Source organism: Paramisgurnus dabryanus, chromosome 7 (genome assembly GCF_030506205.2).
Source record: "Paramisgurnus dabryanus chromosome 7, PD_genome_1.1, whole genome shotgun sequence".
In the NCBI taxonomy this organism is placed as follows: domain Eukaryota; kingdom Metazoa; phylum Chordata; class Actinopteri; order Cypriniformes; family Cobitidae; genus Paramisgurnus; species Paramisgurnus dabryanus.
Genome location: NC_133343.1, coordinates 25,975,039 through 26,035,986, shown reverse-complemented (window position 1 = coordinate 26,035,986; position 60,948 = coordinate 25,975,039). Strand labels below are relative to the sequence as shown.

Here is a 60,948-nt window from a genome sequence, read left to right as displayed (position 1 = left end):
ATGTTTAAAGTTTGTCTTTCAATAAAATGGTATTTTTCAACTTAAAAAAAAAATCTTTTTTTTGTATTTGTAGGTCATTACTTGCCAAAGACGTACAGATATGCTACAACTTTATTTAAAAATTCAAGATATGATATGAACAGGATGTGTATAATTCCTCAATCACTTCAAGCTCACCTTCACAGCCATAATTTTTGACATAGTAAAAACGATCAAATTAAAATCAGTCACAACAATGCAAGATTCCTCTTACATGTCGACAATCTATTTATTGGTTCATCGTATTTACAAAAGTGCATTGATAATAGTGGGGTTTCCAACATTTGCCTCTTTTTCACAAATATTTAGTTTATAAAGACAACATTACAATAATCTACCATAAAAAGCATGCCTTTGCTTCTTGCAGTTTAAAGTACGCTGTCTTTGTTCAATCTAGTTCCAGGTAAGCACACCCGGTATACTGTTTAGCTTGAGGGACAGATACACTGCACAAGGCACTTTAACTTCACCTTCTCTCTCTCTCTCTTTCTCAGCTCAAGAACAGACATCGCTGAGCTAAATATAAACTACATTTTAACCAGCATCCTCTTGAACTCAACTTTTGTAAAAATCTTTCTGCCGAGCTCTTTATTTACTAAACAGCTCCTCGTATATAACAGATATTATCAGGAGGCATTTTGGGGGGAAAAGACAAAAATAGAAAGAAAAAAAAGCAAAAGTCCAAAAAAATATTATATGCTCACAAGAGCAAAATCTGACAGATTGGAGGAAAAAGGTTTGGTTTATTCAAGATTTTTCCCAGCTCTTTTTTTTAAATACATTTGTTCAAAGATCCTGTGGAGGCCGCTGGAGCAAGTGGGACAGAATGCATTGCGGTCATCTGACGGCACGCTTTAAGGGGTGGAGGAAATCGTTCTGCAGGCTAGCGTCTTTTAGCGACTGATTTATCGTTGAGATGACCGATGCATTTGGGAAGAGGAGCTGCTAAGTAATTATGGGGTCAGACAGGCAGAGCAGTGTGATGGGAGCGGGATGAAGAACTGTACAGTTTCACAAAGTGAGCAGGATGTGGTACGCGAGTAAGATGGCAGCGGATAAACTTGGGCCCGTTGATGACTCTTCAGCTTCTTCTTGATTTTGAGTGTTGGATTAGCCACTGAAGTGTGATGTCTATGGGTCAGAAGACATAAAGGTGAGATATAATAAAAGCATTCGGCAATAGGGCAGGTAAGGCAAATGCTAAAGGTTTATTATATTGGTATACACAGGCCTTATCATTAGAATCAAGAGTTACCAATGTTATCTTTTTCTTTGCAGGAAATAGAGTAGCAGCAGATCTCCCTGTCTTGAATAGCAGCCAAGTTCCTATAGAAAAACAGAAGTACAAATTAAGTGATGTATACATTTCATTTTCCAACACAGACAAACAGAGATGTAAACACAAGCTAACCTAGCAACTAAAGCTTGGTAGAAATAGCTTAAAGCCATTTTTAATGATGACCAATAGATGGCAGTCATTCTTACAAACTCTTTACCACAAAACCTTTCCATATCATCCAGCAGACAGATGACTAAACTGTTGTAGACCTAACTCATCTCATTCTTACAATTCTTCAAAACTAATTCTTGACTCTGAAAGATAAAATCAGATGTACGAGCCGGTGTACTATAATCAAAACCACAAATATGCAACAACAATCCTTCGAAGGAATTAAACACAACTGCAAACAGATAATCTCTATAAACAAAGCCAGCAGTGTGTTCTTCCAATCTTAATTATATTTAGATAGAAAAGCAATCTTATTAGCATCATATGATCCGGCAGAGTTATCTGAAAAGAGAATAAATACAAAATTGAAAAATCATCACATCTACAGCATGCACGGTACGAAGTTACTCACATTTTTTCAATTAGCTGTTTCTCATCCAATGCATTTGGTAGATCTCTCTTATTTCCGAGCACCAACACCTAAAATAAAACGACATAGGAAGTGACATAGGTAAGATAAGAAAACAGCAGCGTGCAAAAAAAACAAGCAATGCTTACGGGGATTCCTTGTAACTGTGGCTTGTCTAAGAGATTGTGCAACTCGTTTCTGGAGGCTTCAACCTTTTCCCGGTCAGCTGCGTCCACCATGTAACTTTAAAAATAAAAAAGAAATTAAACATTGTCAATTGCATTACTTTGAAATAGGGATGCTAAACAATTAATCGCGATTAATTGTTAGCAGAATAAAAGTTTTTGTTTACATCACATATGTGTGTAAACTGTGTATAATAAATATGTATATATATATATATAAATATGAACACATTCATGTATAATTTTAAGAAGAAAAAAAAATTATATATTAAGTATTTATATTTATATATAATATAAATTATACATAAATATACAAATGTATATACACATGTAAACATTTCTAAAACATATACATGCATGTGTGTACATTTATTTATACAAAGTTATTATACACAGTTCACACACATATATGATGTAAACAAAAACTTTTATTCTGCTAACGATTAATCGCGATTAATCGTTAAGCATCCCTACTTTGAAACTATATTTCTAGTTCCCAGACATATACTTACACTATTGCATTCACTCCACGACAGTATCTCTCCCACATGCTCCTAAACCTTGGTTGACCCCCTATATCCCAAATCTGCATAATGACATCAGATTAGCATATCAATATTTACATATAACCTGGCACATTGTAATACTTCAGAATCCTATGTTTAAATTGATATAATTGTTAAAAAGCACTGGACCTTGATGGTGACGTTGCCTTTTGTGACCTTCCTCATGTTAAAACCGACAGTTGGAATCATGTCTTCACTGAACTGGCCCGACTAGAAGGGAAGAAAAAGAAATAAATTATAAAAACTCATTTGTATCTGATTTTTTCCCCAAAATGAATCAGTTGATCTAGCTGGTTTTAATTCATTTCTTTCACAAATTAATTATATTGAAAAAGTGGCCAGGATATTTCCCCCCATTTTTGTTCAATAGCATTAACAAGTGAAAGAAGACTGAATCAAAATTATGGCAAATCAGTGATGACTATTCCTTTAATTTTGATTCATCTAAAATCTTTTAACACCAATAAACTGTTTTGATTTAATCTGTATTTTTTGTTTTCACGCCCTAAATTTTTTCTATTGCTGTATTGTACGCAAGCCTGCATTCGTGGTTGTTCAGGGCTTCCCGTGAGAAAAATCAAAAATCTGTGATTGAGAACAAAACTTTATGAAGAGACCTGAAAGCCAGCTAAAGGAAATTTCCAGCAGACAGACTGTGATACATTGCCATCTACTGTATTGACCTACAGAAATTCTCAAATTGAGGTTAGATGATTTCCTTTTTACATTTCCACCACCAACCTCGCCACAGCGTCTAAAAGAGATTTCATACCAATATCGCATGGAAAACATTCAAGACGTCTTAAACACTAACTCTGCACATATAGCAATGTTTAAAGTTTAAGAAAAGTACAAATATATAATTGTTTTGCTTCAAATGATCCCGTGTATACTGTTTGATCTGAACAATGTACAGTCCTAGATCTCATCTCTTATAACAGGAAAAAGCCAACGTTAGTCTGGATTCATACATGTCTAAACCACACGACCACCTAAACAGCTATGATTCAGAGTAGGTTGTACCACTATAGGAAAATCCACTCTCAGTCCCCAAATACACGCTAATACCAGTAGGCCAAAGTTTATGAACAAGTACTCTAAAGGCTTGGTACTTGCTACTGTCGAACTTAATATAGTTTTGAGGAAAGAGTTAAAGGGGACATATCATGAAAATCTGACTTTTCCATGTTTAAGTGCTATAATCGGTTCCCCGGTGCTTCTATCAACTAGGAAAAAGTGTTAAAGAACAACCCAATAAATTTGAAAATAATTGACAGGACAATTGAGTTTAAGTTTTAACAAACCACCAATATGGCATTGAGTGTTTGCATTTCATCAGCTCATTTGCATTTAAAAGGACACATACAAAAAAACTGACAAATTTAGCTTACACCTACAAAGGGGCAATTTTCACATGCTATAATAAATGATCTATGGAGTATTTTAAGCTTAAACTTCACATTCGCACTCTTCGGACACCAAAGACCTCATAAAATGTTCCCTTTAAATTGCACAAAATGAAACAAATTTTTTAAGGTCACAGTCACCTCAAAAGACTATTTACACTATGTATGCATGCATCAAATACTTTTGTGTCAAATCTGAGTAATCCCACCCTCAGGCCATTCAGAAATACCGGTTTCTAGGCAGAATCCATTAAGGATCTGATTTAAAAATGCTAATTAACAAGAAATCATGTTAGTAGACACGGCAGGTCTGAACTCTTCATCTATTATCATGAACTCTGTGGCTACCTATGTGGAAATCTAGTCATGTCAATCAAACAAGAAGACAAACACAAATATTTGAAATTCCAAACCAATGAACATTACTGCTTAAAGTTATATGGGCTATATCTTTTAATAACGTTCAGGGCGAAAGGTGATAAATTTAGTCACATGGCATGTGTACTACTGCATATAAGGGGGTCAAGGATTTACAGCTTTTCATTAGCATAATCACAATTCACAAGTATGCAAAGTATGCAGACAGTCTTGGATTTTAAGAAGCCTGGACAATTAAATGGACATTTTTGAAGAACATATTGGCCTATAAATACACTCAAAAAAATGATTCCATGGATTAACTCAATAAAATTGTGGGCAGGATTTCCATCCAATATGAATGTGTACCCCTAACTCATTAAAAAATGCTTCACACAATACAAATATATTGAGTTAGTCCAACTCAATTTAAAGTAAATGGCAATACTCAATTAGTTGCCTCAACTCAATTTAGTGTAGTCTGAATAACTCGCTTTAGCGTAGTTTGAATAACTCAATGTAGTGTAGTCTGAATCACTCAATTCTGATTCTTCATATAAAACGTTTTTATATCGTACTTATTAGCATAAGCACATGTTAGCATGCTAATAATAATAACATATGATAATTTGGATGAGCATGTGTGAAGAGACTGATCTCCAAACAGGCATTAACACAGTTAGTGCTCATTGAGAGACATACGTCACATCCACAACCTAACCACAAGCGCCACTCTTCTGCACGATGGTAACCAAACAATTTGAAAATAAATTACACAAACACTTCTAAATGGAATGGAATGGAATGGAAAGTATTTATTTGAAACAGGGACAACGCACAATTAAACATTAAACTTGTTAAAAAAAACAAGAGAACATGTCTCGAGCCAGGTTGCAGCAACAGTTGTAATTTTCACCTGTAGTCCCTGGGCAGGTATAACGGATAAAAATTTTACAGAGTAATAAATAAAATAATGACAGTTGTTATTAAAACAGACAATTTTGTAATACAATAAAATACAGCAGAAATATGGAAGCCATCCACTAAAATTTTATCTTTCTATCTCCTCCTCCAACAAAACACAGTTTAGTAACATCTGAAGCATAATGACATACAATATAACTTTAAACACTCACTTCCTTACACACGCATACCCATACTTATAAATCAATAAGATAAACGGACATTAAGCACTATTAAGTCTTTCTCTTTACCCAAAAATGCATAAAATAACACTTAATTAAAAAAATTACTCTCCAAAAGCAGTTGCATACAAAGCATGCTGGGAAATTATTTTTCCAGAACCCAGACTCAAACTAATTGTGTTAACGCAATTAAAAAGAAATCAATAAATTATAGTACATATTCATTTTGTGTTAGACTAATTAAATATATATACTTATTGCTCTTAATGAGGTATTTTTAATTAATTGAACACAATTTTAATGTGTCATTTCTAAGAAGGGCTTGAATCATTTTTTTGAGTGTGTGGCAACATAACAGGAAAATGTTCAAACTCTAGACTTTAAGTATAACACCATCAGCTCACACAAACCTAAGCCTTTTCAGCAACACAAAGAATGTAGTAAGCCATCTTAACCTACTGTACTAAAAGACATATCTCAACCTTGTGGTATCTACACTTGGGAGAAAAAAATGTAACTGAACTACTGTGAAAGGCATGCTGACTTGCGCTAATACATGAAATCACATGATTAGGAACGTCACTTGACCAGGAAGAACCACGTTAAAATAAGTGCAAGTCTTGTGACTAATACCAGAAGCTTCAACCGTCTACACACCACCACACTCCCCCCACCATACGCACACAGTTCATTAAAACAACACAAAGCAACTTACTGTCAGAAAGATGGTATGTATCCTTGCTATACATGCTGCTCAGTATATAATATTTCTCAGAAATCATATTTCTATGATTCCTTGGCAAACTCTATCTCTAATGTGAATAAACAGCAAAATCACCAGTGTCAAATGTACACTGCTGATGTATATATGGCTACCTCCAGGTCTTATATATACAGCAGCAGTGTACATTTAACACTGGTAACTTTGCTGTGAATTTCACTACTCATCAAATTCATCATTTCATTCAACATGATGTAATTGAGACTTATTCACACTGTCATAAAAAATATTTTGAATGCACAAAAAAAGTGTAGAAACTTTGTCACACCTCTTCAGAGATAAGCTGCAAGATCATTTTGTGCCCACATCAAAGAAAAACAGAAAAAAATGAAAATTTTGTCATCATTTACCTCTCATGTCGTTACAAATCTGTATAATTTATTTGTTCTGTTGAACACAAAGGAAGATATTTTGAGGATGGTTTGTAACCAAAACGGTCATGAGCCCCATTCACTTCGATAGTAGGATAAAATAATACTATGAAAGTGAACGGGGCTCAGTTACAAACATTCCTCAAAATTTCTTCCTTTGTGTTAATCAGAATAAAGACATTTTTACAGGTTTGTAACATCATGACAACATTTTTATGTTGTGGTGAACGATTCTTTTTTACAATAGTGGTCCAGCCAGATGTAAAGTAGAAGCCTCATGTGATATCAACAAGGCAAATAAATATAACTAAAAACAAAATATTGTGGTTATAACAAATCTATTACTTATATACAAGTACAAAAGTGGAATGTCCCACATTTGCATTTTGTGTCCATTACACGATTACCTAAAGAAGAACTTCTCTCAAAAGAAACATTCTGTCATCATTTAGTCACTCATGTTTTACAAAACACATGACTGACTTTCTTCCTTGCAACCCAAGAGAAGTTATTTAAAGAAAATCTTTTCCATAGGTCTTTGTCACAGGTCAAAGTGAAAGGTGACAGAAGATCAACCGAAAGGTTGTCATATCATAGCAAAATTTCTCACAACAACTGAAACATCAGTTTAGCTTTTCTCACACAAAGCTAATTATAACCTTTGTTTTTTAGAAGCTTACTTAACTGTAAACACAAAGTCATAGAGGTTTTGAATTACATGATAGTAAGTTATAACATTTTAATTTTTGAGGGGAAAAATCCTCAAGCACGACTTCATAAGCGAGTTAGTATTGATTGAGGTTAAAGGCAGTGCTGATGAATGTTGATGTAATGTAGCAGATAAACAAGCTTGACATGTTGAAATCACGTGCTTAACAAACCTGGCATCAAGTGTCATATCAGTAAATACAACTTATCAAGGGAACAAACACTATATGAACATACTATTCTATAAAATTGGCAAAATAATAACTTTTGGTTAAAACAACAGGATCATTTTATAACACAACAAACCTTGGGTTGTAAATTTACTAATATCCGATTCTGGATTAAGTATGTGTAAGTGTATACTTTCTTATAAACCCCTTAGTAAGTAATACACCCGTCAATTCTGTTTATGTTCATAACATTTTGAGTATTCATAACCCTAATAAATCAATTCTTATTATTCGACACGCATCTGTTATAAGTTGCCTCTACTAGTTGTTAGTTCTACTAGTATTTAAGAAAGACCAGAGGAAAACAGGGACTGAACTGGATGTGACATTTTAACAAGTAGCCAAAGGTACAATGACGTTTATAGCGGTTTTCATGGTGAATTCCATAAATCAAAAACTAATCTGAACAAAAACAACAGACTATGCAAAATATTCATAATCCTCTGGGAGCTAAAGTTAGCCGGTTAGCTTTCACCTATATGTAGTCTAACAATGCCTAAATGTTTTGTCAACTCATATAACATGAATATACGTAAATAATTTTTCTGTAAGTAAAACAGCTCGGTTTCTGGACTGACAGTTACAGTCGCCTGAATTTCTTGAACTAGCTCATGCTAACAGTCCTGCTAACCGCAAGCACTCACCGCGATTACGTTAACAAACGTCGTTTTCCCCGAATACTGCAGCCCGACGAGGGTTAACTCCATCTCTTCCTTCCAGAAGAGAGCCTTGAACCAGTCCAGGAGACGGTTAATCAGGGCCAACATGTTTAGAGGCTAAATGTATAGGTCTATGATGGTTTTGTTTGTAACGTTTTTCTCCCCACTATTAATGTAGCGTAGTGTTTGGGAGGAACTGGCCGCTGTCATATGACTGGCACGTTTGCGATCTCTGTGTGCGTTCATGGGCGTTAAAGCTGCACTGCTTTTGCGCAGGACTGTAGGGGTGCGCAACATTTTCGCATATGTAGGCAACAGTAAAAGTTTTTTAAAGGATAAGTTCACCCAAATATGAAAATTGTCTTAAAGTTTTCTCACCCTGATGAAAACCCAGATGTATATGACTTACATTCTCAAGTTGAACACAAACAAATAATTTTATATTAATGTTGTCAATTTTATATGGGGCTCAAATGGCTTTAAAGCTCCCAAAAGCACATACACATCATGGAAGTATTACTCTGTTTGATGTGTAAACAAGAATAAACTATTAAATGTTTTCTTTTTCTACTTATAAACATATGGCATCGCAACCTACTGGAGTCATTTGGTTACTTTTATGATGGATGTGCATTTTGGAGCTTCGCCATATTGACAACCAACTAGAGATAACACAATGTCATATTAATATAAACTTATTTGTTTGTGTTCAACTGAAGAAATAAGGAACTCATAGACATCTGGGATAGCATGAGGGTGAGTAAATTATGAGAAACATTTTTAATGTTTGGTAACCTATTCCTTTAATGCTGATATCGATCATAGGGAGGCATAATTTATACACAAACACAGTGACAAAAAAAGAAAAGTACTGTTATAAAGTAATACACATTTACATTTATTGATAAGATGAAAATGAAATATAGAATACTATACAACAAAACCCTAAATTATTTAAAGACAATAAATGTGATTAAATAAAATTAACACCTTGTTTCACAATATATATTATAAAATACCTCTTCTGAAACTTCGTAACACAATAATAGGCCTAGTTGAATTTTCCCAATGTGTCAATATTTCTTTATTTCATTTTCACGATTTTATAAGATTTTAAAAGTTTAAAGCAAACTTCAAAAAAATGCAACGTGTGAGTTAAACTAAGTTTTAAAGTTTTTAAAAAGATTTGACAAGAATTAAAAATGGTTATTGATGACTAACAATAGCTTACAGTATGAAGCAATAGTTATTTTTTTTGGGGAAAAAAAACACTTTAAAGCTTCGCTACCCATTCATTGTAATTTATAAAAAGAATAAGTTATATAAAGTATAAAAAGAATAAGTTGCTGTACAATCTACTGTAAAGTCTTCAGTTTTTTGCTTGAGTTCCACAAAAGAACGATGAACTATTAATTTGTATTCTCTCTCTCTCTCTCTCTCTCTGTCTCTCTCTCTCTCTTTCTCTCTCTCTCTCTCTCTCTCTCTCTCTCTCTCTATATATATATATATACAGGTGCATCTCAATAAATTAGAATGCCGTGGAAAAGTTCATTTATTTCAGTAATTCGACTCAAATTGTGAAACCTGTGTATTAAATAAATTCAATGCACACAGACTCAAGTACTTTAAGTATTTTTTCTTTTAATTGTGATGTTTTTGTTTAACAAAAACCCACTAATTCACTTATTCATCTCAACAAATTAGAATATTTCATAAGACCAATAAAAAAAATTGTTAATTGTTTTGGAAAATATGTTCATTTACTGTGCAGTCTATGTACTCCATACTTGGTAGGGACTCCTTTTGCTTTAATCACTGCCTCATTTCGACCTGGCATGGAGGCGATGAAGCACTGTTGCTAAGGTGGTATGAAAGCCCAGGTTTCTTTGAAAGTGGCCTTCAGCTCATCTGCTTTTTTTGGTCTCTTGTTTCTCATTTTTCTCTTGACAATATCCCATAGATTCTCTATGGGGTTTAGGTCTGGTGAGTTTGCTGACCCGTCAAGCACACCAAAACCATGGTCATTTAACCAACTTTTGGTGCTTTTGGCAGTGTGAGCAGGTGCCAAATCCTGCTGGATTGGCATGACTCCATATTCTAGTGAATTGGTTGGATGACAGAATCATCACAATTAAAAAAAAAAGGCTTAAAGGACTTCAGTCTGTGTGCATAGAATTTCACAATTTGAGTTGAATTATTGAAATAAATAATCTTTTCTACGACTAAGATTTACTAAGATGCACCTGTACATGGTTGCATCATTCAAATACTCTCTGCTGTTCCCTGCTCCTTTAAAAGTCTGTCCTTTACTCAGTCTGTAAACTGAGTATTTTAGAAAGGAAACACTATTAAATACATTTACAGTAAACATCCGCCTGCATTACACAGCCTCAGAGACTGACTGTGGCCTTTCTCCACAGTCAGTAGGACCATCAACAGCACATGACCTGCAAAGCATCATTAGTTGTTCATAATACATCAATTAAAGCTTATTGACATGTTGTTTTGCAGTTAAGTCATCTTTAAAATAGCTTGTTTATTGGCTGTTCTTTAAACCACAGAGAACTTTCAAGGAATCAGGGAAAGCTGTGACCATCACACTTGAAAGAGAAATCCGATTCCGAAGTCTCCTTGGAGTCAATTTCGTCTCCCATTTCTTCCTTAGATAGTTTGCAGCTGCATGCATCTGGTGGCAAAACCATCTTATGTGTGCACGGTTGAAAGGCTGTGGATAGATGCAGGTGTTATAATTCCTTAATAATACACATTTAGTTTTCTAATAAAGAGTAAATTAATAGATTCCATACAAATATTTATCACAATGTGATACTTTTTTGGGAGGTTTTGGAAACCCAAAAATAGTACAGCATATATATTATAAATCATATCATACATAAGGTGAGCAGATTTTTAAAATAGATAGCAGGGACATTTCCTGGTTCAATTGTCAAAATATTAATGAAATCTTATTTGTTATTATCTATGAATTGGGACAAAACCTTTTTGAATGTTTTCGTCTTTTTAGTGTTGTGGGTTTGTGGAGAACAGAACACCAAAAAATCAGACTGACATCTGGTCACCTTATTATAACATTATTGTACCACCATAATACTTCTTTGTAATTTAATGTTGCTTTTGTCCAAAGGTTTAGTAAGTAACATAAAAAAATTGGAGTAACATGTCAATGTCACTTACACTTTACGTGTCTTGTGTGTTTCCAATGCTGAAAGGCTGTATATACGACAAGCACCAGGCACAGACAGACGGCGGCTGCTAAAGATAGCATCATAGTGTTGGAAAAGTGGTTGCTGCTTGGTTCTTTGTTTGAAACATGGTTGGGGTACTCTGTAGGGAAAATATAAAGAGCATGAAACAAAAAAAAATGGCAAAAAAATGGTCCCTAGCTGTCACTGTGTTTTGGCTAGAAGGTACACAGCAAATGCCTAAATCTTGCAAGATGTTGGGTTTAGGGTTAGATTTTGGAGTAGAATTAGGATGAAACCAGTGGTTCTGGCTAGATAGGATACAGCTTCGGCCTAAATCCTGTGAAATGTGTGGGTTTAGGGTTAGATTTGGAGGTAAGATTAGGATAAAAACAGCACTCATCTGGGGAGATTTTGCAAGATTTCTGCGTTTGCTGTATCCCTTCTAGACCCAAACATGTGGCTGTTCCATTTCAAAAAGTTCACATTTGGAACTACAAAGTTTATAATAGTATATCTGAGATATATGTTGGTACCAAATGTACCATTTTTGTCCATTTCTTTTGACAGGGAGTGAATTTTTCTATTGATCCTCCTATTGTAAAATTCTTTACTGCAAGGAACCGTACTTCAAATGGCAGCAATATTTATCCAGTACATAAAATGACTACAGAAAATAATGGACGGTTCAATACTGTAGATTAGGTATGGTTACCCTCTATAACACAAAATAGATTTAATTTTGTGAAAAAATACAAACCATGGGTTATACATTGTGCATTGTGGGTTCTGTTTCCAGCGAAGCCCAATTTAAAGCCATCACACCTGATTTCAGAAAATCGGTTATTATTTGACAAAAAATCTAGAAGCAGAACACTTGAACAATGTAACAAATAGAAAGCTTTACTTTGCCAAGGGTTTGCATGTTCCACCCTCAACATCATTGTATGTCCCGTTTGGACATGGCTCACATCTGTATGTGAAATCAAAACTACCTGCAAAAAAACAAACAAACAAGAAAAACAACTGATGGATTTTTAAAAAGGAATAGGTGACTAGTTAGTGGTTTTGACATTTAAAACTTTGTCTACATTAACTGACAAGGGTCTGCCTATACAAGTATGGCCACAAAAAAGTCCCCTAATAACCTGGAAAGACCCACAGTGTGAATGAGCTCATATACACTACTCAATATAGACACGGTGATAGAGTCATGGAATATATTCATTAAATTAAAAATAAGCTTACCTCCTCTCCACAGTTGAAAGCCAGGTTCGCATTTTCCTATGGCCACACATTTCGAGCATTTATCATCACTGCAAAGCTTGTTTTCACAAAAGCATCCCCGTTTACCCGAAGTATCCGGACATTTTTCACACACGCTGTCACTGTTGCTCTCTGAACAGTGTTTTTTGGGATACATACCTGTGCAGTACAACAATATATGAGGTTTTAATAGAAAATAAAGCTTTCATTTAAATCCTCTGAATAGTAGTAATAGTAGCAGTAGAAAAAAAAATCTCAACAGTGTTTTAAACTTTACTCAGATTGGCTAAGATACCAAAGTCTGCAATCCATATTAGAAGATTTGTAGTAGGAGAATGTCATACACTGTCAGAAAAAATGGTCAAAATATGTGCCCCAGGTGTCATTTGGGCTGTACCCTTTCAAAAAGTACAGCTTTGAGCCTTTTTAAATCTGTTTTATTAAGATACAAACAGAAAATACAGGAAATATATATAAAAAAAAAAAATTATTGAGCATTTTTGAGCAGAATGAAGATTTCTTTAGTCCTTGGGAATTATTATTCTTTAAAATTAGAAATAAGGATGTAATTTTATTTAGGTTTAAGAGATGCTGCAGTTTTCTACTACTGCTCAAGTGGAATGGAAGTTTACCCTAAAAATGTGACATATCAGTTTACATTTTTATACAGTTTTTAATACTATATACACATTTTACTGTATTTTCTGGATGTATTCTATTAAAGAGACTGAGAAACAATTATATATGATCACAACATTGCAAAAACAACACGTATGGGGTACATGTTTTGACAATTTTTTCTAACAGTGTAAAAACTTTGATGTCCACATTTATTTTAAAGCCTCATACCCTTAAATCAATAACATTTGTTGAATGTCATCTATTCTCAATAGTCATATAGAAGACATCAAAGAATTAAAGATGCAGAATACAACAACGATTTAAAAATACACAAAAACGACACAGATATGCGGTCTTACCTGAGGGACAGACTTGACAACATTTCCCATCATTTTCATATTGGGTTGTCCAATCACAGCTAATCGCCAGTGTTAAAATCCACCCGCTACAAACACAAAGCAGTGTAAACCAGAGCTTAACAGTGTCCATTCTGTTGGGGTACCACACTTACTATCTAACTATCTGCTTGTTGTTCTCACACTTTATATAGCGTGCAGCCTGTGACGTTGGTTTCAGTTCGCCCACAAAGCAAGCAGAGGCGTGAACACATGAGAGGGCTGAAAGGCCAAAACCAATGTGACCAGGATTGAAAAAAATGAAATGACACACAATTTGAATAAATATATCCTTGTCTGTTTGCTTGTTAACTTGGAAAATCTTTGTGATGTCTTGGAAAAGTGGTAAAAGAGAGAAGTAAAAGTGTCTTTTTACAATTGCAAGGCATGCAGATTACATTTCAATGCAATATAGTTAATTTGCAATCTAATTGTAGAATATTGACCCTGCCTGTGAATCCCTAGCTTAATTCAGTTTTTGTGACTTACTGTTTTCTACATAAAATCATCGTAGCCCATTGCAAAGCACAAATGATGAATTAACAAACACATGCGCACTACAGTTAGTGTGGTATATGCGATTGAAGTGGTTACGTGGCCGTATGTATGTTGCGTGAAAATAAAGCCTTTAAATTATAATTTTCTTTCAAAAAATATTTTTTTAATATATATTAAATGTAAATTACATGAATTAATGATTTAATAAATTTTGTTTAAACCCAGCTCATACTTGCAAATGGTATTACAGAAAATGTTTAAAATCTCAAATGTAAAACCTTGGTATACCTTGAAACTGTTAACCGGTCCATACATGAGCTAAAGTATAATCGCAATATTGCCATCCCATTATATCCAAAAATATATCCCAAAATCCCATTATAATCGCATTATGAGGATGCATGTAAATGTAGTCGATGTGAAATCAATGACTTTGATGCAAACTTTGATGCTTCTAATCAGGGTGAGATTTGCTGGGGGTATGGGGGGATCAACCCCCCTCCGGTCTTTATAACCCTGCCCCTGAATAATAATTTTCTTATTCCCGGTGAGGACAAAATGTATCCCCCCATGATTAATGTCATCAAACTGCCATAAAATCACCTAAAAATAAAAAAAGATTATTTCATATATAAGTAAAAGCTGCCATACAATAGTCCAAACAAGAGTTAAATCAGGAATGGAATACTACTGTCAGCGCTTCCGCTCCTATGACAAATAATGCCAGCTCTTTGCTCCTGTGACAGTGGGTCTAGGATGTGTCATAGCTGTTTTTTATCCATGCCCAGATTTTCCACATGTCAGCAAGAACCAATAACAGCCAAACAGCCAAGTAATTAATAAAAGGAATTCCAAGCAGCATCGTTGTTATTTACAAGACAGTCACAAAACAAATCCAAGAAATGTTACCATGTAGGATGAGAAAGAAAAAAATGGTCTGCCGTTAAACGAGGGAAACTCCCAGGATGACACAGGAAAGCAAAATGTGGTCAAACGTCCATCATCAAACAGACTATTTTCTTGAGGCTATATGTCTTGTCTAAGTAGACATATATAGCCTATTAATTTTTGCATTGCATTTTTTCTATCAAATATAATGATTATAAATGAGTATTTTTGCATGTCTGGCGCAAAACATAAAGAATGCTTTCTGGCATATACAGGTTAGGTTTTATAAAAGTTTCTGTAATAGAGGTTATAGCTAGCCAATTAGCTTGGGGTTTCCATCACACTGTTTTTTTTCCATTTTGAAGTATCGCATAAGAAACAAGTGATAGACATGCACAATTTCTAATAAAAATCCCTTAAAAGTTTTTATGCTCACTCGAGGTGGCTTTTAAGATATGCGTAAAATGGGAGATGGAAATAAAATTAAAGGGGGTAAATTAAAGAGTATACCCACTTACCCAGGCACCACTACAACACTGAGCTGATGGTGGCTTGGGACTTTTAGTTATTTACCTAAAGAGCACCTATTTCATTGCTAAAAAAATTTTTATTTTGTGTATTAGGTATAATACAATGTGTTCACGTGGTTTATGATTAAAAAACACATTATTTTTCACATACCGTACATTTTTGTAGCTCCAGATTTCACTCTCTTCCTGAAACACATGGATTTTAAAAGCTTTGAAAATTGGCTAGCTAATCTGTACGTTGTGATTGGCCTGAATACCTCTGACATCAGCAGGAAATGTGACGCTATTTAGATATTGTTAGCAGCGTTAAAAAAACTGACGTCATCCCGCCCACGAATTGGTGCACGTCAGGGGGTGAACTTGTGTGCGTGTTTTATCAGTCGTTTACTATTGAGAATGGGGGGCTAACCGCTATGCTAGTTAGTTTGCAGCGTGGTTTCTCTTGCAAAGCCAGTAACCAGCTACCCTACTTTTCGAAAGTTATAAGAAATATTAAACTGCTTTATTTTACAATTCTATATGAACGAACTGACTAAGTAATAGTGTTTTGCCAAAATAAAAGTGTTTTGCTGTTCCAGGTTCAGCATTCTCTCCAACGTTACATAACCAATCAAATTTCACCTTTAAGTTCTTGCGTTAAATGAAGAGCGCAGATTGGCTAATATGAATGTCAATCATTCCTTGTTGCCGTACTACGTTGGTACGCAAAGCGCGAAAATGTGAAAAAAAGAACCGCAAGCATGAAGAGAACGAGGCGACTACAGCCAATGTTACTACTGTATTAATTCATAACGACGGTCCGGATTTAAAAGCAACTTCACCACCGGAAAATAAGGCTTAACGTTAAACCTTTTGGAGAGAGGCTTAAAGATTACGAGTGGCTCCGCTATGAAAATGACTCAATGTTACTGTGTTTACTGTGAAACGGAGGTTGCAGGTAAAACGGCGTGGTGGCAGAATCCATACATTTTAAGTGCGAGACCTTGCTTAAACATGGCGAAAGTGCCAAAAACACAAGAATTGTCGTGAAAAATGTGTTCATTATTGATGGAGACACCGACCTGTCTATCAAATAGTGTTTGATGATGTATGTGCGCTTCCTGCTTGAGGGACATCCGACAGACATCCTTGTATTCCATGTTAAGGTGGAACACGACAATGCTGATGGTATGTTTTTAAAAACATTGCCTATTTAGTAGCAATATCATCCTGGTAATGCAGTTATCAATACCAATATATATTAGCCTACTATATTAGGGTCACTTTTGTAATGTCACCATCAATCAGTGTTTTACGTGTTTGCTAGATTTTCTATTGTAATCATGTTACCTGTAATTGTTAAATTATTATTGTTGCTTTTTTATTTAAACAGGATTTGGGTATTATTTTAGTAATCTATGCAGCAAAAAAGACCAAATTTCAAATCTTGGCCATAGGATGTGTAAAGCCCAGTTGTGGTGTTTAATTTTTAATAAAATAAATCTATTAACTTATACATTGTAGTTGTGGTGCTTCATAATTTTTGGATGAGTGCGCCTAAATTTTTGCTGGTGCTCCTAACTCTTTAAAGTTGGGAGCACCAGTGCTACCAAATAAAAAAGTAAATTTTGAGCCCTGAAGCCAATCATTTTGTGTACATATATAATATATAATACACAGTATATAATCTGTACTGCTCGCGCGATACCATTGCGCACATGACGTTAGTAGTGGGGCGTGGCCAAAGGAGCAGCAGTTCATAAATATGTAATGACCACCAAAAAAAGGGCACAATCTGAAAGGCACTGAAATAGAGGCTACTAGAGATGGGTAAGAATTTCCTACAAGCTATTTCAAGCAAACAACTTCTGAAACATGATGTTTTATGGAACTCATACACATTTAACTTGTGAAAAGCAGGCATAATTTGGGCACTTTAAAAAAAAACAAGGCAATCAGTTGCCACACAATATTAAAGTAATATTACTACTACGATTTAAGTTACATAAATTATATAATTTAATTTATATAAGACTTAAACTAAGTTTAGATAAATAAAATTTTTTGATTTGAATTGAAGTTGTCAGTACTCAAAACTTTTAAAGGCGCTCTAAGCGAATCTGTGTGACGTCACTTCTTGTTAACGTTTGAGGTGTTGTCAAAAAACGGAGCGTAGCTAACTCCTCCCCTCTCCATCCCTTCCATGCTTTCTGAAAGAGTCATGAACGCGCCCAACCCCCACTCCCAAATCTTTCTTGTCGTTTATTGGCTGGAACACTTTGTAATGTTTCGTGGTGGTAGGTTTGACCACTTTGTTTTTGTTGCAGTTTGTGAAGACTGCGCTGTCTACAGAGACCGCATTTTTTTACAGTGTGTTCAGGGGACAGGCAGCTAGCAGATAGTGAGGAGATGTTTACTGTATGAAACAAAAAAATGTATTGCCTAAAACGCATGAATTCGCTTAAAGCACCTTTAAGTTTGCATTTGCATGAATTTTTTTGAATCAGTAGAACTTATCCAGGTTTATAGTATGTACTATTACACACCAAAGGAAATTTCGGACAAAATGTGCTCTTAAATAATTGTTTATTGTTTCTACCACTTCATATCTTTGTCTGTGTATCTGTATTAATTTCACTTTCTGCTTTGCCTGTAATGAATAGCACTCCACTTTATTTTGCGTTTTGCTAAAAACATCTGAGCTGAACTTACAGCAAATGCCTCTATGCAGTTAGCAGACAGAAATCTTAGCAAAATTTGCAAGTCAGCTATGACCTTTCATTTAAAGACATGTACTGTATGCCCACAAACGCCTATACACTTAAGCTCTCATTTCATACGTCACTGTACTGAAAAAGCAAACTTCAAACCCATGTTTTTTTTACTGAGTCATAAACATGTTTGAGAATACAGTCGACCAATTTAAGTTAAGGAGCGTATGGTAATTTTTAAAAGAAAATCGCAAAATTGTGTATTGAGGGATTTTTTATTATGTGACCATATGACCCCTGTACATACAGTTTCATTTTGAGGAAGCTTGAATTGAAGAGGAACATATATAACAGAGGTATGTATTTCCCAATAGAAATAGTTCTGTATATTGGTTTCAAAACTCCTTTTTTAAATTTTACCTGTCAGGGTGTTATGATAGGTTATGTCAGTGATATAACCAAAATGCAGAAAAGTTATTCACTAATAACAAATAATATAGCATTCCTAATCAGTCAATAATGTATGTATCATGCATGGATAAAAAATATATAACTTTACATAGTCAAAAACTAATATAGTGTATTTATACTGCATTGTAATGTATAGTGCTATACTATATTGCACCGTGCTGTACTGTACTATTTTTCTTTACAACGTTCTTTGAAATTTTCCCAAGATTTACTTCAAATATTTACATTACAATTCTCATAAATGCAAACACAAAAGATGATGTCACAGAGAGGGGGTGGTCTGTGTGGTCTTCTGTACACGTCTTCTACGTGTCACTCTCACAAGTCTATGTGGTTTTGTTAAGAGGATCCGTCCCTCACATGTGCGAAGGTACACCCGACAAAAGTGCAGCTGACTGAAGTGGTCTAAACGAAACGTCACAAGCTTAGCATGATGTTAACGTCACACAAGCCAACACACACACACTCCCTCTGCGGTCGTCTCTTGCTCGTGCGTGTTGCTAGATGACAAACCACCACGTGCCACATACAACGTTTGTTCTACTGTCTATATGCACATACTAATAAACATTCAAAGAGCATGCTTATATACATAATACTGCCCAAACAGAAATTCTACTGATTTCCATTAGAAACACCATTATGAACCATTAGCTGTTTTATCATTGAAACCATTACAAAAACCTTTTATGTAGTGTGTTTTGAATCTCATTCCAGAAGGATTTAATGGTGTTTATTGGTTCCCATCCACCAGATAACATCCTACCTGTGGAACCAACAACATTACCAGAAGAGGCTATATTATAGACACCATTATAGTTTTTATATGAAAACCATTAAGACATGAAAACCATTAAGACCTTAAAGGAATAGTCTACTCATTTTCAATATTAAAATATGTTATTACCTTAACTAAGAAGAGTTGATACATCCCTCTATCATCTTAGTGCATGCACGTAAGCGCTGGAGCGCGCTGCTGCTACACTTCGATAGCATTTAGCTTAGCCCCATTCATTCAATGGTACCACTCAGAGATAAAGTTAGAAGTGACCAAACACATCAACGTTTTTCCTATTTAAGACGAGTAGTTATACGAGCAAGTTTGGTGGTTCAAAATAAAACGTAGCGCTTTTCTAAGCGGATTTAAAAGAGGAACTATATTGTATGGCGGAACAGCACTTTTGGGAGTACTTCGACTCGCCTGAAAAATCCGCTCCCCTTCTCCCTCTTATAATGGGAGAGGGAGAGTGTTACTGCGCCGAGTCGAAGTACTCCCAAAAGTGCTGTTCCGCCATACAAGCCCTGTTCAAGCTCTAAGAGAGTAGATTGTCATCACTATTTTGGTAAAGGAATGATATAGTGAGAGACGTTTTCTAAAATGCCATGGGTCCACAGGTATGCCCACTTAGTTATTATATATTTGTAACATTAATACCCTATTCTAAACCTAAACAATCTTGACAAACTATATATCATTGGAAAGTCATCACCATTTTGGGACAATTATAATGTAGTGAGAGTCAGTTTCTAAAATGTCACGGGGCCACAGGTGGACCCATTTTGTTTTTACATAGGTATAGCACTTATACCCTGTTCTTGACAAACCCTACAATCTTGAAAAACTATATATTGTTGGAAAGCTCAAAGAGTGTAGTTTTCATATTAAATCAACCATTTTGAGGTAGTGAGAGTCAGTTTCTAAAAGGTCACGGGTCCACAGGTAGGCCAAATTTGTTTTACATATTTATGACACTAAAACCCTACTCTAAACCTAAAAAATCATGACAAACTATATATCACTGGAAAGCTCTTAGAATGTAGTTTTCATATTTCAAGGTCATCTGATGATAGAAATAATAATAAAGTTTTTAGTTACATAACTCCCCCCCATAGGAATGCATATTAATTTTATACATTCATAACGCTATATCCTATTATAAATCTTCAAAAATGTTGACAAACTATATATCATTGGAAAGCTCTAAGAATCTGGTTTTCATATTTTAAAACCTTTTTGCATTTATACACTCTAAAAAATGCTGGGTTGTTTTTAACCCAGGGCTGGGTCACTATTGGACAGAACACACTGCCGGGTTAAAATGACCCAACTGCTGGGTTATTTTAACCCAACTGTTGGGTTGTTTCAACATGGTTGATTGACAATAACCCAGCAATTGGGTTAAAACAACCCAGCAGTTGGGTCATTTTAACCCGGCAGTGTGTTCTGTCCAATAGTGACCCAGCCCTGGGTTAAAAACAACCCAGCATTTTTTAGAGTGTAATAATGCAGTGACAGTCATTTATTAATGTGTGACAAGAGTATGCAGCAAACCGTTGACACCTAGTGGCCTTTGTTGGTTAAACCACTAAAAGTGTGACAAAAAACAAAATTGGATCACAAATACTTGAGACTTGTGGCTTTGTATTTTCATTATTACTTTTGTGAACCATTTAAATATTTATAATTTTAGTTATAAAATTTAAATGTTATTGCATTATTTTTATTTCTTAAAATAAATTTAAACTGCTTTTTTATTTATTATTTTACATCTCCAGACACTTCTGTAAAGAAAAATGTCTTTTTTAAAATAAGACCAAGATTAGGCTTCTAGACCAAAATTGCCAGAGTTATATTAATTTGAAGGTGTACATCACAGTCCCTCCCCCCCTCAAAAGGGGTTAACATTTATGCATGACACAAATTTAGTTAAAAAGCAAACTTTTTTCACATGCACAAACTTGCATGATTTATATTCAACCACTCCATGAATATATTTAATATCATGAAACCATACTGTTTTCAAATCTAATAGTAGCACATCCAGCATTATTATTTACTCTAAGGAGCACATTGATGGCGCCTGATATCTGTGGTTATAGCCAATACATTGAATTTTTCATTTGCAACTTTATTTGGGTAATATTTATTTAGATATTTATTTGATATTTAACATGTTACATGAATTAAGTGAAAACACTTTGTGGAAACTTTGATCATTACAGCAGTAAGGCTCATTGACAAGAAGGGATGTGGTTCGTTCAGTTTAAAGTAAGCGCAACACGATTGCGTGCAGTGTTTCATGCAGACATGCAGAGTGTGTGTGTTAATGTAGAAAAACATGATTTTTAGATTACAATACAACGAACTGCTGAGGCATCAGCGAGATCAGGAAGCTATATGGCTTTTATCTGTACAACTTGTTCCTGCAGATGTGAGGCCCTGCACCTGCAGAGAGTGTTGGCACTTGGTTGGTGTAACAAAACAGTGGCAGAGGAAACCAAGATAATGTATTAAAAGTCTTGAGATATCATGAACATCACCTGAAAATGCCTTTCTATTTAGCATTTTATAAGATTTCTACTCATTGAACATACAAAATTCATTAGAATTTCTATGATGTTTTGGCTATTTTATTTTTATCCAGCAGGTGTCATTATAATGTCACATATTTTACATGACACATATTTTTGCAATAATTAAATTTTTCCACACGCATATAAAACAGCTAAAACTTTACAGCAATTTATATTTAACCACTTAGCCCCGAAAATGTGTGTAATATTGTCCAACCATGCTAATCTCTCATCTGATAATAGCATGATATCAGAAATTATTATTAGTTTTTTTTTTTATAATGTACTCTTTTCTTATATATTTTTCATATTTTTCTAAGGAGCATAATGAGGATTCTTGATAAATGTTGTTATAGTCTATAATAACACAGCTTTCTGTAATGCCCTGCATTCCAGTAGTTTGAATCCTACCTCTCTGGAAGATCCTCCAGGGTGTCACGGATGGGAGAACTGTCCAAATAACATAACATTATTACTGGAGTCCCTCAAGGATCAGTGTTTGGACCACTCCTATTCCCCATTTATACCACATCCCCTGGGACCAATTATACAATCGTATGGCTTCTCATATCACTACTATGTGAATGATACCCAGATTTCCTCGTCTTTACAACCAGCTAGTCTGCCTGGAAGACATCTACAGTAAGCTTGGATGGGAAAATGCCATCTTCAACTCATCTTAGGCCTTTAGTGACATCACAAATACAACACAACACAACTCCTTTTTAAGGCCCTGGTAATTTCTAGATTGGAGTATTTCTATTATTATTGCCTCCCTAAGATGAATCAATGTGTTGTTTTCTTCACTTTTGTAAGTTGCCTAAATGTAAATTTAATGTAAATGTATATGTGTAATGTAAACTATAAATATGTGTTAATTTTCTATTTAAATATTAATATATAAATATTGATAATTTATAGATACACCTAAGGCCTCATCTATAAAATGCTGCGTAGAAATCATCCTAAATTTGATCTCAATGTGTGATTCATAAAATGAATGTACGCATAGAAAACAAACATACGCCTCACTTTCAGACATGAAACCTATAAATCACAAATGAGCTTGAAATTGTTCGCAGCTGAACAGTTGCGGATTTATGCCTTAAACGTTGCCTATAAAGAGCATATAAAATTTATTAATATATAATAAAAATTTAATAAAATAATATCTTAATTTAAAATACCCATTCAGGGTAAAACAAGACCTGATCAAAACCGTCTGGCTGTATATTATCCCTAACATAGCCTGCTTCTGACAATAAGATTAAGGTAACTATCTAAAGTGTTTAAAAAAAATTCTGATTGCAGTTTTAATTGTGTATTTTGCACATTCATCAATATTTTTATTTCAATCTATATTTAACAGTCTACTCTTACAGGAATTAAACTGCACAGGAAACTGATCTTTGTAAAACAATGATGCTCATTGACAAGAAGGGATGTGGTTCATTCAGTTTAAAGTAATTGCAACACGATTGTGTGGGGTGCTTTATGCAGGCATGGCAGGCTGCGTGAACATGGAAAACACACGATTTTGAGATTACAATTAAACGAACTGCTGAGGCATCAGCAAGATCAGGAAGCTATATGGTTTTTATCTGTACAATTTCTTACTGCACCTATGAGGCCCTCTAGAGGGTGTTGGTATTTTAAACAGAAGCCGAGAAATTATGAACACCATTCTAGCATCAAATATTTCTATATAACGTTTACTATAGAAAAGGGTATAAATGTGGGCAGAGATTCATGTTGAAAAGGGATGACCTGTCAGAGACCTTGTGGTCATCGAAGCAAACCTGGGTTTCAGTTGTGTAGGGGTCACCACACTTTGACGCAAAGTAAAACGTCATCACTTGTAAAACCACATGAGAAATGACTGAAGCAAACCACTTGTTTTAATATGGTTTTTACACAGAACTTGAGGTGACTGGTAAATCTATGTTACATAGAAATCAATTCCTTTAAAAAATAAAACTAACACTCAGAGGTCAAGTGTCATATAATGATATATGCAAATAATACCATAAAACTCCAACTAATCTTAAATGCAACCTATTGGTATTTGTTTTGATGATATTTTCAAAATAACCCTAACCATGACAAATAAACTAAAACTTATCAATTAAAACTCCCAGCCTTGTAAAATGAAATAAGATGGCATCGGTGTAAAGCACCTGTTGTTGTTCCATTTCGTGCTGTTGTGGTTTCATATGCGGAAGGTACAAAACGTTATTTAACTTCGAAGGCTGGAACGTGATTACTGTGCGTGGATGGAAATTTTGAAGTTCAACCGAAAAACGATCGCCTCCCCGGAACCACGATTCGATACACAGAGGGAGGGGGCGCGGTAAAATATTGGAAGAATCATACATGTAGGAGGGGACAACACCAGTTTTGTGATAAAAATACCTAAACCTGGTTTATGTTCGTATTAAAGGTATTAAATGTGACACAGATTTGAAAAAGATTTTTAAGATGAAAATATTATTAACTAATATCACAAAACAAAATCACTCAGAATGCCCCCTAAAAATATTATATTCACATTTATTGTCATTTCATAGAAACTTTCATAATGAGACTATACAGCTACACGAAAAATACAACAGGAAAGATTCTCAGAAGTTGTCCTTAGCCCACATAAATATGGCAAATTCATATGTCTTTCAGGAATGCATGAATCACGACCGAATATGCCTGTAGTCAACAGTCGTGGTGCGAAGGAAACTGTGCCGTCATCTTAGCAGCCTATATACTGTAAAGTGTCGACTGCAGTGTCAGTTCAGCAATGTGGTAAATTTCGCATTCACCACTCGAATTTCAAAAAAAAGGAATGGTAATCAATTCATGCCTTGAAATTATTCTTCAGCCATCTGAACTCAAATGGATCTTAAAACAGCCCTATAAAAGCTACAATTCCTACTGACTATGGCTACATTCACACGGCACCAGAATATGGTTGTCAAACCAATGTTTTAGTCCTTAATACATTTGCGTTCACATGCAGTTTTTTTTTTCATGTCTCAAAACCACATTTACGGAGAAGTGACTGCAAATTGCGCAGCAGGATTGCACCGTAAGCAGTATTGGGGAAAGTTACTTCGATACTGCACGTTACCCATGGTTGTCACTGACAAGCGATTAAAACGACCAAGTATTATAAGAGCACCATAAACATTTTTATGCACTATAATCAAAGTCATCTTACACTCAATAGTTTCATGTGAAGGAACAAACGCACATTTAAAGGGATACTTCACCGATTTAGCATTCAGCTTTGTATCTGTAGAAACCCGGCAGTATTACTGAATGACCATGTTTCCCTCCCTCATTTCCCCCTGAGAGGAGAGATATCTGCATTTTGGTTCTGCAAAAAAGTCCTCTGATGATGTAATATGACGATTTTTGCATCATCGGAGGACTTTTTTGCAGAACCAAAATGCAGATATCTCTCCTCTCAGGGGGAAATGATGGAGGGAAACATGGTCATTCAGTAATACTGCCGGGTTTCTACAGATACAAAGCTGAATGTTAAATCGGTGAAGTATCCCTTTAAGATATTAATGTTCACAGAAACGCTGTAACTTACTTGCAAACTGAGTTAATCCACTGGTGAGAAGCAGACGCATGAAAACGCGTCATTCAACACACGCAGACACACAAGATAACTGTAACGTTAGGCTTTATTAAAGATCTGATTTTATAAAGTCTCAGGAAGCTGTTGGATGGATGCAATTCAGTATGTGCTGAGTTAATGCACAGGTGAAGCGGACGGATGAAACGCGTCATTTAACACACGAACACACACAATAACTGAAGGCTGTTTTAAAGATCTGATTTTATAAAGTCTCAGTAAGCTGATGGATGGATGCAATTCAGTATGTGCTGAGCACACGATGCATCTAATCTCTTTGGGTTTTAATAGTTATGAACGTAACTTTCCATTGCGGCTTCTAGAGCATCAATGCTGCACCCAGGAAGCGCAGTATGATTTAGACGCACTCACTATGATTGAGGCGCATCAATTCTGCACCCGAAATGTGCATAAAAGGTCCGGTTAAGTGCATAATTCCCAAAATAACCATCTGCACACTAAAGCTTTTTTACTGTGACTTTTTGCGCAATTAAGTAAAATATATTTAGCATACTTATTTGATCAAACGTGTCTATTTTATTTTCTCCTAAACACTGCCATGGTTAATAATTACTTCTGTTCTTGTAACTTGTAAATCATTTTAAATTATTGGTTTTTACATTTAAAAGTATAATTATATATAATATAATTATATTATGCTAGATTTAGCAGAAAGCACTATACACATTTATATAGTGTGTGTGTGTGTGTGTGTGTATGTGTGTGTGTGTGTGTGTGTGTGTGTGTGTGTGTGCGTGTGCATGTGTGTCTGTGTGTAATTTAAATTGTTCAAGAAAAATACAGTAGTATCGGATCGGCAGATATCGGAATCGGCCGATACTCAGAATTCAGGTATCGGAATCGGATCGGAGATGGAAAAAGTGGTATCGGTGCATCCCTATGTAATGCGTTACCCCTAACATTGTCTATAAGGTTATGCACAGTCGATCTTACAGTTGATCATTTTCATTAAAGATTTATTTCTTTATTAAGTTGAAATGTATTAACTTTATAAAACTTGTTAATGTCGACCAAAAAAAAACTATTGTCATGCGCTTGTCAGTTCTTGTGACTCCAAGTCGAACACATCTCTTCTGTCTTGTCCTCCAACCAAACATACTTCGCCGTATTTAAGGAATCGTTTTCATTGCAGTTGTGCGATTTGCCTGAAAAACCACCTCTTTTTTGCCACATATGGGCGTTTATGTGAAAGTTTCCATGGCGTGCATTTTTAATTAGCTGTTTTTTTATTTGCCCAATTTTCATCTTTAAATATGGAATCACCCTTACAATTACAATGGGAGATGTCAGACATGCCTGCTGTTTTTGTAAATCACATAAATAAAGTTTCCGTCACTATGGTTACAGGGTTTGAGGTCGGTTGCTTTTACATACAGACAGTAATATTTGCCATGTAAACAGGACATTATACGGTTCAATAAATGGTTAAATACGGTTTAATAAGATTGTCACTCCCAAAATGTTGCCGTGTGAAAGCAGCCTATATGTACAACCTGAAACAATCTATACAAAATATATATATAAAGCTAATAAAACAACAATAAAAAACTAAACATTGGAATATTTCTATAAACATAGGCAAACAAGGCAATTACGATATGCTTAAACTATATTATAAGTGGTATCTAGCCATGATGTTCACAGCAATTCAACAAGTTATATAACAACTACTATTGCTTACAGCTAAGTATTCCACAAAAAGAAACAATAACGCTGGGAATAACCGTGTTAAACAATCACAGATAGACACATGTACGTTTAAATTTATGAATTTGGCAGATGCTTTTATCCAAAGGTATATGTTTAAATAGCATGTGTATTCCCACATAACTAAGGAAATACCATTGATCTGTACAGTTGAGGACTCTTCCCCCCAGATTCTTCTACAGGCTTGCTGTATGTGCTGTCTAGAGAGAAAAGGTAAGAGGGATGAAGAGCGAGCACACAAAAGCAATAATAAGTATCGAAATTTAGTACATCAGGTATACTCTACCTTTTCGCGAATCCTCTTTTGTGTTGTTTTTAAAGCAGCGGGTGATTTTACACTTATGGTACAACAGTCCCATCAGCAGAAGAATACAGCATAGCATGACCAGCCCTACAACAAAATTCGTAAATGCAATATAGATTACTGGATAACAAATACATGTACAACAGTCTAATTCAATTAAGCAAATGAAGGAAATTACACAAGATGTTGAAATGGTCTCTGTTTTTGGCGGTGGATGCTGTAGTCCTCATATATGTTGTCGCAATAGTAGACTTTGTTGTGGAAGTGTGATCCGAGGTGGTTTGAACTGTGAGGGTCGTATGCGAGATGGTTTGAACCGTGGGAGCTTCTGTTTTCGGTCCGGGATTACAGACAACATCAGAAGTGTTGCTTCCTCGAAACTTAATACCACTATTACATCTAGGAATAAAAGTGAGTGAAATTCTGTTCACATGTCAATCACAGATGCAGAATATGTTTTAATTACTGAGCAGTTATCAGCCTTAATCTTTTGATTGCATATCAACTATTTTTCTAAAATAGCCTATGTTTTAGAGTGTTTTTTTCACCTTTTTATAGTCTGAAAAACCTTTTTAGAAACAACTAACCGTTTGACAGAAATGTGCTGCGTATGTTAAGGGATCCTTGATTCTCATTGGTTAATAGCTGTGTGTTATTTACAATAAATCACAGCTATGATAAAGCCACTTTAGGCCTGCAAGCTTAGCATACAAATGCGTAACATTGCAGTACGCATGGAACAAGAACAGATGTCACTGATCATTACGGATTGGCTGAGGTGCCACAAGTGATCCAAATTGACCGTTACGGTTTTTCCAATGGTAGAATGGCCAAGTTTGCTATCTCTGGCTATGATCACTGCACCCAACGATTCTGTGGTTGCAACACAACTTAGTGGCACTGTAATATGAAATTGTTTAACACCAAAAGTTGTCTTTTTTTAATAAACTTGCGTTCTACTTACAGTAGAACACCATCTAAGGCTGCATCGAAAAGTAACTTCGCGTCTGCTGCCGTGTTGGATAAACAAAACTGCATCGGTGTGTCGTGTAGACGTCGTCATCGTCTTGCTGCCACCTCCCCGTTTGTTCTCTATTTCAGGGGCAAAATTGGTCCATAGTTTCCATGCTAGACTTGCAGCGTGAATAAATTTGCGCACAAGGCAGCATGGGGAAACTCAGGCTAATTCCCTACATTAGTTCGCAAATTTAGACAAAATGGCTGTCTTCTCTAATTCTGCACATTTAAGCGTATAGGGAACTATTTCAGACACAGCCTGTGTATCTTTGTAGCCTGGTCCAACCAGACTCTCGTACATTCATTTCATATGCAATGGAGCGTGGCCAGACTCTCTGTACAAATTTTGTACAGAGAGTCTGGCCACGCTCCATTGCAAAGCATTACTTCCGTTAAGGAGGGTCCTCTGTTGAAGCTTAAAACTATTGGATCTGCCCAGAGTCACTTAGGATCTGACATAGGCGATTGCTAACGTGTGGTCGTGATGCATATAATGCGCCGAAACCGTCCGGAAACAAACAACAAGTACAAATAATCAGACCAACAAAACTTAGCAAACCTGGTTCTTGCTCCGGCTTTAACTTCTGTATATTCGGCAGTTTTGCAACAACGGACCGAATAGATTTTCTCATGTCTTTCTCCGCTGCCATTACTGAACTACAACTCAAACTGACGCACGACCTCAACGTCATCGTTCTTAGCCACCCCTACTGTTCGCTGATTGGACCTGCAGATTCTTGCAGGAGAAAAGCGAAACTCTACACAGCAGTCCCAGACGTAGTAGTGAAGCGAAATGAAAATTAAGCGGAAGCACGTAGGAGGGCGGAGCCAGGCTAGTATCTTTGCGCAGCACCCTTTGCAACCACCCTTAGCATGTGTGAAACAATCTGTTGTTGTTCACAGTCGGTTAGAGACTATTTTTTCCAGCAGAAGGAAGACTTTTGGGGATGAAGACAGAAGGGGATGTAGGCACACTGTTTCTTATTCCACAATACAGCACAGCCTTTTGTACCTTATTGCTTACATACAGCCAGACTAAACATCTTTTAGGATATATATATTTTACTGACTGGATAATAACTCATCCATTTTTGATTTAAATAGATTTGTTAATAAATACATGCATATTTAATTGTTGACAAGATTAAGTCTGAACTTTCTATGGTAAGTCATTCACACAACACAACTTACTTTCTCCATTTTCGACACTTAGAGTTTGTTTGGTCCGAGAAAAATCCGTTTTCACATTTGGTGCATGATCCTAGAAGAAACATCACTTAGATGACCAAGTTTCATACAATATTTTTTTCTTATATGGTGTTACTCGGCTTTCAAGCATTACCTGTATTATCTATTCCAGACCCCCTTTCACAATAACAACGCCGTTCATTTTTCTTATCTATGGGCTTAAAGCCTGTTATACAGCGGCAGACAGTGTCTTTGGTTCGCGTGCATTTCGAGACTTCATTACTACCTTCATCTGAAAAAATATCATTAAAATTCTCATTAACATTCAACATTTTCTTAATGCAGTTTTATGATGAAATAAACTCCAATAAACAAACAATTAATTAAACAAAGACTATGTTACAAAATGACTAAAATATGTGTTTTAAATGTCTGGTAACATCAGTTAATGCATTAGCTAGCATGAAATAACGTAAATAAATAAATAAAATGTCCTACAGTTGTTCATTCACAGTTCCTTGTGCATTAATTAATGTTAACATATATATTTTTTTATTTAATTGAAACTAACATTTACTAAGATTAATAAACATTGTAAAAGTGTTTTCCGTTGCTAGTCAATGTTAAATAGAATAGTTAATGGTAACAGGTGGAACCTTAGTACAGTTTAACCGTACAATTAAACAATTCATTGAAATTTACCTTTTTTACATGAGCTGCATAGAATACAGTGAACACCTTTTGGGCTATCTTTGTATTGACCATCTAGACAGTCCACACAAGTTTTTCTGTTCATATCATACTTCTGACCTACAGGTGCAGTAACAGACATCCACTTTTATGAGGCGGTTCAGGATGATGATAGATAAGACTCTAAGTTAAGCATTTAGTATTTGTATGAAATCATACATACCTACTGGACAATCGATGGAATTCACAGTTTTGTAAAGTAACAGCAAACACAAAAGAGCTGAAAGGATTCTTACGTGCCTATACATGACAGCAGTAATACCGAGGTATAGTGTTAGAACTGCACGTTACCTGAGAGGAAACTGAGAGAACGGAGAGGAAACAGAGAATGACGTGTTTACACAAAAGCACTAACCATAAATTTTGCACCGACAACCGATTGACTTGAACTTTTTCCATTCACCCACATTTACTGGCAAAAAAACATGCAGGATTGAAAAGTGGCACTGAACTTTCTAATAGAAACAACAGATGTTTATAACATACAGTATAAGATAAAGTTTTGTTGTTTATGTTTTCTTTAAGAAAGAGATTTTTTGATGTACGTATACCTTTGGTTACCTGGCTTTTCTGGTAGCTTTCAGTAAATTAATTTGTCTCAATAATGATTTGTAAAACTTACAATGAGAGATTCACTGTCATAAACTCTTTGTATGTCATGGTTAGTAAGATGTCATTGGCAGATAGTTCAAATGCATTATTTTATAATGAGCATGAACTTGCACACAACATTAACTAAAATGAAAGATGTGAATGAAGCTACGTAGTAATACGTATTTTTTGAAAATACATTTTAGAACAAACATAGAAAAGCCAATGGGTATACAAAAATGTGGGTGCGCACCCACCAGTGCAACCAGTTAGTCTAGAGCCCTGTTTGATTTAACAATAGGTTAAAACAACCCATAGGTAAAATTACAACCCAAAGCTTGTCCCTTTTTGACCCAACGCTGCTTGAAAATAACACAGCATTTGTGCAGCTGACTTTCTTGAGTTTCCTTGAGTATCAAAAAATGGTTTTAAAAAACTCTTTTAAATCATCAATATATGAACTACTATTCATGTGTTAGCTTATAAGTTATGTTTCTCATCATTTGCACATGCATGTAACTGCTTTGATTGTTTATACGTTTAGGTTCTTTACTAGTTTTTATTACTGATACATCATTTATAAACAAATTCAATAACTTGAAACCCTAAACCAGTTAAATGTAATATCTTCTTACACACTTAGTACAGTGCACTCTCCATGTACTCTCTCAGAAATAAAGTCACAAGAAGGTATAAAAGTTGTCAATGGAGCGCTAACTTTTAATAAAGTACACTTTTGTACCTAAATGGCACCTATTGAAACCTCAAAGGTACACATTGGTACCTTAGCAGTACATATCAATTGTACACGTTTATAAAAGGTACCGTCCCAGTGACAACCTTTTTTCTGAGAGTGTAAAGACTCAGAGATGTTTTGCATAGGAAAAACCTAATCTTACGTAGCAAAACTGAAAAACTGGCAGATCTGACACACAATGCATCAGCTTAGTGGTTGAGGTTTCTTTTCAATGAATCAATGAATGGTCTAGAGAGAGAAAAGTAGGTTTTACAATGCATGTGGCTGAGAAGTTTTCTGTCATCGTACCGTACTCTTTATCAACAATTAATAAATGAGGAAGGAATTGTGACAATTTTGTAGATAATAAACACAATAACATGAAATTATTTACAGTAAATATGTTCCAGTAACTTCAGTAGTTCAGTAGTAACTTGAAGTAGACGGTGTAAAGGAAATAAACTTAAAACGGCAGTGAAATCTAGCTTTGTTCTTTTTGCAGAATATAGTGCAAAGCTACTGTAGCATGGCACAGTGTAGATTTTATCGTAAACTGTTCCAGTTGTCAAGCACAGAGAATTAAAAGTCTAGGCCTATGTAGAGAGTTATAAATGTGTAAATAACTACATAGTAAAAAATATGTTTTGTAATCGGAAGAGCCGTTTTATTTGCTAAATTGGGTGTTTTCCCCTCATCCAACCTTAAAAACAAAATGATTAAAAACTAGAGGTAACGTGCCCTTTATTAGATATCCTACTCAACTTTGAAGATAAAAATAGAAAATAACATGAAGGTGATGGTGGGGAGTGACACAGCGGTAGGAATAACAACTTTTAGTTGACCTACTTCTGTTCGTCAATTAGTTTGTTTCTTTCATTTAAGTTAAAAAAGAATGCTACCTGTTCACAGAGTTCCCAATCTATTCTAAAAGTGCCATTTACATCCTCATTGACAAAGAAATGCTGCTGGTATATAATTACACTTAACCAATTACATAAAATATATTCGGTTTAGGGTTAGATTTACACGAAATGACATCCCTACCCAAACCCAACTCTAACCCCAACGCCAGGTGACAATTGATTAAAGTTTAGAAAATCTAAAAGAATACATCAGAAAAAATAGTATAAACAAATACTTAAAGTGACATACTAACGCAAACACCAAATCTAACCCTAAACCGAAGCGACAATGGTTTGAAAATAGGAAAAAGCAGTTGAGTAACCAATACGTGAGAATGCCACGGAAAAGAAAGTCCGTGGCAGGGCCACGGAAATATGCGGAGATCCGTGAGAATGCCACGGAAAAATGAAAAAAACATTCCGTGACTATCCAACGGATATTTGTGAGATCATGTTGTCTTAATCATATCACTGTCATCTTAATGTTCTTGCTGCATGTGCCTTCATTAGGGATGGGCGATACCAGTTATTTTCTTTTCAAGCCGATACCGATACTTCTATGAAATATTTTTATGCAAGTGATTTTATGGTGTCTTTTGATAGCCATCATAATATTAATATCAAATAAATAAACATGACAACTTTTTGCAATGAACAGTATTACTACATTTATTCCCTTTATAGGTTTTTGAGAAGAAACAAACAATGAATGCTGACATTAACATTAACAGCTTCATTATCATTACTAACTGACTGCAACAATGCACTCAAACCACTTTTTTAAACCGGCCTGTGCTGATTGAGTGTGAAAGCGGTGATATGGCGGGAGATGGGACTGAATGAGTGAACGTGGTGATATAGCGGAAGAAGATATAGTTCCCCCTGACGTTACGATTTTAGTGTATTTATTAGGGTTGCACCGATATATCGGAGGATGATGCTTGCTATGCTTCACAATGAAATACGGTGAAATGCCGCTACACCCAAAAGCCAGAGGGCGCTCTCGTACAGAAACTCAATATGCATCAGACGAAGAACCATCACACATGCAGAAATGACACAACGCAGCTCCAGGAAATGGCTTAAGGATATATTTGTATTGCTGTTCTTCAAACCTTTTCAGGTATTTTCATGATAATAAAGAATATTTATAATGACTATGTTTGACGAGTGTTGCTTTTTCAAATGCATGTTATAAACTACTTAAACTGACAGTGATTTCAGATCGATAAGGACTTACTGATCAAAAGCCGTAGTACACGAAATAGCAGTAATTAAATAATTTATGCTGTGTGATTCATAATAATTGGCCACGTATTATTAGTGTATATCGGCATTTATCGGTGCACCCCTAATATTTATATACAAAATAGCATCCTAATATTATTAAAAATTCTACAATCACTAGTTAAAAACAAACAAACAGATAGAATTGATACTGTACTTGAGAATTTACAAAGGCAGTATCGAAAATACTGATACGTTAGGATCAATCAGCCCTAGCCCTTATAAAAAATTCTGCATTCCTTTTACTGTGCACAGCATTCTATTAAATCAATAACTTTCCCCATCATGACTATGCAGTCCTGTCTCCATTTTCCAAGCGTGCGTATTTTGTTTACTGTTACTAGGTTACCAATACCTCTGTCATTCGCTCAAACAAATTGACGGAAACGCACCTAACTCCCATTTGTTTGTTTGTTTGGGGTTTTTGCGAATTTTGTATTTTGTTCGTTTCACGTTTGGATGGAAACCCAACTAATGAGTAACATTGACCCCACGTGACTGACCATCTAGCTGTTTCTGCTGTCGTTACCCTATATGGGGCTCGACGTCGTCTTAATATTTCCTTGCTGCAAGTGCCTGCATAAAAAATGCTGCACGCCTTCTACTGTGTACAGCATTCAGTTCCTGTACTGCTAATAAATCGCCCTATCGGGTACATGCAGTCCATCTCCATTTTCCAAGCGTGCGTTTTGTTTACTGTTGGTTACTAGGTTACCAATACCACCGTCATTCACTCAAACAAATTGATGGAACCCCACCTTATTCGCGTTTGTTTGTTTGTTTGCGAATTTTGTATTTTGTTCGTTTCACGTTTTAATGGAAACCCAACTAATGAGTAACATTGACCCCACGTGACTGACCATCTAGCTGTTTCCGCTGTCGTTGTCTTTACCATATATGGGGCTCGGTAGTCTTAATATGTCCTTGATGCCTGTGTGCGTGCATAAAAAAATTCGGCATGCCTTCTACTATGCACAGCATTCAGTTCCTGTACTGCTATTAAATTAATAAATCGCCCTATCATGACTACATGCAGTCCTGTCTCCATTTTCCAAGCGTGCGTATTTGGTTTACTGTTACTAGGTTACCAATACCTCTGTCATTCGCTCAAACAAATTGACGGAAACGCACCTAACTCCCATTTGTTTGTTTGTTTGGGGTTTTTGCGAATTTTGTATTTTGTTCGTTTCACGTTTGGATGGAAACCCAACTAATGAGTAACATTGACCCCACGTGACTGACCATCTAGCTGTTTCTGCTGTCGTTACCCTATATGGGGCTCGACGTCGTTTTAATATTTCCTTGCTGCAAGTGCCTGCATAAAAAATGCTGCACGCCTTCTACTGTGTACAGCATTCAGTTCCTGTACTGCTAATAAATCGCCCTATCGGGTACATGCAGTCCATCTCCATTTTCCAAGCGTGCGTTTTGTTTACTGTTGGTTACTAGGTTACCAATACCACCGTCATTCACTCAAACAAATTGATGGAACCCCACCTTATTCGCGTTTGTTTGTTTGTTTGCGAATTTTGTATTTTGTTCGTTTCACGTTTTAATGGAAACCCAACTAATGAGTAACATTGACCCCACGTGACTGACCATCTAGCTGTTTCCGCTGTCGTTGTCTTTACCATATATGGGGCTCGGTAGTCTTAATATGTCCTTGATGCCTGTGTGCGTGCATAAAAAAATTCGGCATGCCTTCTACTATGCACAGCATTCAGTTCCTGTACTGCTATTAAATTAATAAATCGCCCTATCGTGACTACATGCAGTCCTGTCTCCATTTTCCAAGCGTGCGTGTTTTGTTTACTGTTGGTTACTAGGCTACCAATACTACCGTCATTCGCTCAAAGAACTTGATGGAAACGCACCTAATTCGCGTTTGTTTTTTGTTTTTTTTTTGCGATTTTTTTTTTTTAAGATTCGTTTCACGTTTGGATGGAAACCTAATGAGTAACTCAAACCCACTGGATTGACGGTCTGTTTCCGCTGTCATTGTCCTTTTTTTTACCACATATGGGGCTCGACGTCGTGCTAGTGCCTTAATAAAAAATGCTGCATCATTCCTTCTACTGTGCATAGTATTCAGTTTGGCAATTAAAAGCCAAAAACTGCTAATAAATTAATAAATCGCCCTATCTTGACTACATGCAGTCCTGTCTCCGTTTTCCAAGCGTGCCTTGTTTTGTTTACTGTTTGTTACTAGGTTACAAATACCACCTTCATTCGCTCAAACAACCTGATGTAAACGCACATACTACGGATTTGCTTTTCTTTTTTGGGAATTTTGAAAATATTCGCCTCACTTTTGCGTGGAAACCCAGCTATTGTTAGTGTAACGTTACACGCTGTACAGCTTTGTATATTTCTCTAAATGAATAATACAGACTCATTAAAGTCAACATGTAACGTTTTATCAATAAAAAAATCATTACATTTGCCTTAGAATGGAAAACTGTATTTACCTCTAGTTCTTCTGAACATGGTAATGACATATCGTCAGCCTCAAACACTATTGTTTTCTCATTCTTATAAACCTCTTGCATGCAAAAGACAACTGGAAAACATTCCAATCTCAACATAACACCAACTGGGACGTTGCAGTCGAGGTGTACACCCCCAACATTAAATTGCACATTAAATAAGTGCAATGTTGTTACAATGCTAAATACAAAGTTGTGACTGCTAAGTTAGCGCTATATGCTAATGAATGCTATATAGCGTTGAGGCTGAAGTTCTACTATTGACGTTACAGTTACGTTTGGTACAGTTACAATACAGTTATAGGTTCATACTGGAAAAAACACAAACTTACCACTCAGAAACGTACATGAAAAATCTCCAAAACAAATGATTATTCCTCAAATTTTGTATCTTCGCCTGATAGATGCTCAAACATAAGAGCCGTTTCTCAAAACCAAGTACGCCAAACTCGGACTTGTGTCCTTCGTAGTTCGAACTTGCAAGTTCAGACTCGGAAGAACGAACTCCTGACGCGAAATGCATTCTGGGAAACTTCGCTGTCATAAGTCCACACAAGTCTCCTCTGATGCATCCTCGATAAAATGGGCGGATCAAGAACACATCCGGGGATTTTATGTGAACTTGGGCTTGATGCGAACTTTGAATTGGAACAGTACTTGGGCCGCGACTGATGACGTTTCACAAGTCCACAAGAACACAAGTACAGACAAGAACGCATATTGAGAAACGGCTAAGGTTTGCACACAAACAGAGATACTGAAGAAGCTACTCTGTGAAACAGCCAATCAGAGCAGAGCTTAACATTATTATGCATGACCCTTTTAAATAAAGTAATAATAGACCATATTTCGTTGTAAAGACAAATGTAAATGGACATGTTAACCGTCTCTGGATAATTTTTGCACTTAATAAAGTCACATACCTTCTATGTAGATAAACAATTTAACATATTATTTCATATAATAACATATTATAACCTTTAAAGAGGGCCTATATCATATGTCCATTGACAAATTTTTGATTTTGTTTTGTTTGGGTGTATTAGAATAGGGTTTCATGTTTGATTGTTCAAAAACATATTTTTTACATGTTTTACATTATTGCAGAACTTCTCTTCCCAGGCTGTCTGCACTCTTGTTATGTCCATATATACCCTTTGTAGCCACTCCCTCTGTTACGCTCTGGGGTGCATTTCCCAAACAACGTTGTAACTCGCTGCTGAACCACTATAGTACGATGCATAGTTGGAGAACTAACTACCTAGTCAAGACTGTTTCCCTGAAAACATAATATAATAATAATAATAATATAATTTTGACGCACATTCGTTGTATAGTTGATGGTGTCACATGGGAGGTGGAGCACTAATTCATCTGTGAAATCGATTTAATGTCAGATTTTAATAATGTAAATTGCATCAGAAGTTATCGAGATTTAGTTCTCTGTTGTTTTATTTTAAAATATTTTATTTATGCACAAGTTCCTTCTTATAACACTCCTCCCAGAGATTCCCCAGGATCTTAGGCCCGTAGAACTCCACACATGCGCACTTTCCAAAACCAGCGCTGTAATTATGTTAACAAACTAAAAGACGTAAAATGGACTTTGTAATTTATAATGATGGATATAGAATGTTGCTTGCGTATTTTGTTCAAAAGCATGATCAATGCCAGTAAACATGTCATAATAACATTGAACTATGCTCCTAACCACAACTCGACAGACGACAGCTGTCGTTACAACCACACTAGTTTGCGATGCAGTTTGCATGTCTGCTGGAACGGTGGTTTCGGGAAACACCCGAATCGTTGAACTATACTGAAACGACAGAAGCGAGCATGTGGGCTAACAATGCTTTTGGGAAACGCACCTCTGATTGATCAAGCTGGCCCAGTCTGTTGCAATTGGACAACCGGAAATGTCAGCTTCAGGTTTTCAGGTGTAAAGAGTAACAATGGAACAGTTTTACTTTATAATTAGGTGTAGCTGAATCTTAACATTGACATTTTTTTTGCATTTGCAACTTTTATCCAAAGTGACTGTATTCAGGGATGTTTATCATTGTTTCGGCTTCTTGTTCACACAGAGGGTTTTCAGGGTATCTTACTAGGTCCTCTTTCCGGGAGCGATCCTAGAAAATTTACGGGACGTGTTTGCGTTCACACAGAGGCTTGTCTGGCAATTTTACAGGTATTTTCTGGGACCAAAGTGCTGTGTGGATGAGGTTTATGTGTGTTCCTGGGGGTCGAGCCCATGAACCTTTGCTCGGTTAATGCTATGCTCTACAAATTAGCTACAGGAACATTTTTATCACCAAAACTTTATCTTTTAAGTGGATTTAGTTAACCTTATCATGATTTACTCTCCCTAATAGCATTTGAACCCCATATGACTTGTGTTATATTTTAAGTGTCCTGAAGACATTTACTCTTCTACTGTCGTGGATATCGCTGTGTCAGTTGTTGCACATTATTTTAAAGCAAACATCACAAAACTGCAAAAACAACACTTAAGACAGAACATGTGCACCGAGAGGCAAAACTTTGTTTAAAAAATCTGCAAGACATGAGGGTGAGTAAAATTTTGGGGTGAACTATACCTTTAACAGTACCCATACCAGCTCCATTGAATGCATTTCTATTTTTTATTAATTACTTGAGCATACCAGTAAATACAAAAATACAAAATAAAAGCATAAACTTAACGTTAAACAAATTATAATAAAAAATAACTAAGCGAATAAATAATAACATGACAAAACAAATCTAAGATCGTCAAACCATTTAAAACCATTAAATGCATTTCCAATCTCTTCTCAGTAAATATCGTGTTCCTTTTTTCCTATACAAAATCTATGTTACTTGAGCTGTAAAGTTGTTTTATCGTGCTTTTAGTGGTAATAATAGTTTGATAAATTTAAGTCTAGTTGGTTGGTTTCCAGTAAAGAAATTCGGCGCAAACCTCCAGCCCGACAGATGGCGGTGATGCCTCAAAAATCCTTCAAACCTACAGCTGGTTATCGCATCATTGTATAAAGAAGACAGCGGCTTTGTTTACTTTAAAGATGGACGGTGAAAATATATTTCCCACAGCTATTTTGAGGATCTAATTTAACATTAATTCCGACCATGTAAGAGACCAACGGGCAGTATGGAGGAATCGTGGGATTTTGAGTTCGTGTCTCGTATGGTTGACAGTCTCGTGTCTTTTCTATCAGAATTCGTGGACGACTGGCTGGCCAACGACACGAGAGTAGCAGTGTTTAAAATACTGTTCAGCTGGCTTATCATAAGTCTTATAGCGATCCACTTTGCGTGGAAAGTGTACGGGAACATTGTCAACGATATGTACTACAGGCAGGGTATGTAACTTATGGAGGCTTAAACGGGTGCATATGGTTATGCGGAGTATGTTTCATTTAGGTTGCAAACTGAAACTATGAAATATATTTTAGGTACTGGAGGACAGAATGGTGGGACACCTGACACAGCCCCTCACCGAGGATGGTAGGTGACCACCTTGCTGTTTGCTTACCTTACTGATGCAGAAAAATTTAAGCCATCTTTTTATATCATATATATATATATATATATATATATATATATATATATATATATATATATATATATATATATATATATATATATATATATATTAGTCTGAATACCTTGCACAATATGGAAATGTATATATTCCTTGGTGGTGGTTTTTAATTTCAGTAGTATCATTATGGTAGTATTTAATTGTTTATGTGTGTGGAACTTTTGTGTTTTGTTGGAAGTCAAAGGAAAGATTGTACATTTAAAGGAATAGTCTACTCATTTTCAATATTAAGCTATGTTATTACCTTAACTAAGAAGAGTTGATGCATCCCTCTATCATCTGAGTGCATGCACGTAAGCGCTGGGGCGCGCTGCGACACTTCGATAGCATTTAGCTTAGCCCCATTCATTCAATGGTACCACTCAGAGATAAAGTTAGAAGTGACCAAACACATCAAAGTTTTTCCTATTTAAGACGAGTAGTTATACGAGCAAGTTTGGTGGTACAAAATAAAACGTAGCGCTTTTCTAAGCGGATTTAAAAGAGGAACTATATTGTATGGCGGAATAGCACTTTTGGGAGTACTTCAACTCGCCTGAAAAATCCAGTAGCGCCTCACTGCAGAACACGACATCCAGGGGCCGGGTTGGATTTAGATCCATGGGCGGAGCTGGATCCCGATCCAGAGATCCCATTGGTCGCCAGTTTTACCACAAGACACGTCATACACGTGTTGCTGCGTTACCATTTCCGCATTTAGTCGTAACTAAATTAAGTTATTATTTTGACATAATAACTAACTTCACTTATGACTACAATAAAAGTAGTGCCTTTAGGGTGAAATGTAAGTTTTTTGCTATAATGTTTTGGAGTAAAACATTTCGGGTAAGCCTACTATGAGTAATCTTACCACATGCAGTTTAAGACCTATTAATGGATACAGTATTAATATGCATAATTATTAAGATATATAGGCTATGGCATGTTATTTAGAAATTAATAAATTGAATGTTTATCTTGTATGGACTTTGAACTTGTTTTAACGTCTTTGCTTACAGCCATTAGGAAACAGGTTTACTTTTTTAATTTGCTAATAAAAGATATCAAATAAATAAGTTTATATATTTATAGGAATAGCTGTGTAATAAGTGGGATAATGTACAAATAAATCCCTTCAGTGATATCAAACTGTCGGGAACGTGTCCTTACCTCCCCTTACACCTAACTGTGATACTTTCTAAATTATGAATCTTTCTCAACTATATTATTAATCAAACGTACACTTAAATTGATAAGAGCAAACGTTGGTGACCACAGGTTGCAAGTAATTGCGGGCTGCAACAACGCAAATATACTGGTTCATTTGGCGGAACAAAGTATATAAAGTGGGAGGAGTTGGATCTAGATCCAACCCCGCCCCCTGGATGTTGTGTTCCGCAGTGAGGACCATCTCGAAAAATCTGCTCCCCTTCTCCCTCTCATAATGGGAGAGGGAGGGTGTTACTGCGCCGAGTCGAAGTACTCAAAAAGTGCTATTACGCCATAAAATATAGTTCCTCTTTTAAATCCTCTTAGAAAAGCGCTACGTTTTATTTTGTACTACCAAACTTGCTCGTATAACTACTCGTCTTAAATAGGAAAAACGTTGATGTGTTTGGTCACTTCTAACTTTATCTCTGAGTGGTACCATTGAATGAATGGGGCTAAGCTAAATGCTATCAAAAACCTCATTCACACAGACCTCTGGTCCCAGAAAATACCCGTAAAATTGCCAGACAAGCGTCTGTGTGAACAAAAACTCGTTCCGTTAATCTTCTGGGATCGTTGCCGGAAAGAGGACCTAGTAAGATACGCGGGTAACCCTCTGTGTGAACAAGAATGCCATAAAGGGCGTGTCGAAGTGAGGACGCGCGCGTCATCATCACAACCCAAGTTATGGTTCAGCTCCTTACAACGAGAGATAACGTGCATATAAACATTCACCACGAGAAATGTTGCAAACTAACATGTATATAAACATTCACCACGAGAAATGTTGCAAACTAGATTGAAGCAGTTATCAGGAAATGATATATGAGACGCATAAACAATGACGCACGTGCCGTAGTGAGGACGCGCGTGTCATGGCAACATGATTTGGTTCAACTCTTTAAAATCAGGGATTTACAACATTCACTACGAGAAATGTCAGCAAACTGGACTGAAGCAGATATCAGGTAAGTTAGCTCGTTACTTACTGCGTTGAAACGGAGATCATTCAGCAGCATAAAAGAATATCGCGTCACGTGCTCATTTGAGCTATAATAAACGAAAATACCCGCATGTCATCCCAACGAGATATATTGTTCAGCTCCTCAAAATGCGGGTTTTAAATGCATATAAACAATCACGATGAGAAATGTCTGAAAACTGTATCAAAGCAGAAATCAGGGAGCTTGTCAAATATCCACTCTGAAGCTGAGATCATTCACCAGAATAGAACTGTGCATTCACGCGCTCCTTTGTAGTCTTATCATAAACAAAAATGCACGCGAGTTGTTTCTGGAGAGAGAAATAATAAATAATATGCAAACTTCAGACGCTGCGTAGAAGAGAGGGCGGGACTTTCAACATGTCACGTGTCTTTCCGGGACCATCAGATGCCGTGTAAACTTGGCAGTGTGAATGAATAAAATATCAAGCGGTCCCATAAAATTCCAGGATGCCTGTCCCGTGTATCTTACGGAATATCTGTGTGAAAAGGGCTAAAGTGTCGCAGCGCGCCCCAGCGCTTACGTGCACGCACTAAGATAATAGAGGGATGTATCAAGTCTTCTTAGTTAAGGTAATAACATATTTTAATATTGAAAATGAGTAGACTATTCCTTTAAGGATATTAAAGTTCAATTAAAAGCATTACAAAATTATGTTATGTAGTGTTTTTGGTCCATTCCAGTAGGATTTAATGACATACTATTGTTTCCCATCCTCCAGATAACATTCCACCAATAGAACCCAATATATTACCAATACAGACCCATAGAGACCATTATAGTTTTGATTAAAACCTATAAGTCCCATCACAACCAGTAGATCCATCATAATTTCTGTAATGGTTTCCTTTATCCACTTAGGAATAGGGCTGTGTATCGGCAAGAATTTGGTCTAATATATATATATATATATATATATATATATATATATATATATATATACACATTTTTTTTTAGGTATCTGCAAACAAAATATCCCGATATGCACATTTATCAATTTTCTATTTGTGTTTTTTTGTTGATTTTGAATACATTTTTATATACATATAAACAAACTTTTGTTTAAAAATAATCTACCCAAAATCAACAAAAAACTTATGTAGAAAATTGATAAATGTGCATATAGGCAGATACCTAAAAAAAATGTGTGTATGTGTGTATATATATATATGTATGTATGTATGTATGTATGTATGTACGTACGTTAGGGATGCACCGATACCGATACTGGTATCGGGTATCGGCCTCGATACCACATTTTCTAAAGTACTCGTACTCGTTAAAAGTCACCCGATACCTGGAATCGATACCACGGTCTGAGAAATGTCTATGTTTGAGCATCGTGTAAGGGGTTAATGCCTCTTGTGTTGTCCAAAGAGGCAGAGTTTACAACAAACTGGAAAACTAGTCCTTTGTTTTTTGTTAAATTATATGACTAAAGCTGTTACTTGTAAATTTAAATCATGTTTTTTTATTAAGTACTCGGTATCGGCAAGTACTGAAATGCAAGTACTCGTATTCCACAAAAGTGGTATCGGTGCATCCCTAACGTACGTATATATACACACGTATGTATATGTATACGTGTATGTATATAAACACACGTATGTATACGTGTATGTATACATATGTATATATGTACTGTGTCCCACAATGCAATGCATTCTACATGTCCTTCCATTTAATTTGGCCTAATGGTTATAGAGTCTTAAGGTCACTGCTTTATTGATATATCATCAGTATTTATATTTAAATAATATCAATATTATATTTTCAATTCTGTTATTTTTTCTGTTTTCTTAGGGAGAGTTCAGCTGGTGATGCAAAACCCCACCGCGAGTGATTTTCCACCAACTGTAATAACAGCCCAACCTTCCATTATACCTGTGATAAGTTGTGTCTGTGATGTGGTACAATACTCAAGACCAAAAGGCATGCTGTGATATTTAGCTCTGGCTCATATTTAATGATGTTTTGCAGGCGTGATTCGAGTGTGTAAATATCATTTGACAACGAAAAGCTGACAGTAATATTTGTCAAAATGATGGTCCAAATGTTCAGTCTTTTGGTGTGTGTGTAGAAATCAGATCAAATTTTGGTGATGTAAGATAATTTTATTGTACAGATTCAAAACATCAGGGATGCCTGTGCATCCTTTCAGGTGTCCAATGCATTACTGCTGTCATTCAGCAATAAAATAAATAAATACTATTTGTATTTATTTGCGTGAATCGATTAACTGTTATTCAAATCCTTATTTAGAAATGCATTTCATTCCAAAATGTAATTTAGTTATTTCCACACACAAATCCATCTGGAGTCAAAAGGGTTGGTGGTGGAGGAAGCAGCATAACATGCACGTCCATCACATTGGTACCTGTCAGTCCAGGCATGAGTAACCGTCGTCCTTCAGAGAGCCTTGAGAAAAATGTGAATGAATCATTATTTTTAAGTGAGCCATCAATGTCCAGACCTTGAGTCTTGGCTTCATCTATCAGTTCCCCATCAGTGACTGCACCAGCAGCATCAGTAGGACCGTCTTGCCCATCTGTCCCTCCACTGAGAAACACTGCACCACTCCTTATTTTAGGACTGCTAAGCTCAAGCCCGACCCGCAGGGCCAGCTCCTGGTTTCTGCCACCACTGCCCTTTCCTGTGAGCTGCACAGTGGGTTCTCCTCCAGCCAGCAGACAGGTGGCACCCCAGCCTTCTTTCCTTTCATGTTCAAGTACGTTCATGGTACGACACAAGTCCCAGCTTTCTATCCCAACTTCTGGCCCAAGCTGAAGGATCTGTGAAGCAAGCTCTGAAGGAGGTTCTTTCCCTGGGGAGCATGCAAAACACGCTAGCAGTCCGTACAGCGTTGCAACGGAGCGGACGTCACCGCACACCCCCGGGGATAAAATCACTGGTCGGAGTCCTAACTCACTCGCTTTACGGCTTGCACATTCAAGAGCGATGGTGTTTGAGCCTATTACAACATTTAAAACATGATCTTTAACCTCTTGTGGCTGTTTTTGCACCCAGCGGGGGCCGGTTTTACTAAGCACCTCTTTCACAGAGGAAGGCAAGGAATCAGAGAGCTTATAACGTTCAAAGATAGCCCAAACTTCCTCTGGCCGTGTCTCACTCCTAACTGTTGGACCGCTGGCTATCAAATCCAAAGGATCTCCAATGACATCTGACAAAATCAATGCCATGACCTTAGAGAAGATATAATTTAGTACATTAACATTTATGCATTTTAACAGACGCTTTTATCCAAAGCACAGAGAGTGCATTAAGGTATACAAAACTTTTTTCAGATATTAGTATGTGTGTTTCCTGGGTTCGAACCCATGACCTTGAAGCATTGGTAACACAACTGAGCTATGCAGGACTACATTAGGCAAAAAATAACCCAGTCGGGTAATGTTTTACATTCAATTTAAAATATTTTTAGGGCTTTGGGTTGTTTTTTGCATTATATATCATATAGTGTTACCTGGGCTGGGTAGGCACATCGGGCAAGGCCTCCACCCTTTAAAAGGGACAGGGCCCGTCGAACTGTATTTAACTCCTGTATTGTGGCACCTGCCGCTGCAAGATGCCGTGTCACATCCTGTTTCTCCTGCAAGGACATTGGTGGTGCCGGAGCAGGTAAAAGAGCGGATCCACCACCTGTGCATGTGTGTGTAAACAATGAAACATCAAAAAATTTAACTGCAGTCTTTTAACAATATAATTTGAAAAGTATTAATTATTTTGCAAAAAAGGAAGATGCATTATTATGTAAACTACATCAATTGCATTTAGACAACTATCCAAGTTGATAGTTATGGAAGAATACAGTGACAGGAAACATTCGGAAGACTGAATATGAAACAGTACCAGAGATAAGAACAAGCAGCAGATCTTTCTCAGTTAGAGCGCTGGTCAGTTCTCGAATACATTCAGCTGACTTCTGGGCATCTGCATCAGGTAAATTGTGCTTTGCTCCTTCCATAACAGTAATTTTACTGTTGTTCTCAAGCAGCATCTTCCTGAAAGACATCCGAGATGACCAGGCATAGATTTTTTATGAATTATTAAAATATTGCTGTTGGTGTTTCTGTGAGCCAGGAGTTTTCGCTTAAATGTGTAATATGAATAAATAGTGCTCATAAACGGCTATTTAAATAATGTCCTCTATTGAAATGAGTGGAGGCTTGGAACCGGAAACAGTATTCCTTACGTCATGACTTAACCAACAGAATTCCTGTAAAACTACTTTATTACACCTTTTTTAAAAAGGTGATAAATATTAAACATCACACAAAAAATACTTACTCTTTTCCATGACTCTGTAGTGTATTCTGAATACCATGAGGCACACTGACAACTCCTTTAATTAAATGATCCCCAACAATCCTTTCTGCCTCCGCTGCCATCCCCAGCACGGCCTTACCAAAGCCCACCACATACAGGTTATTACTAAGTGTAAAACTCTGACCACCCACTAGTAATTTGTTCCCATGTCGCTCCAGACCCTTACGGACCACTATGTCTGGTTGTACACCTTCAACCACTGCAGAGAAAACAGCCCGTGCTCGCTTCTCTAATGATGACATACTGCGAGAGTTTAATGGTGTTAACCCCATCCAAGGTGGACACCACAGGTAAAGAGAACGAGAGAGTAACCGAGCCATAAACTGATCAAACTATTCACATCAAGGAAAAACAGCAGCGTAGCACCTGTGGGGAGACAGACAGTAGGATTACTAATCAGTTATGCTCATTTTTTTGTAAATGTAATGTAAATGTGGTGCTGCTAGTCAATATTTAACAGCATAGCATATATATTTGTCTATCATCAAGTATTATATTATAATTTATATTAGTCATGTTGTTATAATATTATATGACATTTATTTAATATTATAAAGCATATTACCAGACTCTAAAAAATTAAGGTCCCTCAAATTTGATGGTAGCTGAACTGAAACAACATGAATATGATATAAATTAACCTTAACATATACCATATACTACTTGAATATAGCTTTCTTGACATTTGCACCCCTATAGCCTAATAAAAAACAACTTACCAGCACACTGCCTAGAGATGAAACTCTTTATAAGCAGACAAAAGCAATCCTGCAGGCTCTATCTAAAATGCATTACACTACAGCTTGTGTACATAATGAGTAAGTTAATGATTGACTAAAGCTTGACCATAGGGCACTGAGAAATTTTGTTTTTTGGTTTATGGATTCACCAAAGGTCAATCCCAAAAATAGGAGGTTCGTAGACACGTGCTTAAAAGTTGACTAAAGGTAGAGTCCAGTTAGTTAGTAACAGACGAAATAACTACGCGTATGTACAGTAAAACATCTATAGTCTGACATGTTATTTACCCGTGTCATTACCAGATTTTCACTCTTCTGACAGTCACGCGCTGTTATTCAACTTTCTAATCATCGGACGACGTCTTCTTTTTTCTCAGTTTCTTGTCTTACTGTTCATGTTTAGTTTTAGGTAAGCCCCTTTTAAGTGCTGTGTCAGTTATTGTCATTATATGTGTGTAATTATTGTCCAAACAGCTGCTGAAGCATAACACGGTCACGTGTAAACACTTGTCAGCTGACCAGGATGGCCCAATCACAGGCGTTAGTGATTACTGGTCTACGTTTTTTAAAAAATGTTTAAAGATTTATTTAACAGTTTACATAAGTTACAACACAAAAGGCACAACATGTAAGAACGATTTAGTAAAAACACCACTTCAAAAGAGGATTTAGTTTATTAACCAAATGCCGTTTCTCAATCCGAAGGCTGCAGCCTCCGGAGGTCGCATATCCAGGCTGCATACGTCATCAAGACTGTCTTACAAAAGAATATAAAAATTATTAAGTTGACTATTATTCTTAGTTAATCATAAATTGTTGTAATATGCTCAATGACTTGCGAATGTAATGCCCAGTTAACTTAAATAAACCAAGTTTGATGGCGAATGCAGCCTGCATATGCGACCTCCGGAGGCTGCAGACTTCAGATTGAGAAACGGCCAATGAGCGCCCTCTAAAGGATGACAAAATATAAACTTTTGCTCATGACACCGGCAGGGGACACTTACCTCAAATATTTTTTCTTTAACGGGAAACTAAACTAACAAAAGTGTAGTGGTTAAAGTATATTTATTAGTTTGTGAATTAATTCCCCAATGCAATCTCTATAAAATATTTTACATATTTATTTGCATTATTTTTACACAAATGGCCTGAATTATTATATGGGACTTTAATAGTAACTGAACTTGAAATAATGAAGATTAAAATAAAAGAATTATTAGACTTTTCGTACCCGAGTTCGTACCCGAGACGCAGATTAAAATGGGTTGCTAAGCTCCGCCCACTTTATTTAATTCTGTTCGAATTTGGGGTTTACATAAAATTAGTCAGAATAATAAATGAGAGATAACAATATGAATTATAAAGTCAAGTAGTGATATTAGTTCATCAAGAGGTGGCAGTGTTCAATAGCAGTCAACGTCAGTGGCATGACAACATATGCTTGTAACACACCAGCATCCACTAAACCCACTCCAATGTACACACATCTGTAGTCATACTTCACAAGCCTATTTGTGGCACCAACACAGTGGAGGTAACAGCATCACACTGTGGATGACATCATCCCGCCTGTACCCAGGGTCTCACAGCTCCATCTGTTAGCGTATGCGTACTCACAGCCATTAGAGAGGAACAAACACAGATGAGTAATACAAGTAATACAACAAGCATTTATTTACAAAAATTAAACGCTCAAGAATGTGACCATATTCTGGGGGGAAATTCCAGTTTATTGCTTCTGCAGACAAAGTTTTTCATGGTTGATAAATTGAGGGAAAACACCTTCCTCCAACACTGTAAAATCATGGGATTAATAAGTCGTAAAATTTAAAAGTTGGATCAACTTAAAAAAATAGGCTACTTAAATTGGTAAAACCTAAAAATAAATTATTAAGTAACAAATTAAAGTTGAATTTTTTTTAAATTTTTTTAGATGTTACCAATTAAAGGGGCCATGTCACAAGACTTTTTTAAGATGAAAAATAAATCTTTGGTGTCCCCAGAGTACACATGTTGAGTTTTAGCTCAAAATACCATATAGATAATTTATTAAAACATTTTAAAATTGACACTTTGTAGGTGGGAATTTTTAAATTAATCCATTTTTTTTTACTTTTTACATGTATCAGCATATATTTTCACATTAACTTATCAAATTTAGCAATTTCAACTTGTTTTTATAAGTTATATCAATTCAGAGTCGAAATTCAAAATAATAAGTTTAAAAGACACAGCAAATCTAAATTAACTTTTATTTTAAATTTAAGGCAGCAAAATAAATAAATAAAAACAGTTAGGAAATGGAAAAAGAAACGAGCAGTTATGAGCTTATTGTTTAGATCAAGTAATACATACAAGTGTTATTTTGTGAAGATAATTTATTATATACCAGAAACTATTTTATGATGTTTTATTAAACACTCTAAGCAGCCCAAAAACATGCTTATGTATCAACTTTAGAGGTTGTCAAATATACATTTTATGGATGCATGCTACTGCTATTGTTTTCTTTTGTTTGTGTTGTAGTTCACCATGTTTGCTTGTACTATCTAGTGCAGCACATTTTATGTTGTCATGGATAATTGATGTACATAACGTGACGTAATTCTCAGGTGGCTGTTGCTAGCAGATGGGAAGAGGTCACAATGCTGGCTGGTATTTCAATTCTGCAGTGTTAGTGACCCTCTGTATAAGCACAATAACCTCAAATACCTTTTGTTATTTGTCCTTGTTGCAATCATATGCTCTGTTTTTTAAAAGGGCTTAGATTTGGCTGTTTTGAATGTAACAAGTTATTATTTCACTTAATTTACAGAACATCAAATTAGTCCTGTTTTAGACTGCTAAATATAATTAAGATCATATATATTTTGGTTATTAGCAAAAAGTAGCATTAATTAAATAATATTGTATGTCAGACTTATCTTATTATGAAATTTGTTTTATATTACATAAAGACAGTATTTGAACCTCTACTTTATGCTGTTACTTGTACTCGTGCAGGGCAGTTGGAGACTCACAGCTGTCAATCCAAACACACTGACACTGTGAACACGGAGAGGACTTTAGTAACGCAATAAGACTATGATGGACTGGAAAGAAAATTGTACAGATAGGATGCAGGTAACTTCCAGTGAATACCAAAAAGACACTGGGATTTATGAATGCTCAGCAATGAGGAATATAATTTGCATGACCTGGGGGTATCTGAAATCTGTACGGGGTACAAGCGTTAGTCTGAGGTGACTGAACTCTCACTTTCAGTAAGTGACTAAGATGTATCACTTTACTGTGTGCAATTAGATCTTCTCACTTTTTCATTAAAGCCGATACGTGAAATAATGGTAACTGGAGAAGATGGAAAACGAATTAGCAGCCTTGAATACTTTATCATACTCCATTTCACATTCATCGTTGCGGGTTTTCTCTATTGCACCATCGCTCTTGTTATTCCATTACAGGAAAAACAAAGAGAAATCACTCGAACTCATAACTGTGTTTGGATTGTGAATGGCCGCCTTATTGCCTTTGTGCCTTTAAATATCCTGAAGCCCGTGGCTGTGATCTACATTCACACATTATGCAGAATATGCATGAAGCAAAGTTCTTTGATGTTTGTACATGTACAGTACGGGGACTGTGCTATTTTTTGAACGACTGCTCAAACAGCCACATGCATGCAAATTTGTGGGGACATTTTTGAGGTGACAGCACCTACAGTAGGCACTTATTATCAAAAAATAAATAAAAATTGTAAAAACAATAAAAAAGCTGTCTGTGCTACAGGATTTATTAAGCAAGCAAGGGGACCCAAAAACAAATCCTAGTGCGATTTTAATGCTTTAGTTATTGTATGGAAAATATAGAAGCTATTTTAGTCCTTTGTGTTCCATGGTGACATTTTTTTATTCGTCCTAATGAGGATGAATTTTAAAGTGCCATTGGAAATGGCAAACCCACTTGCCTCTGGGCGAGATAACCAACTTTATGTCAGTGCAAATACCCTCAAGCTTGTTGACCTTATCTATATTTACGACAAAGCCTCTGTCCAAAAATGCAAAAAACCCAGCTTGCTCCTTTTCCTGGGGCTCGTGGGACAAAAGAAATGACACAAAGTTTCTGTCTCTCTTCATTAGATTGATTATTATTGTGACTACGTCTGTTTCTAAATTTCTCTGATTATGCATTTTTTTTACTTCTCACTAAGGCCACCTACAGTGAATCTTCTAAAGTCCTTTTGAAGACCTCATGTCTTCTGTGTCTGAAACATTGGAAGTGACGGCTTTGAGTTTACACAATAAACTGATTCAATAGAAAGATTAACGTGTCTGGAAATGGAAGAGACAGAGACAGAGAAATATGTGGATTATTTGAGAAAGGCAGTTTTTATTATTTTCTAAAGCTTAATGAAAAGGTGTCTTTACAAAATGTACTCTTATACAAAAATCAATAAAATATTACACACAGTCGTCTCCTAATACTTTCATAATCCTTCAACTCTAAGATTAAAAGAAAAAGATATAAAGTACACAAATTAATAAATATTCTTTTTTGAAAAAGAAAGGCATTTACAATGAGTACTTAAATTAATTAGGCTACATTTAGCTATAATAACTTATAAAAAATGGAAAAAATAGTTCAATAGTTTGCACGATGATAACTGACATTTAACAATGTCGGCGATAACATTTAATTCTTTGTACCAGCCACATCCTGTTTCCTGTTTTCTTTGGTTATGGTGGAACCTGTGTTATCTTCTGAGAATGGGGAAATCCATTAATCAGCACATTTGAACAGAGATATCGAGATTTTTATACCTTTGAAGGAAGAAGTGTTGCCCATATATGGGCAAACATCCTGAGGCAGTTATTTGATTATTTTTGATATATTGATGTACACATAATTTGTTTACCATTTCACTGATACTAAAAACAGCCAGCTTCAAGGTGCAAACAAACGAAGAAAAATCACACAGTATGCTATTTTTTAATGCAGTGACTTATCAGGAAGTGATTCTGATAAATATTACAATTCAAAGTGTTAGTGTTAGGAAAATTTTGCTATACAGCATGGACTATAGTCATTTTGGTTAAAACTACTTAAAGGTGGGGTGCACGATCTCTGAAGCCAATGTTAACATTTGAAATCACCTAAACAAACACGCCCCTACCCCAATAGAATCTAGACCTTCTTTTGATAGACCCCGCCCCACACATACGCAACCCAGGCAACGATGTCGGTTAGTAGACACGCATGTTACTGCTGGTTGGCTACAAGTGTGTTTTGGTACTCGGCGCGACTCCCTTTTCCAAAGCGTTTCTCAAAAATCGTGTACCCCTCCTTTAAATGTCCTAATATAATATATAAGGCCTAGTCCTAGATTAATTAAAACCCTGTCCGGGAAACTGACACTATAAATCCAGCATTGGTTAAAACATGCTGCATGCTTTTTCCAAATCTGGTTCTCTCCTGCTGAACGCTTCTGGGATCCTACGGCTTTATCCCTCTCCATCTTTGAATAACTCTGCAGGATTAACAGCGATAAAACTACAAAGAACTTGAAAAAGTCTTCCCTGCTTCTTCTGTCACAAGACTGATGGATTAATCCATTGTGTTAGGGAAATGACTCGATTTTGAAAAATCTGCTGATGCGTTTAGCTTATATTTATCAGACAAAGTCATCATCATGGTGAGACACATTATAAGTATACAAAACAGCATGATTTTGCCCATGAGCATTCGTTTGAGGCCAGGTTTCTTTGAATGGATCTATTTTTGGCAGAGAAGTTAAAATGAGGATGCATTTATGCATTTGGCAGATGCTTTTATCCAAAGTGACTTACTGTGCATTCAAGCTACACTCACCTAAAGGATTATTAGGAACACCTGTTCAATTTCTCAATAATGCAATTATCTAATCAACCAATCAAATAGCAGTTGCTTCAATGCATTTAGGGGTGTGGTCCTGGTCAAGACAATCTCCTGAACTTCAAACTGAATGTCAGAATGGGAAAGAAAGGTGATTGAAGCAATTTTGAGTGTGGCATGGTTGTCGGTGCCAGACAGGCCGGTCTGAGTATTTCACAATCTGCTCAGTTACTGGGATTTTTACGCACAACCATTTCTAGGGTTTACAAAGAATGGTGTGAAAGGGATAAACGTCCAGTATGTGGCAGTCCTGTGGGCGAAAACGATTAGTTGATGCTAGAGGTCAGAGGAGAAAGGGCCGACTGATTCAAGCTGATTGAAGGGCAACTTTGACTGAAATAACCACTTGTTACAACCGAGGTATGCAGCAAAGCATTTGTGACGCCACAACACGCACATCTTTGAGGCAGATGGGCTACAACAGCAGAAGACCCCACCGGGTACCACTCATCTCCACTACAAATAGGAAAAAGAGACTACAATTTGCACAGGCTCACCAAAATCGGACAGTTGAAGACTGAAAAAATGTTGCCTGGTCTGATGAGTCTCGATTTCTGTTGAGACATTCAGATGGTGAGTCAGAATTTGGTGTAGACAGAATGAGAACATGGATCCATTATGCCTTGTTACCACTGTGCAGGCTAGTTGTGGTGGTGTAATTGTGTGGGGGATGTTTTCTTGGCACACTTCTGGCCCCTTAGTGCCAATTATTATTTATTAGCATTAGTATGGTGTTCCTAATAATCCTTTAGGTATGTGTATATACGTTTGTTTATTAGTATACAGTATACGTATAATTGTGCCATAATGAAGCCATGGCTCTAAGGGATGGCCCTTAACCTATAACCCAGCCCCCTAAAACCCAACCTTAAAGGGGTGGAAGTAGATCATTATTAAAATGTACAAATTAAATACATACAAACCTTTTAAAACAGCTGTGCATTTCAATGAGATTGTGTTAATCTGGCATCATTCACCACAAACCTGGTACACTGGCACATTCTCAGAAGCTGTCACTGGAATGGTATCTTCTGATATGTACAATTTAGGTACAAATATGTACACATTTGGTACCAGTATGTACTTTGATGTACTAAAATGCCCTCTTTAAGTACAAATGTGTATTTTTATAAGGGAACCGCCCTGTGAGTGCAAATGAAAATATTCACTGCGGTAAATTGGGCAGTTACAGTAAGCAACTTACATGTAGTTCTTCCTCGACTTCAAAAAGACTTGAAAATTGAAGACTCGGGTTTGGGAAGAAGGGTTGAGATGGGGCTCATGAGGGAAGAACAAAATCAAAGTGAACTTAAGGTTGCACATAAAGATGCTGACAGTAACGTCTAAATGCTGAGACTGCAAATGTTTCTCCCTTTGAAGCATACAGTACACTACGACACAGGTGCGCCTAGATCTGCATTCCTTCCCCGCATCTGTCTGTAAGACGCAACCACGTTTTTAATTAGCCAACACATTTCAGTTCAGACACAGACAGACAGACAAAAGGAGCCAGAAAACCCCCTTAAAATAGGACAAAATCTAAATCTTTTTCCATCACATTACAGCTATAAGTTTAAAGCTTCACATCCCCGCAGAAATTAGGTCAATGGAAGTGTGATGGAGTGGATCTGCCTTTGATTCTGTCCTTACACCCATAAATACTGTATCGAGGGTGGGAGTATAGAGATAGCTGCGGTGGAGAGAGCCAACTGGAAATGTAAGAGGTGAGGATGGATGGCATTTTGGCGTGATGTGACAGTTTTATTGTGTGGGGAGAGCTGATACGGCCCAGAGGTTGTGGAAACATCTGGTTAAGACAAACAGCAGATAATGTCCTGTAACACTTGTTATAAGCAGTTAAAAAGAAAATATTTTGTTTATATTAAGTCAATTAAAACCTCTCTCTCGCTCAAAAGAAATAAATGTGCTTGAGTTGCTTGAAAAGAATACTTGAGATGCTTGAAAATGCTTAACTACCTCAAGAATACCAGCTTAGAAACCAAAATAAATTAGCTGAAATATTTTGGTAAAACATTATGTTTTTTTATTTTATGTATAATTATGTTTATTTATTTTTGTATATCCTTTACTGTTTACAGACCTAATACTATCCCTAAACATTATCCTACATTCTTTCTTTGACACACTTTACCATTCAAAAATGTAAGATATTATTTATTTTATTTTTTTACATTATAGAATAATAGTAAACTCATACAAACTGTGGACACAAATGTAACAAAAAAGTCTAATGTGTCTAAAAACATCCAAAATAAATCTAAACTACGTTATATTTGATCCATGTCTGTGAAAACCCAGCTAATGTCATTTTTAGTGATTTACTGTTTTCTGAATAAAATTATCTGTAAAGAACATTCTTTAAAAATAAAAACTTAATATCTTTAACTTTTTTTAAAGTTACCAGCCAGCGGCAGCATTTTTTATGATTTCCATAAAAGTTTAATGCCTTTCAGAAAATACAATATATCAAATGAATGAACAGATCATCTGCTTTCAAACAAACAAACAAAAAGTTTCATTGTGTTTTTCATTTTATCTCTATTTATCACCTCTCAAATATAGGTAGGTTTCTTCAAAAATCATTTTTTTTAGCAAAAAGCTCAGATAATTGCATTTTTGTAAAGGACTTTTGTTAGAGATCAGATTCAGACTGATGGTCAAAAAAACATACACAGTTTTTACTGTTTTTGGATCAGTGGAGGCTTCATGCAAAGATTAAATCCAATAAGTAAAATCAAACTTTGATGCTCCTAATCTCATAATTAGAATTTACAGTCATGGTCACATTTGTACAAAAATATATTATTGCACTGTTAAAGAGCAACTATGGTCCGATTCAAGATTTAACATTTCCTTTGGTGTGTAAGTGTGTATTAGTTCATGTTAATGAAATGCAAAAGGTACAAACCCCAAGGTAAATGATGACGCAAGTTATTGTCACCAACGTTAATCTCTTTTCTTGGACTACAACAAACACACGGATTGTAGGCAACAGTTTACTTCCAGGGATTGGTGATGTAGACAAGACCGACATTATCATAATTCCTCCCACTGCGGACTCAGCCTGCAAGTTAACTGCTGTTAGCATTGTTGTGGCATTTAATTAACCAGTTTTTTTTATTCTGGGCTCTTATTGGCTACTTTTTCTTCATTAGTTGGTCCAAGTCCTCTCACTGTATACTTTAACTCTTTCGCCGCCATTGATGAGATATCTCGTCAATCAAGAGAAAACGCTTCCCTGCCAATGACGAGATTTTCCGTCTTTCCGCAATACCGCTATTATCCGCAACTTTTTAAACCCGGAAGTATTGCCCTATGGCAAGCGGCTGCATGTCCGTGTCTGTATTAAAGATTGCTCTGAATGGGATCTTTTTGAAAAGTCTGTCACAAAAATGGAATTATCTCTGCTTTTTGCTCAAAATGTGCACTGTAAAAAAATTCCGTAGAAATTGCAGCTGGGTTGCCGGTAATTTACCGTAGATTTAAATTTATGTTTTTAACTGGCAACATTTTGTTCAAAGTTAAATGAACATTAAAAATTTACAAGTCTTTGTCTTTACAGAGTAAAACTAAAAAAACAGCATCAAGCAAAACATTCTGGGAAACAAAATCTGAAGCAAAAAACTGAAAAAGGTTGATGATGACTTCTGGTTCCCAGAATGCTTTGCATGAGGTTGTTATTGTATAGTTTTATTCTGTAAAGATAAAGACTTTTTAATATTTAAAATTGATTGAACTTTGAGCAAATTCTTGCCAGTAAATTACATAAATGTAAATCTACGGTAAATTACCGGCAACCCAGCTGCAATAACATTGAAATTTCTACGGAATTTTTTTACAGTGTGGTGTTTTTGCAGAAACCTACCCATATTCAAAAGCTGATTACAAAAGAACCACAGAAGGTAGGATGAAACGGTTTTTTTTTAAAGCAGAGGGTCTGTTCTTTCATTTTGTATATTTGATGTTTATATATTTGAAGAAGAACATTTTCTGGAAGGCATTAAACTTTGGTGAAAATTATGAAAAACGCTGCCGCTGGCTGGCAACTTTTTTTTAAAACGCTGGCAGTGAAAGAGTTAAGTATAATCAATTTCACAAGTCATTTCAACTTTTATTCTTTATCTTAACTAGTGATGAGTTTTTGTAACTTAAATTATGCCAATTCAAATGTATTTTATAACATTATTTTATATATAAGTGCAAAAAATCTAATCAATTAAATATTTTTGCCTCTACTGGAAAAATTGGCACAATTATTTTTTTTTGTTTACATAAATGATTTCATAAATGATATACATTTTTTAACGCTATATTATATACCAACAGTTATTTGCATTACCAAACCTGCCTTGTTAAACACATTATTTGTATACATTTAATCACGTTTTATGGTTTTCTGTGTAAACAGAGTAATCAGTACATAATACACAATTTTAATGTCTGTTTGATCTGTTTGAATATCACTGCATCACATTATTTTCTGCTCTAAATCAGACTTTAAAGTGTGACATCACAGTGTTTCACATCACTGTTTATTCAACAGATGGACTGTTTGATTTAGCAAAGACAAAGACAGTGGAACAGGTGCACTCTCTGCAGGATGTCATTGAGGTCTACGGTATGAGCATAAAGTCCCACTGAAACTGAATCAACATCCCTCTGTCATGATAAAGCTCCCTCTGTCAGTAACACCAAATCCATCCTTTCATCCTCACCCTTTCATCATGACAGAGGTTATGTTGACATGGGCTTGAAGAACGGCCTTTCTCCATTTCTACTGCTATCAGTAGCTCTTTGTTTTCAATCCTCTCTTTCAAAATAAACGTATTACAAAAATGAAATACTGAATGCTCTTTAGATGACAAAAATTCATGCTTTAAGAAAATGGAGGAAGTAATTTTGGTGATTTCTTAAAAAAAGTATAAACGTTATAATTTTGAATAACCATTAAAGGTGCAGGCTTATACATTCAAAATGAAACTATAGTACAGTATTTTACAGTATGTATGTTTAACTCAGACATTCTCTATATTTTACTATTATGAAAGCTATTTCTTTGTTTAGCACATAAAAGCTCACAACTGTTATATAGGGCACAAAATGAAGCCACTTGCTATTCATCTTTACGCCACTTAATGATAATAACCCCTTTAAAGCGATGCATTTAATGCAGAACTCTAGTACCTGAAAGCTTAAAAGGGGATTTAAAGTGCTGTGTTTTTTTTTACCATGAATCCATGTGAACAGAGATTAATTGATGGCTAAAAATGGCTGCTGTGACCGCGTGGATAATCGGCTTGGTAAACAAGCCTTTGTTAAAAGAAAGAAAGAAAGAAAGACCAATCTATCTAAAACCTTTTCACTAGTGCTGTTTATAATTCTCATCATCACCTGGGATCAATGGATCAATTACTTTTGAAAATATATACAAGAAGCTAAATAAAAAATATATAAGTCCAACATGGAAAACATGACTATGCTTCACGGTTTCATCGGACGCACGTGCGTTGTCGCGGTTAAATCTGGTCAGAACTAAACTCCTGAACAAATACCTCGTCGAACGTAACATATTGTTTTGGTTATGTACTCTGTGTGTTGTTTATTTTGCTTTTTATATAAATAAACTACTTTAAAAGGACTTTGATGTTATTTATTCTGAGCGGAGTTAACCAGAAGTTACGTGTTGGTCCATATACAGACATGTATACATTTGGTAACAATATAGTATGTACATTTGAGGTACTAATATGAACTATTAGGAGCAAAAGCATACTTTTTGAAAGCCCCAGTTACAGCTAGGGGGCAATTTTTTTATCTCTTTCTGACAGCGTACAACTACAAAGAAACTACCGTTCAACCAGGACTGTAAAGTTTCTGTAGAAGTGTGAATTTTTGTGATAATAAGCCGTACTGAAGATGTCAGGCAGTGCACATGGGCTTGGCTTTCCACACACTGTGAGAGGAGATTAAATTTTGATGAATTTCTCACTCCTAGAGATGGTGACTTTAGGCTGGCCTGATGAGCAGTGTTACTGTTATCCATGGCAAAGGGAGGTCACTGAAGACTTTTACTGTACTAGTCAAAAAATGTATTGTGTCATCCAGCCTGATCACACGAGATTTTGTATTTTGTGTATTAAAATGTTACTTGTGATCATTTGATCTTCTTCTCTTTTGTTATCGCAAATGAACTAAAAAATATCAGCCACATTTATCTAAATATAAGCTAATAAATACTTTTAAGGCTCTTGAAAATCATGTATGTTATATATAACAACTAGTGCAGTCACACCCATAAAACTTTCCTCTGAGGCTCTGGACAGAAAGAATTTGGGGGCTGATGTGAGCACAGTTAATTCGCTACAAATATTCAGCCGCTTCACACTAAAGATGTTTCTTTTACACCTCTGAGAGGCTACAAGGTGTTTTTGCACCTCTGTGTCTGCAGGGTTTGACCTTGTCAGTGATATTTCCGTTCGAGCACCCAGAGGCATCTAACAGTCGCTACAGCCAGTTTTGGCAGGTAGAGAAATGGAGGGTTGCTGCAGAAACAGGGCCGCAGGGAGGAGACGTACAACAGATTCCTGCAGAGCTAATATCAGCACGCTCTTCAGTACATCTACAGAATAAAGACTGACTGTAGAGCAATATGCAGCAATCACTGTAGGTTACTTCTCTGTTTAAAATGTGCTTCAAACACTCAAATCATGCAGTCAATACCTTCATCTGATTCACAATTCTGGGTCAAATGTTTCATTTCTGTGTTACTATACTGTAGTGATAAACTTTATGAGCAACATTGAATGGAATAAGTTTGGGGTGGGACTGCTAGGTAGCTTGGGACTATATCGGGTGTTTGAATCTTTTTTTACAGTCTATGGTTTTAACGTTAAAACTTTATGTGAAAATAATAAAAATTCCAATCTTTCACATAATGGTGATTTTTTTTATGTTATCATAAGCCAATAAACCAAAGTCTAACAGTAGACCGCACAGTTGCAAGACCCACCCAAGACGAGTTCCTTGGCAAAATTAAAACCAAAATAGCACACAGAGACTCAGATCAAGATCTAGCATCAATTAACCAAACAATCCATTTGAATAAAATACAGAAAATGCTCAATTTAACATTTAACCCCTTAGGCGTCACCTCACCCTATTGAGTGAAATCTACCCTCTTAGAGACTTCAAACGATATATGAATAAGAATTCACATGCAAAACACTGAATTTAACGTAGGCGTACCACTGGCGGGACAATTACAT

General features: G+C 36.0%; 5 protein-coding genes across 11 annotated transcripts; 1 reads left to right on the top strand and 4 right to left on the bottom strand.

Moving 5' to 3' along the window:
• Nucleotides 1-217: 217 nt before the first annotated feature.
• On the bottom strand, nucleotides 218-8,521 carry arl8ba (ADP-ribosylation factor-like 8Ba). The gene is made up of 7 exons (XM_065279830.2): nucleotides 8,292-8,521; nucleotides 2,779-2,859; nucleotides 2,596-2,669; nucleotides 2,048-2,141; nucleotides 1,902-1,969; nucleotides 1,295-1,365; nucleotides 218-1,170 (listed from the first exon to the last, which is right to left on the bottom strand). The coding sequence occupies exons 1-7, from the start codon at nucleotides 8,412-8,414 to the stop codon at nucleotides 1,121-1,123; spliced, it is 561 nt and encodes a 186-aa protein (XP_065135902.1). The 5' UTR covers nucleotides 8,415-8,521; the 3' UTR covers nucleotides 218-1,120.
• A 663-nt stretch (nucleotides 8,522-9,184) lies between these two features.
• On the bottom strand, nucleotides 9,185-13,895 carry tnfrsf18 (tumor necrosis factor receptor superfamily, member 18). Its single transcript, XM_065279418.2, has 6 exons — nucleotides 13,756-13,895; nucleotides 12,758-12,934; nucleotides 12,417-12,504; nucleotides 12,270-12,334; nucleotides 11,502-11,651; nucleotides 9,185-11,031 (listed from the first exon to the last, which is right to left on the bottom strand). The coding sequence occupies exons 1-6, from the start codon at nucleotides 13,883-13,885 to the stop codon at nucleotides 10,883-10,885; spliced, it is 759 nt and encodes a 252-aa protein (XP_065135490.2). The 5' UTR covers nucleotides 13,886-13,895; the 3' UTR covers nucleotides 9,185-10,882.
• Nucleotides 13,896-25,757: 11,862 nt separating this feature from the next.
• Nucleotides 25,758-37,578, bottom strand: LOC135770126 (tumor necrosis factor receptor superfamily member 5). Of its 3 annotated transcripts, none has more exons than XM_073815192.1 (8): nucleotides 37,181-37,578; nucleotides 31,010-31,148; nucleotides 30,799-30,906; nucleotides 30,251-30,388; nucleotides 30,100-30,169; nucleotides 28,070-28,290; nucleotides 27,874-27,978; nucleotides 25,758-27,787 (listed from the first exon to the last, which is right to left on the bottom strand). In XM_073815192.1, exons 2-8 carry the CDS (start codon nucleotides 31,092-31,094, stop codon nucleotides 27,711-27,713), a joined length of 804 nt encoding a protein of 267 aa, XP_073671293.1. In that variant the 5' UTR covers nucleotides 31,095-31,148; nucleotides 37,181-37,578; the 3' UTR covers nucleotides 25,758-27,710. The 3 variants fall into 3 exon arrangements, with proteins under 3 accessions (XP_073671293.1, XP_073671294.1, XP_073671295.1); XM_073815193.1 differs by having other exon boundaries at nucleotides 37,196-37,578; XM_073815194.1 differs by lacking the exon at nucleotides 31,010-31,148 and having other exon boundaries at nucleotides 37,196-37,578.
• Nucleotides 37,579-39,866: 2,288 nt separating this feature from the next.
• Nucleotides 39,867-44,861, top strand: tcta (T cell leukemia translocation altered). Its single transcript, XM_065279827.2, has 3 exons — nucleotides 39,867-40,210; nucleotides 40,304-40,355; nucleotides 44,448-44,861. The coding sequence occupies exons 1-3, from the start codon at nucleotides 40,000-40,002 to the stop codon at nucleotides 44,485-44,487; spliced, it is 303 nt and encodes a 100-aa protein (XP_065135899.1). The 5' UTR covers nucleotides 39,867-39,999; the 3' UTR covers nucleotides 44,488-44,861.
• Nucleotides 44,862-44,929: 68 nt separating this feature from the next.
• glyctk (glycerate kinase) lies at nucleotides 44,930-48,243 on the bottom strand. 5 transcript variants are annotated; one of them, XM_065279824.2, is made up of 6 exons: nucleotides 48,020-48,243; nucleotides 47,557-47,601; nucleotides 46,953-47,357; nucleotides 46,515-46,666; nucleotides 46,129-46,304; nucleotides 44,930-45,847 (listed from the first exon to the last, which is right to left on the bottom strand). In XM_065279824.2, exons 3-6 carry the CDS (start codon nucleotides 47,309-47,311, stop codon nucleotides 44,933-44,935), a joined length of 1,602 nt encoding a protein of 533 aa, XP_065135896.2. In that variant the 5' UTR covers nucleotides 47,312-47,357; nucleotides 47,557-47,601; nucleotides 48,020-48,243; the 3' UTR covers nucleotides 44,930-44,932. The 5 variants fall into 5 exon arrangements, with proteins under 5 accessions (XP_065135896.2, XP_065135897.2, XP_065135895.2 ...); XM_065279825.2 differs by lacking the exon at nucleotides 48,020-48,243 and adding an exon at nucleotides 47,711-48,005; XM_065279823.2 differs by lacking the exon at nucleotides 47,557-47,601.
• Nucleotides 48,244-60,948: the final 12,705 nt, after the last annotated feature.

Coding starts and splice junctions, on each gene's coding strand:
- LOC135770126 (XM_073815192.1), bottom strand. CDS start 31,094: ATGTATAGGCACGTAAGAATCCTTTCAGCTCTTTTGTGTTTGCTGTTA. Junction 28,291..30,099: donor AAGTGTCGAAAATGGAGAAA/GTAAGTTGTGTT, acceptor TTTTATTCCTAG/ATGTAATAGTGGTATTAAGT. Junction 27,979..28,069: donor AGACCATTTCAACATCTTGT/GTAATTTCCTTC, acceptor ATTTTGTTGTAG/GGCTGGTCATGCTATGCTGT.
- tnfrsf18 (XM_065279418.2), bottom strand. CDS start 13,885: ATGGACACTGTTAAGCTCTGGTTTACACTGCTTTGTGTTTGTAGCGGG. Junction 12,505..12,757: donor CTTTCAACTGTGGAGAGGAG/GTAAGCTTATTT, acceptor GTTTTTTTGCAG/GTAGTTTTGATTTCACATAC. Junction 11,652..12,269: donor TGCACAATGTATAACCCATG/GTTTGTATTTTT, acceptor TTTTCCCTACAG/AGTACCCCAACCATGTTTCA.
- tcta (XM_065279827.2), top strand. CDS start 40,000: ATGGAGGAATCGTGGGATTTTGAGTTCGTGTCTCGTATGGTTGACAGT. Junction 40,211..40,303: donor CGATATGTACTACAGGCAGG/GTATGTAACTTA, acceptor AATATATTTTAG/GTACTGGAGGACAGAATGGT. Junction 40,356..44,447: donor ACAGCCCCTCACCGAGGATG/GTAGGTGACCAC, acceptor CTGTTTTCTTAG/GGAGAGTTCAGCTGGTGATG.
- glyctk (XM_065279824.2), bottom strand. CDS start 47,311: ATGGCTCGGTTACTCTCTCGTTCTCTTTACCTGTGGTGTCCACCTTGG. Junction 46,667..46,952: donor CTACAGAGTCATGGAAAAGA/GTAAGTATTTTT, acceptor GATGTCTTTCAG/GAAGATGCTGCTTGAGAACA. Junction 45,848..46,128: donor GATGTGCCTACCCAGCCCAG/GTAACACTATAT, acceptor ATCTTCTCTAAG/GTCATGGCATTGATTTTGTC.
- arl8ba (XM_065279830.2), bottom strand. CDS start 8,414: ATGTTGGCCCTGATTAACCGTCTCCTGGACTGGTTCAAGGCTCTCTTC. Junction 2,860..8,291: donor CGTTTGTTAACGTAATCGCG/GTGAGTGCTTGC, acceptor CTTCCCTTCTAG/TCGGGCCAGTTCAGTGAAGA. Junction 1,970..2,047: donor CACAGTTACAAGGAATCCCC/GTAAGCATTGCT, acceptor GTTTTATTTTAG/GTGTTGGTGCTCGGAAATAA.